Genomic DNA, 54,528 nt, shown 5'->3' on the forward strand with positions numbered 1-54,528 from the left:
ACTCCTGGGCCAGCTTTTTTATTCATTAATGATAAAGAGTCTGTACTAATTTTATTGAGCACTATTTTATTTGGTAAAAAAAAAACAGAACTCACAATATAAGAAGAGTTCATACTGAAACAATAAAAGCATGAAGAATAAATTTAAACTCTGAGCCCTTCTGCAAAATGGAGCCTCAACATTAGGTAATAATACAGGTGTTACTTTAGGGTCCCGTTTCAGTGTACATTATGATTCACTGGCACGTATATAATAAACAAAGTTGAATTCAATTAAATGACAAAAATGGTAAATCTCTGAGCATAGCTGTGCACAAGAAGTGTATATCTTAGATGAATATCGGACTTTTGCTGAATGACAGATGGATCATGAGATTATAATTCTGGTAGTTTCATTTTGAAGAATATAACCCTAACCCTATATAATGTATCGTGTGGACCTGCCACGCAGACGCCGATCTGTTAACATACAAACACTCTTCTTAGCTGGAGCAGTTTAAACATTTCTTTACTGGAGATGATACAATTTGAGGCTGGAATAAGCTAAATCAATGAGGGCACGCGTAAAATTGTTTCGCGTACGTGCCCTGTTCTTATGTATGTTTTTCAAGTATTTTACAACTGTTTTGCTGCAGAGAGTTAGCGCTAGCTTGCTAATATTACCAGGTTATCGTTACGGGACAACACCGGAAATGAGCAACTATTAGCAATCATGAAAAGCGACAAGTAGGATTCGGTATCTTAAGTTGGAGTACTATTTAACCTTTGTTTTACTCCATCTTAATCCAAGTGTTTGCACTTCACGCCCATTTGACACTTAAAACTTTCAAGAAGTGTCCGTAATTATTATTATTATTAAATTACTTTGAAAGTTAGACCGGAAATGTTGCTATTCTTCTTCCTGGACGTTCTGGCGTTCTCTACGTTTTTACGTCAACTCTATGACAAACCGGAGCCGTGAGGTACAGTGGTCCTCGAAACATGTCTGTTATCCCCTGGGTTGACCTGCTGAATATGACCAGGGATGGGAATCTCCCTGCAGCCTAATTCAGAAATTTACGTTATTGCAGCTAGTCGACTGCAGCGTTAAAACAAACAGAGGCAATCAGGCTCTTTATTTATTCAAGAGAAGATGGCGGAGTTTTCGCCCGTCCTGCCGATGCGGGATGGAGGAGGAAGATTTGGCCAGCCGATCTTCCCACGGTCCAGGTCCGGTTCCGAGTCGGAGAGCGAACTGTCCCAGAGCCTTGCCCGAACCAAGATTCGCTCGTACGGAAGCACAGCTAGCGTCACGGCCTCCCTGGGGGAGAAATACATAGAGCATCGGGTTACGGATAGCGATACCCTACAAGGGATAGCTCTCAAATACGGTGTAACGGTAAGGTTGCCACACAACCACCACAAGATTAGTTTGTACGTTGATGTTGACCTTGACAAGAAGATATGCTGGAATATTAGATCAGCGTTTATTCACTTAATCACGGTCTCTGACAGATAAGAAGAGCCAGCCACAACAACGCCTTTTCTGTCTGTCATGGAAGGCATCATGTTCTGCTTTCATTCATCTTTCAGGGTTCATCTGTCTTCCATTTATGGAGCAAAATAAACTTGTGTATTGGCAATGCAACTGCCAGAGCTCTTTAGAACTGTTGTTGCAGCATCTTATAAGCCTAATGAGGGGGGTTTGTCTTACACATGAGAACTGCCACGTGTGCCAGTGCAAGAAAGCTGAAAAGTGGCAACAACTCTAAGAGCTGACAATACTTTCATTTGGATTTTTATATTTTTGAAAATAAGGAGGTGGAGAGTAGAGGCAGATAGTATTTGGGGGGTCTTGAATTCCAGGTCATTCTCCTGCAGACAACATTCAAAGCAGTCCAGACGGCTGTTTGAAAGGTTTGTCATGTTTGCATGGATAATTCTCCAGCCAAGGTTGGATTACAAACCTGGAAAAGTCCAAGGGCCGAAGTTCCCAAGACCCCCAAATCCCCCAGAATCCCACTGTTCACAGTGTTTTAATTAGTTGTCCAAAAACTTGATTAAATGCACATTCATTTGAAGCAGTATTTACCAAAACATGTCTGGATTTTTACCTAACCAATAGATGTCCAGTAACAAAAAAATTCTTTGGAGACCCCTAAAAGGTTAATCTGGACAATCCTCCAAGACAGTGAGACGTTTTGTGGGGTTTCTACAGAACAAACGTGTTTTCTTGCATCAGGAGAACAAGATTTGTGGGCCAGGGTGTGTCTGCAGCACTTATGTGAAGTTCACGATTAATTTAATTTTCATCATGCAACAGAAGATTGTAAAACAAAACCCCAGTTATAGTTCCCTGTACAGCACACGGATAAACAATATAATCACAAACCAAATAAGCAAGTCATAAAACTAAGCATTTTAATGATGTTTGTTTTACCTTTATTTGCAACTTTAATTGCACTTGGTCACATTACAGTTTTGACATAATTTTGATTAACTGTTAAGCACTAAGAGCTTGGTTTTATTTTAGAAAATTCTACATTCTACTTTATTCTGCTTTTTAATTGAAATATTGCATACTGGCCTGCAATCAGTCATCAGTCAGTCTTTATATATTTTTAAAATGATAAACATAAGTTTAATTGTTGAAGCTAAATCTATATTTAAACACAGACTTGCAATTTCTCTATTTACTGAATTTAACCTCATCATAACCCCAATCTCACAGCACAGATTCTATGAACTTCAATGGAGATTTTGTATCCAAAGATAGTTTAAAAGCTGTTAAGATCATTTCTCTCCAGTTGGTTCACTTGCAAGGAGTGAAAAAAAAAATTAAGATTGACTGTTATGGATAAAATAAAAGCAACTTATGTGAAGTGTTCTTAGATGACCTCAGGTCAAAGAATGGAAGCAAGGAAGGTAGTGGGTTAGAAATGGTACTATGCTAACACTGTCATGTTCTCTGTCACCCTGGTATGCCAGATGGAGCAAATCAAGCGAGCCAATAAGCTGTTCAGCAATGACTGCATTTTTCTGAGGAACAGCCTCAACATCCCCGTGGTGTCGGAGAAGCGCTCAATATTTAATGGACTGTCTCTGGAGTCTCCCGATGGGGACGCTGAAGCAGCATGCCAGGAGGCAGATACACCCTGTGTTGTGATGCAGGATATTGAGGGACCCTCGCCTCCCCCTTCCTCACCCCCTGTGGACTCCAAACCCCACCAGCCAGAGGAGCTGTCAGCCAAAGACTTCTTACACAGACTGGACTTGCAAATTAAACGGTCAAAGCAGGCAGCGCGTAGGCTGAAAGAAGAGGAAGTAAGGTGAGGTGCTGATCCACCCCCAGCCAAACGGCTGCTTCAGTTCTGTGTGTGCAGGTGTTTGATTTACTCTCTGTCAGAGCAGGCTGTGAATGGGTATTTCCCGTAATTATCTTTTGGCTTCTAATCAAATGGTGACTATTCTGGGACTGACTGGTACCTCATTAAAGTGATGGTTACCTGTCAGCAGAAAATGGTCTTACTGTTTCTGGGTTTGGTATTGGCCCCAGAGGGATAAATGCATTTTTTTCTTCCCACCAAACTGTGGGATACACACTGTTGGTAGCACGTTTATAGGGTTTAGTGAACAGGATACACTTAAGTAAGTTTGCTTTGACAAAGCCTGTAGGCGTGTGTTCTGAGAACATCTTTTGTGTTTTTGTTACTGCTCACAGCCCTATTTTTCATCTCAGCGTTGACATGCCAGCAGAAAATGTGATCCATGAGCTCAGTGGGTTATTTTCAGAAGTGACCAGTGGGGAACAGGGACTGAATGAGGGAGAATTTCAAGTGTTCTCAAAGAAGTTAGATCGAAGTTGGGAATCAGGGGTTTGGCAATCTGCTGTACTAGTCAACAGTCAGGTATTTAGGAGATTTGTCTTGCTGGATCAGGAATGAGCATGTTCTCCTGACACTGCATGTTGGAGCAGCCTCAACATTCAGTCTTCTCAGTAGTGATGTAGTAATGGATGCCTGGCATACATCCATTCACAGAGAAACAGACTTTGTTGGTACTATCAGTTTAGTCAGGACTGAGTCATACTGCAGCAGTTTCTTTTACAGACCTAGACTGTAAGCTGTGTCTCCACTTCAGCCTCTTGAAAAGTGTTTTGCTCTTACTAGAGTGTTTTCTGAATGGCTACAGACCCTCTTGTAGCTGCTGTTATGCTAATTTCCTCCCCATGGGGTTCAGGATAACATAACCTAACAGGTTTGGCAGCTGCACTGGCACGAACTGATATGATTTCTGTTATTGCTGGTGGTCTGAAGCCATGTTACAGACTCTTAAGATCTCCAATTCCCCCTGGAAGGATAAGAAGGGTCTTACATGCAGGAAGAGTGTTAAATTTCTCTTTAAATCAAGGCTGAAGGGAATTTATTTGTCCTTGTGCAACACTGGGTTGTACAATGAAATGAAAGTTTGCGGTCTCCTTCAAACTGCATACGTAGAACATAAATACAGGGAATTAAATTTAGAATGGGCTAAAAATGAATAAAGTACTATAGGCAAGTATTTCTATACATATACAGCCAGGAAATAATTATGTGCATTCTTTAAAACTGGAGTTCAGGATAGCTCGGATGTTGCGGTGGAGACAGCTCTCTCTCTAAAGCTCTCTAAACAGTCTGTGATTTTCCGTTACTTGGCTAGCCTGAGTCCCATTTTGTCTATTTCATTTTCCTTTGATCAGACATTAGCCAGGAGCAACTGGGCTGGCATGGCTACTGTTCTGGATCTCTGTCCTCTCCTCCCCGGGGCGGTCCGGCTGATCTATTTAAATACCTGCTGAGACGAAGCTTCGTGTAAAAGCCCTGTCTCTGACAGCAGGCACATCAGATGCTGGCCTGTGGAGATGTAGTGTGTTTAGACAAACAGAGGCTCACGGTGTTGTTTCCACAAGGTCCCAGAGCAAACATGGACTGCATGCCTGTTTGAGAAGAAAGAAACCACAATCCATTTAAGCAAAACTGCAGGGAATAGTTGACTGACAGATATGTTTTCTGTTAAAGACCCCTCATTTCTCATTGTTTGATATCATTTACTACAATATCCCCATATTAATTTACATTATTTTACATTATGAACAATTTTTTTAGCTTGAAAATGCGGCCCCACCATTCCACAAATTCAGTGCCGTGCAATCCTGCAAATTGATTTTAAGTCCATAGACAGCCTGTTGTTATTGGTCAATAACTTTATTTGTATAGTACATTAAAATACAGCAGTTACAAAATGAGTTGCATGAGTTTGCAACTTCGTTTCATCAAAATCTGTGCTCTTCAAAGTAACACCTGGTTGCTGCCTAACGCACCTCAGCATCTCAGTTTCAATCAAAGCCAGATTTTCAAAGTTCAGCTGGACTGAAAAGAACAGGAAAACGCATCATTTGCTTAAAGGAGGGCTGTAAATAGAACAAAGTGGGAGTCTATCAAAACAATTTCCTGGTTTTGTGAATGGCTTCTTCAAGACCAGCGCTCAGTCAGCACTTGTGAGGGGGTTCTTCTTAGTCTTAAAGATTGAACCTGTCATGCCTCAGGATGTTTATTAGCCAAAAAATAGATGAAAGAAAATCAATAGCTGCCGAGCAACATTTATTTAGACTCTTACCTTTAATGTTCTCTCTCTCCTCTTCAGTTTCTCCTGCCAAGTGATGATGTAAAACCCTACTTTCCACCCTCTATTGGTTTTGATCCTAATTAATTATAATCCTTGGCGGATGGACTGTTTGCTCAACCCTTTGAAGAGCTTGAACATGTACAGCAGCTCTAAAGAAAAAAAAAGTTTTTTTGAAATAAAGGAATTGGTGATGGCTGACACTTGAAGTGAAGTAGCTTTTCCTAAACTTCTGGTTTAAACTCAAGACGGCAGTTGAGTTTTGTGCTGAGAGGCTTTTCTCTGGCCACATGAGCTATCAGCTGTGAAGGAGAACAATATGGCTGTTAGCTGCATCCATTATTCACACACCTAGACACTGGTGGCCAGTAAGGCACAGGGAGAAAGAGAGGAGAGGAATTACAGAAAGTGTGTGTGTGTGTGTTTGCACGCACGCACAGTCTATTAAAATGTATCTCCTCTGTGGACGATTTCCAAAAAATTAAAATGTTCTTATCTTTTTCTTATTTGCAGGAGCAATGAGGAGGACTACACGGCTCCCACAACGTCATATCAGGAGATATAAAGGATTACGCTGTCTACCTGCAGGCCTGTCTAAGATGCACATACACGCACACATGCTCACACACATACACACACACACACACACACAAAACCTCAGTGTTTTTTTCCCTCCTTTGCTTTTACCAAACCATGTTGAACAAAAGTGTCATGTTTGCCTTTTATTTATTGATGTGCAGTTATGGTGATGTATACAGCTGGTTTTGTTTTGTATAGTTTAACTGGGAGACTTAAACAATGCAGGGGACCGTTTGATTTGAATAGCATCTGAGCACATGTGCCCATCACTCATTTGCTTCTGAAGCTGCTGTACAGAAGCCACCTGCTGCACATGTCCACACACACACACACACACATATACAGCGCTAAGCAATTCCAGAAGGATTAGCTTGTTCGACTTGCTAACCGCTTCTGATGTGCTAAATCCCCTCCTAGAATAGTATCATTGGAAAGTATATTCAGGCCTTCCTTGTCAGTGTTTACCTTGTACGAGCACTCCACAGACAGAAGCAGTGGATGGACTCAAGCCTTTGAACATGTTCCATTTGCCTCATAGAAGCTTTTGTTTGTCTTTGGGAACAGAAGGGACTGCTCTATTTTTGAGGTGTGAATGTATTATTTATGTGTGTGGAGAACTTATCTATTACAGCTGTTTTATTGTGCTTTAAAATTCTGTTGGTTTTATTTGGAAATATGAGAATAAATATGTATTTAAACCAGACACGATCTCAAAGTGCTTTCATGACATTGCATGTTATTCTGAGTATGTGCATGTCTGGTACTGACTGTTTTTTTTTCTTTCAGTGTTGCTAAATTATCACATTTAAGTACACAGACAAAGAAAAGGCAATGTTTTAATTGCTCTTAAACTTTAGGAAAAAAATCACAAATATTTACATTTAAAAATACTTATCTTCTGTCTCTACAGAGATGGAAATTTGAACTTAGAGACATGCAGAGAGAACTGATGATACAGACACCGCCCCCTAGTGTGCGCCAGAAGAATTACAGCAGAACGGAACAAGAGTACGTAGGGCACAGACATGATACACGACAAATATATTTTTGGTAGAATAAAAAGCAAAAGAAAATATATAAGATTTTACATATACACTGAGAACAAAAGAAATATAATGGGCTAAGACAGGATTACACAGAATGAGTACAATTTATATATCTGTATGTTTCCAAAAGAAAATGTACTGGAAAGAATAAATGATGACAAAACTACAGCATCGTACTGTCATAACATTCATTTCCCACAGGAGTCAGGTTGTAGTAAATCCTACCATTTAGTTGGACATGTGATATTGTTACATAAAATACTTTGATTTCCCTCTCAATAATATTCTAGCAGTTACTAACTTAGTGACTTTGGCGTGCAAATATAATCGGTTAGGTAGCCGTAAGGAGTAATTGCAGATTGTTGACAGATTGTTGATGATAGTATTACTAAATCTGTCTGGGAGGGTGATCAAATTCCCCTAAGCAGGTAATTTTTAATACACAGTATATATTTTACCATGCCATGGACAATGACTGTAACTAGTCAGTGTTTTGTCGGTGATCATAGCGTCGGAGTCAGTCATGTGTTTTCGGCCAGGGCTTGGTCGGGGGATGGGTGATGGCATTACAGGCTGCTGTAGATCCTCTTGATGGTGTCACCTTCGTCCTTGGCGATGATGCCCTTCTCAATGTAGGAGTCCACCTGTTGGTCCATGAAGTCCTTCAGCTTGGACAGGTCATAATCTGGAAACACAGATGAAGAAGACGGGTTCGTGGATCTGAGATTCAAAGAGGAACATCGTGAGGCTGTGGTGGCTGGCAGAGTAGATCAGACACTGAAGCGCTGCCTTCTTAAGACGGCACACCCAAACAAGCCATAATCTGGCATGGTAGTTGATAATCAAGGAGGATTAAGGTCAGAGTTAGTATCTCTGAGGTTAAGAAGATGCCTCATGCAAGCATGAAATAAGAAGGCCAAAAGATCAAGAGGTGAAACATAATTTACAAGTTCTACGTCTTACAATCAGCTTCAGCAACAAACCAGCTTCCCTCAAATACATTCACATTTCATTTGAAGCACCGTACGTGTTCACCTTGTCATCATTTAATGCAGCACCATAAGGCCGCAGCAGGACGTGGCTAAATTTAGAGACGAACACATCCTAACTGTGTATTATCTATCATGGTAAGTTTTAGACAGAAAGCAAACAGCTGCTGCACCACGTCTGCCTGCTCCAACTGAGTCAGAACAAAAGGGGAGAAACAGAAGGACAGAGGACAGCCAAGGACTCACAACAACTTCTGCGCCCTCCCAATGACATTTCATAGCATGAGCAGTTTGATGCGTGGCTCTGAGGTACAGTTGCTTTGCCGATGACAAACATGACAAACATGACGCATGTGTGAGGGATTAACAGAGTGCGATTAGAGACGGCACCGTTTCTCTCAATCTTGGCAGTGAGGAGCCAAGAGCCAAAATCAGGATGTTGCCTCTACGTCCATCTGCTCTTCTGGCTAATCTGTGCAGTGTGGGGGTGTGTACACACACACACACACACACACACACACACAAATGAATGCATTCATTTACAAGCACACACAGAGTCTGCTGAGACTGTGCTAATGGGTGCTTCTGGTAGAGTAAACACAATAAATGGCCTGTCGCCCACACTGTTTCTATGACACTGCTTTTGTTCTCCTCCAGCTGTACTTTCTCCGGACAGAGAGGGAAAATATAGTGAGAATTAAGGATGATTGGAAGGATGAAATTTAGAAAGCAGTTTCATGTAGTACAAGATGTGCTCGAAAAGCAGAACGTGATGGTACATCATTTTAGCTACCGAGAGTTGCATTATGGGAAAATTGGCTGATTTTGGGAGCACATTTTGACTCTCTGTGTGTGTTCAGTCTGAGCTCGTCTCTTCTGACACCATTATCTGTCTGTCTCTTCTGCCCAGATCGCTGACAAGCAGGCAGGGAGGCCCCTGTTGTCCCAGACAACCACTCCACACACTAGAATGCTAATGAAGTGTCCTATATAGAGCCAGGTTTGAGATGAGCTCTGAACAAAACTTCCCTGCTGCTTTGGTCCTTCTGCTCCGGACTCTGCAGCGTTATGAGCTCAGATTTTTCTTTTCTTCTTTACTTTCTTTCTCCTGTGTTTAAGATGCACTCAAGAATCTAGGTCAAACTGTCTTTGAGTTGTTGTTCTGTTTTTTGTTTTTTGACTCACCATTTTGTGAATCACCCATTGATTGCCTCAGATTAGATCAGGCCACTGAACATCACTGAATATAAATCTCACTGAGCTTGAACTTTTTTTTTTATGTCTGAGACGTCCCACTGAGATGATCACCAGTGGACGGACAGCCTGAATAGTGAGAACTCATTAACATTTCATCCACCGCCGCTTAATTAAGCACCACTGGGCATTGATTTTGCACTGTGGAGAGTCCAACAGCGGCAGCACTTGTGTGTGAGGCTACAACAGTTTTCACAGCTCTGCAGACTGGTGCAGTTTCTGGGTCACACGCTGCTTCTTTATGAATGCTGACAGTTACAGTGTGGGCTAGCGTTAGCGAATACAACTACACACTCGCAAATGTTATAAATCTCAGAGACACGAGCAGACATTGATCACAAAGATGGTCTTTTCATGGCTTTTTTGTGCCGCTGTGATAGAAGTGCTAATTATACGCCGGGACACACACACATACATATACACACACACACCGAGTCTGTTGAGGAACAGGTAGGAGAGAATGAATGAATGGATCTTTGTCACTGAACAAGGAAGCTGTATCAAGAATAATTAGGACAGACTCATCAAGAATTATCCATATTCATGAGATCTGGAGTGGAGCATCCATCCCGTGGATCCCACACTCATTTTAATTGCAAATCAGGGCTAACAAGAGAGGATTCAAATTTTTCGCTCTTCAGTTTTGTTCTTGAGCTCGTCTTTTTAAATAAAACTCAGCAAAGTTCAGGGACAGAATGGCATTTTAGACCAATTGGCTGAAATAGAAACGATATTCACAGACACAGTCAGATGAGATTTAGCTCTGTAGCTGGTTTCTCAGTGAAGTGAGGTGCTTTGTCTCACCGTCTTTGCCTTCTTCTTTGCTGTGTTTCTTTAGCCACTCAATGTTCTTCCTGATGGCCTCCAGATAGGTCTCTGACTTTCCAGGCTGACCTGGTGAGAGAAAGAGACAAATATTTTTGTCTTACGCAGTAGAAAATAACTGAACTTCCTTTTCTTTCTTCTGTAGCACATTATCACCCCTAGGAATCTGGTTTCCTCCGAAGAGTAAGACTGTGTTATCATAGATTTATCAATTATTTATACCACTTAATTTTTTTCTAAAGCAAGACTTCTGCTTTGTGTTTGAAACTTCAGTAGCCAGGGGAAGACGCTGGCAGCCAGTGTTGTACTTTCATATTAACATTAGCAGCACAGTAAGTCACGCTTGCTGGTCCAGAAAAGACAGAGGCAGTGTGGAGAAACGGAGATATGAACCACTAAATCAAGATCAGACTATTGCTTAAAAACATTACATTTAGATTGTAACACATGCCTCTAATTCTTCCATGAATATTATGTCATACAGCCTGTTAACATGCAGATTAAACAGTGTTCACTTGACATCATTCACGATTTACTTCATTTCCTGCTGAATCGAATGTCCTGGTTGTAATCCTGCTATGTTTTTCATTTTGTTTTTCCTTTTCATGCGTGTCTGTGTTTGTGTGGATTAGACTGATGCAGTGCAGCGCACAGGGACAGAGAAGTACGGCAGCTGTGACAGGCTCTCCTGTGAGTGTTATTGGACTGGCCTAGTTCAGGGACAAGCAGGGACTTAACCGTGATCGGCCTGGACTACAGGGTGTTGTTTTATTTCCTGTCAGCCCTGCTGATTGAAAACAAAAGGTCTGAAAAGGTTGCAGCCACTACACTCAAACTAATTCTGAAGACCTTTCACTGAAGTGGAGTGAATGATTCAACTGATATGGTTGGAATTTACTATATTTGAGATTTCTGTATTTATTTGAGATTCGACACAAAACAATAAAATCATATCGGAATAAAACTAAACAAAACAAACAAAAACAAAACTGAGTCATGCAACAGCTAGCTGATTATTTTTGAGGTGCAAAATGAATGAAATGAAAATGAAACTGTATCAAATTATTTTACAAAATTATCTCTAGCACTAAATGAAAAGCTATTCGTGTTTCCTCTGGTCATCAGGATTGCGTAGTGGACTGACTGGTCTCGGTTGACGGCTGCTCCTCCTTGGTGGAGTCTTTCAGGTTCTCATACTCCTTCTGCATCTTGGCGGCCTCAGCCTTCGTGTTGTCATCCTCATCCAGGTTTTTTCCTACGGCAAATGAACACCACACAGAGAATTAAAATTGTTGCTTGGGTACTGATTGAGATATTTAAAACAGAAGTTCAACAGTTTGGGAAATGATCATTTTCTGGTGGAGGCTAATTAATTAATTATATATTTTTGTTTAAATTGTACAAAGACTGAATTATAAAAAATGTCTGACAATTGTTGCTAAGAAATAGTTCAGCACATGACACCCATATAAAACATCACATTCACATTTTTGTATGGATTTAACAAAAGTGATATTACGTATTTATCGGTGAGCTGTAGAGGTGCTGGTTGCTTGATCTTCTGTTTGCTGTAGCCTTATATTTAATTGCTCATTTAACATTCAGAAAAAGACAGAAAGAAAATAAGCATATTTCCCAAAATGTCAAACTGTCCCTTTATAGTTTGATATAGTTTGTTTATAGTTGTGCGTGAGGCTGTTTACCGTTGGGTCCCGTGAAGTCAGGAGGCCCGAGAGACTTGCCCAGCTTGTTCTTGGTCTGCATGGCTATCATAGCATCCAGATTTTCTGCAGATTGATGAAACAGGCCAAATATTTACTTTAGATTTGATCAGCACTGTGTCAAAAGTTCCCTCAGCAGACGATGAACCAAACCGTCTTAACCTTTTGAAAGTGCCACACCGTTCCTGCGGGTGATTAGCATTAGAAGGAAAGGGCTTCATCTAATTAAAGCGATAAACAAAAATTTGTTTTTTTTTGTTTTTTTTTTGCCCATGATCATTTTCAATAAGTTATTTTCGCTATAGATATGTTCAGACATGTAATCCTCCATTCTGAAAGTAAGGCCTGACGAGAGGAAAAAATAAACGCATGGCTGCACTTGACTAGCTAACTCGAGATTGTAGCTTGTTGTCACTTATTCTGCAGTCGAGGAGTCGCAAGAAGAATCGCTGGGATCACGAGTGCCCCCTACCGCGAGGCAGGAGAACTGCGTGCCTCACGCAGTGCCTTTTCACGGCCGTTTAATGATTGCTCAGTGCAAGAAACACGTTACACACATAAGGTTGTTGACAAAAAACACTGTACATTATATACATCAACTAAACTCTGGAAATTTAGTTCATATAGCAAATGTGTTTGAACATTTTAATAGCGACATAGAGAGAGACAGCAATACGGTCTCACTGCCTAGCAAGTCAACACAGTTAGCCGAGTCATTGCGCAATCCATGGTGAGGCTGCCTCACCGCACGTCTCTTCTCAATGTTTGAACGGCAAATGACGGCAAAAGAATTAAAAGTGGTGAAGTTAAATGGAAAATAATTTTATAGTACAAATCACTGGATAAATATAACCATTTAATTAATTTTTTCATTTTACATTTTTTTCTTTCCGTGATGACAGGTGAGGCACGGCCTCTCCTGCCTCACCTGACTGCACGTCACTGGATGAATAGTGGGAAAGTTGATATAGTATATGAGCAGCCATTATAGGGAAACTTTCAACAATTTAAAACAAACAAACAAACAAAAAATAAATAAATAAAATGGGGTGCTAAATGTTTAAAAAAAACAACCACGTTTTTTCTGGGTGTTCATTAATGTGCCTTCAGTGTGTGTTATTAAATATTACAGTGGGTTATACTTTAATAACAAGATTAGAGACTATAGACCCCAAATCAAATGGATCATAAGGTTCAAAGAGGCTGAAGTTAAGTGACAATTGATCCTCTCCGGATTACCGAAAGGATAAACATTATGTTAAAACCAACAGATGAAGCAGATGTTGTGGAGAGTCTCAGTATCTGAAATTTCATCCAGCAACACTTTTCTTCTCTCCATTTAGCATTTAGAAGTACTATTAAAAAAATGTCATACTTGGCTTGTAACACACTGTAATGTAGCTGTGCGAGGCTATAAGTACAGTATTTGTGCAGTATTATTTCTGAGATGATGACATATTTGTGTTAATGTGCTATAATTCATTATCTGTTACCGGCATCCATTTATGGGTGCTGGTAACAGATAATGAGTGAAGGGTGGGTGAATGGGTGAATGGGTCAAGTTTTGCATGGAGAAGGACAGGAAGGTCTGAACGCTGCATCAAAGACGCTGTCTTACAATTTCCTCTCTCAGCTACCATCACTCACGCTTAAGAAGGAGAGTGTAGGCCCATTATTTCATCATCTGCCTACAAGTGCACACACACACACACACACACCCACACACACCACCTTCCTTGCCTCTCCAGCTCTCTCTTTCTTTATCCATCTATCCATCTTGGAGATGTATCACCCTCAGGCAGATCAGCATTGACTGACAGCTGTGTGTATTCAGTAGTGTACCTGGATGACTCATCCAGAGCATCACAACCAGTTGGGGGTGGGATTGTGTCTAAGTGTGTGTGTGTGTGTGTGTGTGGGGGGGGGGGGGGGGGGCATTAACATGTTGCTAGGTGATGGAGGAGTACTGTCCTCTTATCACCTAACAACCGGTTTTACATAAAGCCAGAGTTCTTGTCTGGGAAACTCACATCAGTATTTGCCTGTTTTGTTCTCGTCTGTAATGTCAGCAGCAGTAAATTGGTCCTGTGCAAATGACAACAATGGCCAGCTGCTCCGTGGGGTCATTTGAAGGAGTATTGATTAATCCTTCTACAGCCGACGTAGGTCAGTATTACTTGTACTTGTAGTGGGACATGCACATTGTAAACCTATTCTGATTAGCTACAAATTCTATTTATCTGTGTTAAGACTGACAGTTAGGTAATAAACTGACTGGTAAATAGACAACAACAGATGTGATGTTTTATATCACAGTAAACTGAATAATCAATTTCTGTTTTGCACCTTTCAGCTAACCTTGGACTCTGCAAAACTCCCAATGTTAAACAACTGGAAATTTAATGAAAACATCGATTAACTGACACATCAGTAGATGCAGACATTAATCTCGTGGACTGATTTTAAAGCTAAATGTATGAAATATGATATCCCTTCTATTGTTTGTGCGGGGGACTAAAGGTCATCTGAGTAGAGGGAGAGAGATGTTGGGTCTGAGGTTTCCTGAGGCTCACACAGAGAGATGACAGCTGTCCCTTACAATGGCTGACCTTTCCACTGGCTACTGATGTGATCACCAGCCTTAACTGGGCTGGTTATATAGGATGGCCCTGACACTAATCTGTCTGTACAGGATTCACACTCCACTGCATCCGCTGATTGGGAACGTTAGCTCGGCTGAATCCGCGTTCAACACACAAAGGCACACATAACACACAGAGACCGAGGAATGTATGTACAATAGTCAGCAAAGGCAACTCAAACTTTACATCTTTCATCCTGTTGTTGCTGCTCAACATGGATGAAATTAATATTGTATTATTATTGATATATAGCATTAGTATAAAGGTAGAAACTGGTCTTCAGAGCAGTCATCTCTATGTGCAAAATATCAGAGAAAGTCTTTACAATTGTGAAATAAAAACCACAGTGGCCTTTTTTTTAGAAGTTTAGTCATAATTTGGTTTAGACAACATGCTTTTCTAAAACAATATAATAGTATGATCAAATAATTAAGACGTAATTCCACAGAAAAAGGGAATATATATAATTTGATTAAAATAATCTTAAATACTAGCCAAACAGTATTAGCTTTTATGGGACTTTCCATTACACTTTTTCGTGGATCGTTCACACATTTCAAGACTGTAAAGAACAACACAACTGCCCTGCTGTACATGAAGCAGGAGTGTACCGGACTACAGCTAAACAGAGCTGGTATTGTGTCATGTCTTACCCAGATACGATACTCCCTCCTCCGGCGTAATGGTGCCGTACTTCACCATCATCTTTACAAAGTCAATCAGCGTCTTCATGATGGTGATCAATGTCTCTCTCTCCTGAGTGTCCTGATCTGCAACAGCAAACCACGAGGATACATTCAAAAGCAGCATCAGACATCAGTGTTTTGTTAACGGTGAATGGTTACCATGGTGCTGAAGTCACCACATGGTGTTTGACTGGCAGGGTCATGATGGTGGGATTATAAATAAATAATTAGTGTGTGTGTGAGATTTGTCCTCACTTCCTGGAAAGATGTGTAGCTGAAACAAAGGCAAACGAAATAACCGTGGACAGCAACAGCTCTCTAGTCCTGTTCACGATCTGATCAACTTCTAACATTGAATGAAAGCTGCTGTGAAGCAAAGATCTAAAACGTCACAACTTTCCGAGTTTGTACCTGAGTCAAGGCTCCTGAGCAGACGGTAGAAGTTGGGGAAGTACTGCAGGTCTTGGAGTCCGTCTTCAGGGCTCACCTCATTGCCCTCCTCAGTATCTCTGTCCCAGGTGTTGTCAGCTGTGTCGCCGCCGTCTTCTTCTGCATCCCTGTCCACCTCATCCTCAATCTCATCGTCATCGTCTTCCTCTTCGTCCTCCTCGTCTTCATTGTAGCGGCGTCTGAGTGGCTCCCATGTGTCCTGGAAATGCCAGAGTTTTTGTTATCATTGTTGTCATCCTCATTCTCACTCATACCTCAATGCCTCATCTTTCATTGCTATATCTTCAGTGCATGCATTACCCTGTTGGCGTCCGAACCCTGGTCGTCCTGCTCTCTCCTGACTTCTTGCTCATTGCTTTCAATGTCCTCAATCTCGTTGTTCTTGGCGTTTTTGGTGATGAGGTCCTGGAGAGCCTCAGCCACCTGGTACTCCAGAGTGTCTGCCTGACTATCTGTGATCTATAGAGAGACGAAGACAAGGACACAGACTGAGAACAATTGTGTGTAATGACAAACATGCTGTGAGATGTGGAAGAACAGACCAACACGTACTGACTATAAACCTCCATGTATCACACATTGATCACGAGCACTGAGAGATACATCTCCGGGAGCAATTTTGGGCAACGCCAAACTACTTATTGAGTGTCAAAAAAAGTAATTCACAGCCCAAATCATTGGACAAAACACAATTCACACGTCTCTGCCTCTCCTGGTGAGGAAGCAGGGGGTGCAAAGAGGAAGAGATCCTGTTGAGAAAATGTCACGCCACAGCATACGAGAGCTCGAGCTCACAACCCACCAGCCCCAGTTTGAGCAGTTTGGAGACGATCCTGTCAAACACTCCTCTGTCGTCCTCCTCGTAGATCTTGTTTGCGATCTTCTGGACGATGTCTTCTGCTGTCAGAGGAGTGCCATCGACCTGGCGGAAACTCTCTGGGTCGTCTGAGGGGAGACGACACACACATTGTCATTCATTTAAGCCTTCCAAACAGGCTTATGCAAGTGTAAAATTGGTGTTTCTGCTTCACGTTTGACTATTTTTTCAACTCGTCTTCGTTTCTTACAATCAAACCAGACAAAATCGAGTGAAAATTTGTGGAAGATTTCAAGTTTGTTTTCTCTCCTCTATGCTTTAGTTTTCTTCTTCTTCTTCTTCTCTGTCTCTCTGTTAAACGTTAAACATAAACCTTGAAATAAAGTCTCTCACTTGACAAAAAGAAGATCCATGAGTGTTAAATCCTCTTCTCATATTCAGCATATCTGTATCTGAGAAAGTAATGTGCAACTGTTACAGCTTGACTCTTACATAACGATGCTGGCTGCTTCCTGAGCTCCACACAATAAAAATAAGCAAAGCCACAACACTTTTGCCTGTATCGGTGGGTTGAGTCATCAGTGGTGTGCTTCACCTTCAAACACCAGACTTATTTATGGTTCTCTCTGTGAAATTAAAAATGAAATCCAGAGTGCGATTGCCAAATTTAGACAAAGTGTAACCTGACAAGCTGCTTGTCATTGCCAGGCCGACCTCAAAGGGTGATGAAACGGCGCACTCGGTGTTTTGTGTCTGAGTCACCTCATCTCAAGAGTCTCTGCTTTATGCTGATGATCAGATATCAGATTACATGCATATTCAGTGAAATGTACGCTGATCTGATGAAATCTACTTAGACTATAAATCTATGCAGATATCAGCAAATGGTTGGATTTTGTGTGAACTTACTTACATGAATTTCAGATTAACTGAAGGGCTGTACCTGAACCAGGTAGAGTAATGACAGGAAATGAGGACAATTTTTTTTTTCAATGTGATTTCTTAAGCTAGTAAAGTAGATCAGTAAATGTTTGATATTTCCATTTGTTCATTATTACACGAGATGGAGATGAGATCTTGATGGAGCATTTATGAGAAAAAACGCACTCTCCTGTGACGAGATAAAAGAAGGAACCATTAGCTTTCACGACTGCAAGTGCCTGAGACGGAGAGGATAATCTTTCCCTCTTGCAAACACGTGTTCAGTCTTTGACTGTTGCTATCTGTCTCTGCTTATCCCCATCACATGCACGTGTGGCCTCTGCCTACTCTTTCTTAAAATGTCTGCCCGGTGGCCTGCCGGGGACAGACAGAAGCACACAGCATCACGTCTGCCCTTGGCGATGGGGGGCAATGGTCACCCGAGCCAAAAGGGCTCAGGCCCAACATGGTGGCGAGCAGCGACCTCACTGTGCCTGTACAAATCACGGTGCACTGTGACAGATGTGCGTACCCTGGTACTTGCCATAGTCCATCCCATTCTTGGTGGAGTCGTAGTCTTCAGCCAAACGCCGGCTCTTGGTCGAGTCTGATTCGTCTGGAACGTATTGGTTGTCCTTCTTAAGTGGCACCTCAGTGGCCTCTGATTTCTGGCCATCAGCCAGTGACTTCAGCACAGTTAAGTCATCAAGGTCCTGCTGTGACTCTGTCTCCTTGGAGGCAGTGGGACGTTTGCTCTCTGAACGGCAGAAGACACAAAACAATCAGACTGGAGAAATAAATGCGCTGAAGATGAACTTGGCTCACATTATTGAGGTTCTCGGGGCAGATGAGGCCTCTTTTACTGGAAGTGCTGCAACATGAACCCACTCAGCACACGGAAACAAAGTCGTTATTTGACTGGCGGTCAGGTTTCCTCTTACCAGCTAACTGTACCGCAGCCTTCACGCTGTCCGCCTCGGCAATCTGAGGAAATGAGAAACAATGAACAAATTATTTCCATCCAGGATATAAGCTCTGACTAATACCTGGGTTGTTTGACAAGTGACCATAAAGTCCATTTGGTCGGATATTGGGTGATAAAATTAACTATGGCACATGGACGTACCTGCTCTTGTAGGGGTCTTTCTTCTGTCAACTGTCTGTTGTACACAGTTTTATCTGCAGCAGAGAAAAACAAACAAACATTTAATTACTAAACTCCTGGCTCAAAGCAGACTTTATTATTTTTTTAAAAAAAACAGACCCACATTTTGCAGTTTACTATTGCAAAGTGCACATAAACAAGCCCCAGATAATATAAGGCTATTAAAAGGGTCATCAGTTTTAAATTTTGATTTATTGAAGTATTTGTATTTTTTTTTTCCTGCTTTGTTTTGATTTATTTCATCTTTCAGAATTGTGTGATCCTTTCTGCTCTTCCAACTCACCACCGCTGAGGCAGAGCTTAACCGGATTATCAAACAAAAGATTAAACTGCGGCGAAAATAGACCGCAAGCGGCCATAAGAGGCGAGCAGGCGCCGTTACAAACCGTGGAGCTGCAGCTGAAATTTAAAAACTCTCTTCGTCTTTTCTGTTCACTTCTGTCTGCCACGTTTGTCGCTCGACAACATTTTTAGCTCACAGAATTGAAACTGGAGCGCCTGGTACAGTTTAAAAACAACAACAACAACAAGAAGAAAACACTATAAGGGTAGGCTTATGCAAAGATGAAGAAATAAATTCCAATAATATTCCTTCAACTGCCCATAAATGGACTGTAAAAGGTGTAACAACTAATAGTCAATAATTAGTGTCTGTAGATGCTAGGGCCATATATCTATATATATATATCTATATATATATAGATATATATATATAGATATATATATATATATTAATATTTTAAGAATGATCGATGATAGTTCATCGTAACCGTATAGCATTTTTATTTTTCAATTTCAGTTTCCAAGTGTGTTGAGTTTTATGATCCCACTTCACTTATTTTTTAGAGAAAAAGAAATCTTTGCACTCACAGAGACAGTTTTCTCTGACATTTCGACGTCTTTCTCGGAGAAATGTTTTAGGCTACTGACTATTTACAGTAAATCTTTATCGCACGGTTACAGGGGCGACGGCCAACTCACCATCCGCCGAGGCTGTAGGCGTGGGGAAGGCGGATATCTGGCTCAGAACAGTCAGGACCAGAAGCTGGAAAAGGACGAAAAGGCCAACGGATTTTGACGCCATCCTGAAATATACGCTGTCTCAGATTGTCCAGAGGCAAGATAAATATCCTGGCTAGCTTGCTGTCTATGATCTGGCTCAGTTCCCCCCCCAGAAGACAAGTGCTGAATGTGTGGACAGCTCCGCTCCGCTGCGCTCCGGCCGCCCGCTGGTGCTGAAACCGCCGCGGAGGCTGCGCCCCGGTACCCGCTCTGTCAGACGCACCACCAGGCGTGGAGGGGCTCGCCAAATGTGCGCTGTGCGCTGGAGCTGTTGACGGGCCTGGGTGCTGAAACCAGGTCACCTCTCTATAATTACAACCGGATAAGCAGGGAGGCTCTGCAAGCCCCGTGTGAGCTACAGCATCACCTGCCAAGGAAGTAATGGAGCCCACTACAACATGACCTGCCCCCTCATGTCTTTACAGAAGAGGAGGGGGAGGAGGAAGAGGAGGAGAACACTGCAAAAGGTGTCCATCTGAACAAGAGTTTTCCAGCCGGTGCATGCTCCAGCGCCAATAAAATATAATTTTCGTATTAGTGAAACAATGTACGGATGTAATGATAACATTTCACACACTTCTAAAGATTCAAAAAATTTAAAATTAATCTTTTCTGGGAATAATTTGAATTCGTCATGACATCGCCAGCGAACATTTTCAACCATCATTCCAAAATCTGTTTTTCCCGAGAAACAAGAGAGCCTGCACTGGACGTGAGGCACATTTAAAGACTTTTAGAGGACATTTAATTCTTAGCCCACAGATGAAGTTCTATACTTTTCGCAGCGTTTGAGAAGGAAATCCGCCCATTTCGTGCGTCACCCACAACCTGCGTCATGGTTGTAGATCTTCCACCGCCCGGTCAATAGCAACCTTTATTAAAACGGTAAGCAATTAGACACATAAACAAAGAAGGGAGATAAATCAGACCAGCTTTATGACCGCTCTGCCTTCATAAGCTCGACGTATTGTTAATTAGATGTAGGCTGACGTCTCTTACGGATGATTCGGCTGTTATTGGGTTCAGCTTCCAGTTACCTACTCAGTTCGCACGGTGAGATTCTTCACAAAACGAGGTGGTTTGATTTCCCAGTTCTTTTATTAGACTTGGGCAAAAGGAGAAGAGTCAAGAAGAATAACTTGTTTGATGAAAGGTCTTCTCCTAATTGTGGGTTTCCCTTATGATGTTTCAAAAAAGCAGCATTACAAGACACTTCATGTCCTTCCACAGCAAGCTGTCTGGATTCAGCAAGCAAATCATTTCTAGCAGTAGGCCGTATGATTTGGATGGTGTGACATGTTGCTGTTAATCCTTTGGTTTATGAAAGACTTATGTCTGAGATTAAAATCCACTCTGGTCAGTGATTTGACAATTTCACTTCACACCACACATCTATTTGTCATTTCGACACTTCTTCCTTTTGGTGGCAGGAAAAGCACAGGTGTTACTAACCTTAACCACTTTACCAGGACCCTGAAATCAAAGCAGCTAAATGGAGTTCAGAAATCAATAATCCTATTATTTTGGCATGGAGCTTTTCCTGCCATGATGCTCGTCACACCCACACTGGCTTCAATTACGCTGATGATTACAGAGTCGGGTCGAAGCTCTGCAAGGTGGAACAAAACTAACAGCAAATTGAGGAACAAATCAATTGCTCAGTTTGCAGATGTCCACACAGTGCTGAGAAGGGGTCACATGAAGCAACATGAAGGAAAACGCCTGCATGGCTGAGATATGGCTGGGTTTGTACTGGGATAATCAGTGCAGGCCAGCTGATTAACTTTGTCACCATAGTAACACACTACAAAACACACTACAAAATGCCCCAAATAGTTCTCAACGGCAAACTTAAGTAACAGTACAGGAGTAATTATTCACAGTATAAACATATATTTTTCTGCTTTTAATGTACACCATCTCAGCTCCAGCTTTTCTCTTTTCTCTCGTTCCCTGTCATAAGGAAGGTTTCAGTGAGTGAAGGTGAGGAAACGTGGCTCACGTATTCATGTGGACGAAGTGCAGGTAGCTGGACAACTTTGACAGAATTGCATTTGCAGCAGTGAACAGCATACACCAATCAGCCATTAAAATCACTGACAGATGAAGTGAACAACGTTCATCATCGATGTATAATGCAGTGTTCTGAGGGGAAACCATCATAAAGATAATCCGACACCTCTTGCTCGATCCCAGCACCACAAGGCTAAAACTGTATTATTATCTTGCACAGTTGTTGTGTGTTGTGTGGCAGTATGAATATAAGGTGCTCCTGGTGTTTTATCCTCCCTCTGAAAGCATCGATGCAGTTATGCTCAGGATATTGACTACACTTGTTTTCATGAAGCCATTTGTTTCACACACAGAGCCGAGAAAACTCCCACTATGACTCTTTACAATATGTAAAGGCTCACTACGTCATCATCATCGTCGTCATATTGAAATATTATCCAGAATTTTGCCGTTTTGCCAAGAGAATGAATGTGCTTTATGGTTGATTTAATTCAGCCCAGTCACAGTTCCCTGTGCAGTGCAGGATGGGATGTTTGCCACCTACTTAGGGATGACTGTACTTCCTGTCCTCTGCCTGCCTCAGCAGTCAGAACAGGAGCACTGCCAACAGCAAGCCTATCAGATACTCAGTCACACTACCATGCAGTCACCCAAAGCAGCAGCCCTCACCAAATGCACCAGCAGAGGGGCAGCGGTGTCCATTTTCCCCTGCTTTACGTACATTTATTCAGCTATATTTACTACCAATTTGATGTTTCTTGCTGATCTTTCCTGTGTCTGCCGCCAGGTGCAAAACATACTACACTACTGACATCTTGTGCGTAGTAGCAGTAATTACTAGTCTTCTGTTAGTTGGTCCCTTGACAAAGTGCCAGCATATAAACAAAAATCTTAAAAACAAAACAAAAATCTCAAAAACAAAAATTTATCTGTCAGCTCCCACCCTTCAGAGAAATTACATTAACAAGGACTTTGTGACCCATGATATGAAAAGAAAAAAAAAGTCTCTAATAAACAACTGGTTTGTCTCTACTTGTGCACTTGACTTATTCACATACTTTCCCTCCCCTGCAAAACGCTGCACCGGTTTAATCTTCTGTTGTCCCAAGTTGTTCTAAATCTAAACAGTAAGATAACATCAGTCCCTGTGCACTTGTCCATAATGTATTCTCTCATAGATGGTATTTTTCAAAGGCTCTTCTTAACAGAAGTTGAAACATGACTCAGAGGTTTTCTGTTTGAATGCCGAGATAAACAAATGAAGGTTCACCACTGCATTAACCGTCTCATAAATAATACATTACTTGTTCTATGTTGACGTTGTCAGCATTAACCGATAACTGCCAGAGCCTCATGCGGGAAACGTGCTGTTGAATTCTGACAAATAATTGGCCTTTTATCTTGTTGAAAATAAAGAGTTTGCAAAATTTTCCTTCACAGCAGAATATACAGATTGTTCATATTTCTTCAGAGCTGATTATTTCCACATCAAGTATGTGTTATACTGCCATCATGTGTTTACTGAATGTACCACAGTTTGTGCTGAAATGAGGCTTTTTGCTTTGAATCTTCTAATAAAACAATACATTTCATATAGATGCACATAATTGGTGCAGTGGTGATTACACTGGATCATAACGGTATAATCAGGTGGATATCAGTCAGCGATTAATCAGTGAAAAAATTAAAAATGGAACAGCAGATAACAAACTTATTGACAAGCAATCAATGATAAAAACTGATGACGAGATAAGTGAAAAATTAAATAATAAATCTAAATATAATGCTGAGTATGGGAATGAAAGAAATGGTTTTCCCAGGGTGGTGTGGAAGATAACAGCGTCTTCTTCCATGTCAAAACTTGGTGCCCTCATTGCTCACAATGCAACTAGCCCCAAGCCTTACGCAGGGATGAGGAGCAGGGCTGGACTGGGACAGAAAACTGGTCCCCCTCAACTGGTCGAACGCCACCCATCAGTGATAATATCCTCGTGACCAGAGAAGCTCAGGAAACGTGGAGAAATAGCTTACTGTACTAGTATGTTATTAGTATGCACTGAATAGTAACTTCCTGTTACATACATAAAGTGTCTACACAATTCATAGACCACCTTATTGTCTGATATTAATATTCATTGAAGGGCCTGTGTATGTAGTAGGGTAATTAAATCAAAGGTGTGCTTGTTTGTTTGTTTGTTTGTCTGGGGGAGATTAAACTGCAGTTGAAGTCTCTGCCATGTGGACATGCATGCTTACAGGACAGCGGCACCAAACAGCTTGATCATATTGCAGGTGGAGGAAGGTCTGGAGTCGGCTACAAGTGGGCCTGCGTTGCTCCTGTGACCACATAAATGATATTGGTTACCACATATCTGAGAATGAGCATAGCATAACAAAATTTGTTGCCTGTTGTTAGAAATGAAAAGTATTTCCTCCCTGCACGAGGCTAATGTATAAACAGCTATCCACTTTAGCACAGAAGAGTTACAGGTGTAACACATTATACAGCCTGTTCGTGCATTTTTGTCAAGGGGACCCTTAGCCTCATAATTAATTAATTGATATTATGAGAACCTAGGTCACTAATAAAAACTTAGAAATCTAGGTCACTCACTCCTTAGTCAATGCTAACGTTAGCTAGTTACCGTGAGAATAGTTAGCTGAAGATGAACAGCATTAGGGCAGAACGCTAGGCTACAAAAACAGCACCAAACGCTACTTAGCACTAACTGAGTGAGTGAGCACCAGCAGTAACTGACAGTCTTACTTTATGATAGCATTATGATTATTTTAGCGTATAATCACTGACATGAACTGTATTAATAATCATTCATCACCATCATTGTCATCATGGCACGGCACACACACACACACACTATTTCTCTGAGAGTCCCTGAGCGAGGTTTGGCCTACAGAGGTCTGGTAAGCAGAGATTTTTATTTTTATTATTATTTATTATTATTTTTATACTTGTAGTCTTCAGCCTGACGGTGACTCCAGTGACTTCACTCGAGGCCTCAAGGGCTTTACAACTTTTTTCACATACACAAATGTATTCCCCTTTGATCTGTAAACCAGCTTTGATGCGTCAAATCAGTAGAGTTTCCCTTCCAGTAGTTTCAACGTTCACCATTGACTTCTGTGACATTTGTGGAAGGTTGACGGCTGAAGTTTCACAGTGTCTGTGACATAAAGCCGTAGTAGTTTGAAAATGAGAAAAAAAACAAACAAAAATCTGAGAATCACCGTCACTGGTCGTGTGAGTTTGGAGAGAAAGGTGGTGGGTTGCACTGTTGATGTGGTATTTATTTGTCTTTCTTTTTTTGTGTTTGTAAATGCCTCTGACTCCCTTTGGGGAAGATCCAAACAGAGGTTGTCTCCAGAGATCAAGGCAGAGATGGAAGGACAAGAATTTTCTCTTAACATCAGATCGAAGGGCAAACTGTTTGTTGGACTTCAAAGAATGGAGTGCTGACTTCAGGATTCAATCTAGAGGAAATGGAAAGAGGGAGAGGAGATTTGAATTTTTCGTCTATTTACAGCCTTCTCAAACACTATGCAGAGGTCACTATATTTGTTCGGTGTTTTCCTTGAAACCCTGTGGTTATATGGAACAAATAACACTTTGTGCGGACACATTGATCCTTTCTTTTGTTCAGATTCCTATCTGTGCTCACCAGGCCCATGCAAACATGTCTCATTTGAAGTGGTTTCTTTGTTCCATTTGAGCAGCTCTTTTTACTGAAACAAACAAACAAACAAACAAAAAACTAAGCAAGATATAAACTTGAAGAGATCCCTTCCATAAACTGTGACAAGAGCCAACTATTTTTAATTAGTTGCACGTTTTTTTGTTTTGTTTTTTTTGCTGTAATCTATCGTCTTGAGAACATCAGCTTCAGTGAGGTATTCATATGGCTGAGGAGTCTCTCACCACTAGAGGTCTGTGTTTTCCTTTTAAACAACAGTAGATTGAGGAGTTACAAGGAATCAGAACGAATCATCCATCCATCCATTTTCTATACCGCTTATCCGTCAGGGTTAGAACGAATCATGAGTCGAGGAAATGTACGAAACAAACAATAAAAAAAAAAAATCTTGAATATCCTCTTATTTGTCATGCAAGTTGGTTTAAGGAAGCTTAATTGTTGGTAAAATACCACTACACATCTGTCCCACTTCCAAACCGGGTTTATAATTTCTTATTTTCTTCTCTTTTTTACAGTTTGACAAGCTGTACTATATTCAAATTTAACCTCCTTTGGGCAGTGGCACCTAATGAGCCAGTAATTCTCTGCGATCCTCAAGGAGATTTTTTAAAGGTCAAATGTCCTGCAATAGGGAGCAAACATGCGACGTCCCAGCAGTGCTGTCAACAGTTGGGCTAATCTTTCACCAGCTGGTTTTAAGTGATGCTGCTGCTGAATCCTTTCTCATTCTCTGATCCTTTGGGTGGAAGCTTTGGGAGTTCAGTCGTTAATCACAGACTGTTTTCTTCTGCCGGCCCTCTTCAGCGTAGGGAGGTATGTGTATTTTTTATTTTGTTTGTGTGTTGTGTGTGGTCTTGTTTAACTGCACTTCTGAAAACACTTGTCATCTATAACTCTGGAAGATCTTTGTCGAGTCTGAGAAAATGACCCCTAATGATATCTCAAGGGCTATTTTAGCTCAGTCTTGGAAACTCTTTTAGAAACTCTACACAGGAGTATGAAAGATGTGTGTTCACACCAACGGATTTAAAGAAAAGATGACATTGTGTGCATTATGGGACATGTAGTATCCAAAGTTTTTAGACTGTGACTATCACTCTGGAGTAAAATTTAACTTTAATTGTGGTCATTATTTTTAAATGTACCTCTTGTGAGTCCCTTACCTTAATGCAGCACTAATGTGCTGAACTGCCCCTTTCAGTTTAAGATTAGGTTTTAGGGTGTGAGGAGGCCACAACAATCATGTGAAGCTAAGCCTGCTGGCTGGCTTTATATTAACCAACACTGCATACTGTATGTGAGTGACTGATTACCACTAGTTAATTCACTTGTGTTTATCAATTTGTATCTGCTGGACCAGACTACTGTGAGTGTTGACTTTTCCTGCAGTCTTCTGAAAGATTAAAAAAAAGAAATGGAGGATCTGTCAGATGGGTGGTCTGTCTGTTTTGTGTTCCTATAAGAATTCATAGGCATAAAACTGGTCTTCTTCTCTGCTGGCTGCCAAAATAATTCAGTTGGAGTCACATCAAGCCACCAGTAATGTGTTTTTCTGGACTGGAGAGCAGGATAGACCAGAGGGCATCTAATGAACCACAGATGATAAATCACTGATTTTTCAGCTCATTTCAAAATGAGTGTTGGCGAATTTATCCCTGGAGCGGATGTGGATCAAATGGACAAAAACGTAACAGCTTAATGCACCATTTGTGGCTTATTTTCCAGATCTGATCAATCTGTGCATTTTCTATCACGGTGGCTCTGTCCCTTTGAAAAGTAAGCAGCAAAATCTTTAGTAAGTTTAATTTTAGGCATTACTGTGAAAGCAACTGGTTAGCTGGCATGCAAATCACTGTTTTTCTTCAAATGCTGTCTAAGAAATGTGTCATGGAAGAAAATTATCCTTATGAATGCCAACAAGATGGAATAAACACCTCCTTCCTAAAAGTTTTCCGGGTTCACAAGGCGGTCACGCTGTCAGAAGAAGTGCAAAATAATGTTTACGAGAAATCTTTAATAAAATACAAGTGTTACACCTTTGTAGAGAAGATTGACAAAGATACATAACACACACACCATGTCATAGTTGGTCTTATATACAAACACATTACTCAAGTGAATCCCATACAAACACAAGTGCACACACACATACACACACACACGCACGCACACAATGAGAAAGGAGACACTCTGTTAACTACCACTGATTATCTTCTATATCCAAATATACCTAATGTATGTTTTTGGCCATTGGTACAGTACAGGTTTTGCACACAAAGGGGATAACTTGAAATGCTATAATGCATACAACATGACACAGGCTGTCCCAGTGTGCAGCGATGATCCATTGAGTGGAAAGAAGTCTAGAAAATCCCTCATCGAACCACAGCAACAATTGTTACAACTAGCTTCATGTAAATGGACAGAGAAGAAACAGGAAGACAAGAGCGAGAAGAAAGTAGAGCATATGAGCAGTCAGGAGGGGTGACCGAGTGAAGGAGATCGAAGGAGGCAGGAGCGACCATCAAGTGAAAGAGCAAGAGGAGAAAAAGCTGGAGGGGAAAGAGGTCAGATGTGAGAGGTTAAAGCGTTCCCTCGTCCAGCAGTTTGTTGATGCCATTGCAGATCTTCCTCAGAGAGAGTCTGTACTCCTCTCCGTCCCCGTACAACTCCGCCAAGAAATCGCAGTGGGCAAAATGGTTGAAAACGTGATCGATGCGCGCATGTGAGCGAGCGGTCAGGTGCTGCTCGACCAGGGTGTGAAGCAGGTCCCTGCACTCCAGCAGGAGCTCTGACAGAATATTCCTGTCAAAGGTGTACTCCACCTCATAGAACGAAACTGCCGTCATGGCCGCCTGGTTCATCTTCTTCTTGAAGCGCTCCACAGTGTCCAGCTCGTCAGGGCTGAACTGGTGGTTGCGGTACAAGATGCCTATCTTCAGGGCGATCTTGATGACATCCTTGATGATCTTGTGGGCCTCCTTCTTGCTCTTGGTGAACTCCCGGCTCGTCTTGTAGAGTTCATCCAAGATCTCACTGCTGGTATCGTCTGTGAGCATGTTGGCCACCACCATGGTCGCCATCTTACTCAGGATCTTCTTCTGGGCCTGCAGGGCCAGGGAGCGAGAGTTAAAGCTCTCCTGCCCTGAGGAGAGAGAAACGAGAGACACAGAGAAAGACAAGTGGTTTGGGGTTAGTCCAACAGGCTGGAAATCTTCACTCTAAGACTACATTTTTTTTTTTAAAGAAACAGGGGAAGGAAATAGCATCTTCACAAATGTGTTAGCAGACATTTGCCTTTTCACGCATCCTTGCAAACATGGAACAACATTAGTAACCATGTTCATGTCCATCTGATGAATGTAAGTTCAATTATTCATTTTCCTCTTAGCTCTCTTTTGGGTTCCACTGCCTCCAGAGGGAAACACTTGATGTCCCAGTATGCTCACCAGCTAACTTTGTCATTTGGTGCTGGGTGGGTAGTGCATAGTGGTTTTTCTTTTTGTCAAACAGCTGCCTCCTCTGATTCTGTCGCACTGACTGGGAAAACCAACCAAAAATAAAAAGTAAATCCTGTTTTTACAAACTTGACTGAAAGCAAATTCTAGGTAGATGTAAATTAGGCAAATAGAAACAGATTAATAAACACTGTGCTGTGCCTTTAAGAGATATCAGATGGATAAACTAGACTAAATACAGAAGAATGTTGGAAAAAGAAAGAAAGTTATTATGACGGTCTTTAAGCATCACCCTTAAATTTCAGATCGGCGTGTTTACACATAACAGCTGACTTCCATCTGGACAAACAGGCTTTTTCAACTCTGCTGACCCACTGTAGGGGAAATATGGGTCCTTCCTCTTTCCACTTTTCACTGACACTACTTTGTCCTTGCATGACTGTGTGCTTAAGAAAAGTTTGATCTTAACTAGTTTTCTTAGCTGCTCAGAGGAAAACAACTTTCTTGTTACACAACTTGCAGTTTATGTAAAAAGAATATTGTGTTTCGGGGGGATGATTATAGATTTTTCAAAAGTTACAAAAGTAGCTCAAGGCAGAGCAAAGTCTGAATAAGTGAAAGCTGAGGAGGACGTGAAAAGCGGTGGAGCCACATTCAAAGCAGGGCGGCGTCCTTCCTGTAGCTGCCAGTTGTGTGGTTGGCTGACTATGGGAGGAAAGACTATCTGCCCTGGATAACATCAAACAGCTGTGCACCGATAAGAACCTCTTCACACACTTTCTAGACTGATCACAGTCTTATGTTGTGTCATCCAGCAGTCGCAGTTTATCCTAGAGGAGAACATCAAAAGGTTGCCTGTGTCCTCATACAGCAGAGCCTGCAGCTTAACATGCGTCTGTGTGAATGTGAGGAGTGGGAGGACGAAAGGGGGTTTTATTTAGGTGCCACCCAGCTACAAATTACACACCATATAACTTCAATTATGAATAAAGCTCAGGAAAGACGCCTCACTTTGTCCCTCCTGGAGCCCGGGCACATTGTCAGCCTCTTCCTCCTACACATGTATGCAGAAAGTGACAGAGAGACAGAGACGGGGGTGTCGATGCCCAGTGAGCTCAACACCGAACAGCAGATAACAACAGAGCCAGATTTCAAAGAGGAACACCTGCTTTGTTGTCATTATAATTTTATTAAAACAGACAATATGACCATGCAGAATTCCCACTGTCGTCACATCGCCTCTGCGTATGCGCCCGTGTTATATGAACACACACGCACGCGCGCACAAAAGACGCTGAATGCCGCACAACAATTGGGAGAAATCCTATCTGTGACATTTCAAGTGAATGTGCAGAAGTGACATTTCATGTGTTGGTCTGAAGCTAAATGACATTTCGTGTTCATATAATTAGCCCACTTTGACATTTACAACTAATAAGGCAAATGTCTGTCTGCAGTCCTTTCTCAATACATCTGATAGCAGTGCTTCTTTGTTCAGCCTCATGATAGTGGTCTGTATGTTAGACAAAAGCAGAACGGGTGTGTATGAAGATGTCCAACCGGCATAAAATATATGTGAGCCATATAAATACACTGTTTCATCAAAGCCTTTGCCGCGAAGAGGATTTCATTTGAAGTTGAAATGCAAAAGTTAAGTGAACAAACTTCTGCTTGTGCTGTAATTTTTGTTTCCAGATTGTATTTGAGCTCTTGAATCCACTTAAAGTGTCAAGAGTTGAATTTGAAGGGAGCAGAACAAACTTGAAACAAGTTGTTATGGCCAACATATCAACACAGAGCAAGATTGCCATGAGTTTGGCGTTTTTATAGCCACCTAGTGAAAATGGAAATCTAATATTCACTCTTTCTTTCAGCTCTGTTTTGGTCTCTACCAACCCCTGACAGAAATACCTGACTCTTTGACTTCCTGAAGTTTTACTTTTTCACCAGTTATTTGCCAAGTTTGTCTGTCTGCCTCGTTGGTGCTGGATATGCAGTGACAACAACTGTAGAAAACAACTGCCCATAGCAGATGGAAATCTATAATACACTGTGACCACGAGCGACATACAATATTAAGAGCAGACACCAGTGACTTTATACAAATCCTGGGCCAACTATATTTAACATCAGATAGTGTTTTATCTCTGCAGTCTGCAATTAAGAGACTGCCCTCAAAGAAATGTAAATATGTTGTCCGAGGTGATGAATAGATTACATGCAATATGGTAGTTTCCATGATATTTGAATAGCAACACCGGGACATATAACTGTGGTTTTCATTAGGCAGATCTGTGCCTCTCATCAACAGGCTCTCTTTGTCACTGTTATTTCCTGTTTCTCTGAAGCAGCTCTTTGTTCCAGTGAGTCTCTGATATTCAGAAACCCAACTGGATAGATTTCTGAAACCCTGGCACACTGATAAAGGTGACAGCTTGCTTCATAAAGCCAGCCTTGTCAGACCTGGCTGTGCAGTCTATCTAGAACCTACCAGTTATGTGTGACTGGTCACTTTATAAATGAATTTCTATTCTTTGTAATTAAATAATCGACGTCTGCAGCAACCACTGCAAGGATCATTCTAATACATAACCGACAGGAGCACCGCATGGAAGCAACTGATTTGAGCTTTTCTGTTTCAGTGCAGAGCTAAAAGCAGACTAATTATGCTTCTGCCACCCCTGAACACACAGCCTGGAGCCTGTTTCTGAGGACCAGCAGGTGGCTATCGACTCACTTGGTTTGACCCCTGTCTCAAGTCTGTTTGCTCATCTCAGAGTGGCAAGGAATGTAAGCAAACTGAAGGAGTGTGAGGGGGGGGAAAATATACAGTGAAGAAAGGACATGAGGCTGCTTAAGGTGTGAGTCAGAGTGCTGGGGAAGGAGGTGGGTGATTCAGAGTCTGGCTGGAGATTTTAGCACATACAGTAAGTGAGGATAGATGATTATAAGAGTGCACACGGAGGACTCTGAGAAGACCGAGCTCTCTCAGACACTCGCATACAGCCTGTCACCCAGAGGCTGAGATGAGTGACATGCATGAGCCACAGTGTCAGAGTGAGTTAGAGCAGAGTACAAGCTGTCAGGGGAGAGAGATGGCCAGAAAGCTGCCTGTCCTCTTACTTATCTCTCTCCTGCTTTCACACTTTTCTCTGCATCACTTGTCTTTTCGCAAAATAAAGTGGGTATTCTGTACATCACATGGGAATAGGTTACTGAAAACAAGCCAGGGATAGAGTTCTCCACCAGTCATAGGACCCACTGGCCCACCACTGGTTACATAAGAGTGTTTTGGGAGTTGGTAAAGTTTGCTTTGAATGTCAGGATTAGTAAGGTGCTTGCTGCTCTCTGGCCGTGGTTGTTGACTAGACAGTCTCTCTTTGTTCCGCCTGATGTTTTTAGAGCGCTGAGTCAACAGTTTCTGCTGGGCTGCAGCAGAACATACATCCAGTGTGGAACATGGAGACCAGCCAGACCAGCCAGACCGGCCAGACCGGCCCTGCTAAAGGTTTTGGAAAATTATTCGCTTTATAACTTATTAATTTTCTAGTGGCTAGTTATTGCATATTAAAATTATGGTCGATGCAACTCTGTATTATTGGGTATATTGTGCGTGTAGATGGCTGTGGAGTGCTGAGCAAAGCCATGGTACACCAAGATTTTGACTTTGACCTGACCTGCACTGACCTTTGTTTCATGTTTTAATGTAATTGTAACTTGTGAATACACAGACAGACACAAGTGCGGTAACATGGCTGTTTAGCTCAGCATAGCATAAAGACTAGAAACTGGAGGAAGCAGCTCAGCAAGCTCTGCCCAAAGGTGATAAAATCCACCGACCGGTACGCCTAAGCTCTCTAATTAACACATCGTTGTGACAGCTGCCTCAGTTGTTTTTATTTTTGCTCAGTCTGACCCTCTGTCCCCGCCTCCGGACACCTCTCACGTCCCCTGGGCCCGTACATTTCTGAGAAGGAACTTTCCAGATCTGCCATTCTCCATCTGTACACCAGATATCCTCAGATGTTCCCACCAATCTTGGCCTCCAGACTCTTACATGCATCTGCTCACCTGTTCACCTTCCCAGATCACTACTTTGACAGTGACAAGCAGATCACTCTTGCAAAATTAATTCAACAATATACTTAAGAAGGTAGGCTTTCTTTGGAAGGCAAATGAGCCGACCTTGGCACCTTCGCAGATTTGTTATTTGTGTAACGTGATAAAACTCAACCATAGATGACTTAATAATCTGGGCACTTTTTGCAGCGTGCTGGGCAGCTGGACTGTGAGGCTGTGGTCCTGAGGCTTGTGTTGGTCTCATTCCAGAATAACCAGAGAAACGAGCCATTAGCGGGACCATCGACTAACGCCAATGAGGACGAGGGCCGACTGGCCTTCAGTGAGCCAACGCTGGAGGCACTTGAGGGCTTATCAGCCGGAACGCCGCAGAACACACACGCCTGACTGAGGCAACTATGTGTGTGTGTACATGAGTCTTTCAGTAGCTATTGGGCTCCATTTCTGAACAGCATTAAAAATACATTATAATTAATTTTTATTTAACCATTTTGAGAAGTGGTGGTGACGGTGGTTGGATGTAATATGGAACCCTTCTTCCATTAACTATTGCTGCTTATCGCTTGCAGGGCTGTGTGGGGCTGGAGCCTCTTCCCGACACTCGACCAGAGGCATAGTACAGCCTGGATAGGTTGTAACATAAAAATTAAACAGTATACTTTGTTCTTTTCAGTTTCACTTTATAACCGAAACTGAAAATTAATTAGACTCCCACAAACACAATAAGGTCCAATTAAAACAATCATACAAATGGGAAAGAAAATGGGGAACCAAGACACTTATAAATAAAAAGTGTAAAAGTATGAAAATGCAAAACTACAATAATCCAGTGATAATAATAATAAAAAGCCAACCTCAGGGTAATTGTTTTCAGTTGCAGTTTTTCAAAGCATTTTCCTTTTGCTCGGAGAGCTGTGAGTCATTTACTTCTGCTGCTACTAATTATGTGATGTTTTTTGGTCTGAATCATTCAGTGCTCCTGCAATGCTAAAGATCTTGACTGTATCAGGTATCCGAAACTCTCTCAGTGTCTCTCACTCACACAGACACACACACACATACACACAGAAAGCAAAACACAGTGCTTGCCAGTACTTCCCTGTTTAGGGTTGCTAATGACAACATGTTCAGGTTAAGTATTGAACAAAAGCAGGTCACAGTTTTTGCACAGGTGCATGGGATGTTTTTCAGATAGACATGTGAACAGGTGTTCGCCACACATGTTCACATGTGCTAGCACAACATGTGAGGGAGTCCACGCACATTACACATACACGTCATTGTACTGTACGGTGGTGCAGTGGTTAGCACTGTCGCCTCATAGCAAGAGGGTTCCATGTTCGAATCCCGGTCTGGGCCCTTCTATGTGGAGTTTGCATGTTCTCCCTGTGTCCTCCTGTGCCTGCGTGGGTTTTCTCCGGGTCCTCCCACAATACCAAAAACATGCACATTAATTGGTTACTCTAAATTGCCCCTAGGTGTGAGTGTGAGAGTGTGTGGTTGTTTGTCTTTGTGTGTTGGCCCTGCGATTGACTGGCGACCAGTCCAGGGTGTACCCCGCCTCTCGCCCGTAGTCAGCTGGGATAGGCTCCAGCTCCCCCGCGACCCTGACGGATAAGCGGTATAGAAAATGGATGGATGGATGGATGTACCGAGGATGGATAGGACGAAAAGTGTGACAGCCAGACACAGTCAAAAAGAAGAAATAAAAGCAAAAAAACAGCAACATATATTTACCATATTCACCACTGATAAAGCACCTGTCCTCCTTTTAAACAGCAAATTTTGCTGACAGACAGCATAACTCAGGGATGTAGAAAAACAGGAGAGCTCTGCAAAGCTGCCTTGTGCCCTACTTGTAGAAATCACCAAATTTCCTTGCTGTACATTTGTTTTCCACGTGCAACCCATTTTCCATTCATAGTAATGGCCATAATGTATTTTAGAAATAAATAGCCAATACATGCCTCTCTGAAACGAGTGGTTGCCAGGCCGTTCTTTGCGCCCTGTAAATGCTAAACTGCAATAATTTTCCAGACATTTTCCATTTCAGATATTTTCTTTTATAAGGGCAGCAGTACAGCACTAATCGCCCTTCAGCCTCGTGCGTGCTGTAAAGTTGAACGTCTGCAGTAGTTGCAAACATTTATATTTCACATACAAGAGATGGCTTTTAAGGTCCAGGAAAAGCCACCATTAATAAAGTCTGTCATCCCTCAGCATTGCCACTTCACACAGAACAAAAACACAATGATAACAATGTATCAATACTATGAAAATGCCAGGGGAAAATGCTCTTTGTGCAGGAGAAGTAAACATGGTTGACAGCTCGACTTCCACTTCTTTTGCCTTGGCCTTTTCATCTGCTTTTGGTTTCCAATAAGGAGTTGCTGCAGACTCTCTCCGGCCGCTTTTACAAGGCTTGAGGAAAACAATGGAGTGGGTCATTCCGCAACAGTAAAGGGGTTTTTAATAGCCTGCAGGGTTAGAGTTAAGCAAGCTTGAGAGGCCAGCGGACTGGAGTGGGGGGGGCAGAGGATGGTGTGTTGTGCCAGCTGGTACCAGAGCTCGAGTAGTGGAGCCATAGGAGAGACGTATTTACCTTCCTGTCTCATTCTCTGGGCAAGGCTTTGTTTGCTTCTGTGATTTCATTTCTTCACACATGCACACAGACGTACAGCCAGGAGTGTGTTAAGATGCATCGCGATGAGGGCCTTCATACACAAGCAAAAAGCTGCTGAAGAATCTAAGCGTTGGAATAAATGGAGGCTTGTTTTGTCTTTTTATGTCTTTGCTGTTCTTAGTGTGGACCTGCAAAGGCTCCTTACTGGTGTATTTTTGACTCCCACCGCTCTAATCAGAGGATGACTCAAACATACCACCCCTACTCACTGTGTCTGTTTTAACGTGTGTGTGTGTGTGTGTGTGTTTTCATCTATTGTAGATGAAAGTAACTGGGAATGATAATGATTTGGACAGAAATGTTATCTACTGAGAGAGGGACACAGTAGTTTACATTATTCATGAGCTGTAGAATCTGTCTCTGAGCCAGTTTCCAAAGGGCACTCAGGTCATTGGCTGTGCAATTAACAGCTGCTCAGGACGTGAAGGGGTATTCAGACCTTTAGGGTTAATAAATAACTTCCTTTTAATACTTTAATGAGTCTCATTTGAGTGAAGTGAGGTCAGAGAGTTTAAAGTTCATTGCCTTTTCTACATGTGGATTATTAAGTCTCTAGCTGAAACTGGAATGTGCAGGTTACAGCTAACTTACTGGAAGAAAGTCAAATGGCAGGAAATACAATCTTATCCTGCTCACAGATAACTGAAGTTTATAAAAGGGACATTGCTGTGTGAAGACAAATGGATGTTATGTTTTTTTTTGTTGTTCTGTTGTTCTGGTAATGGTTTGTCCAGGTGTAACCTGTCTCTGTTTTGACCTAGTTTTTATTTGTCCCAATTGAGGAACATGGAGGCGGTGAGGCACTAATGAAACTGTATCCTCACACAAATAAATTAGGAGATAACAATAAAGACCTCTGCAGTGAGTCACTTTTTTATGATCAGTTTGCCTGGAGGTTTGTGTACATTTTATCTCGACGGCAAACAGTGCAGAGCTGTAATTCAACTGATTTATACTTGACTTGATAAGTGCATTGGACTGATACATCAGCCAGTGTTAATTCACTGCAGGGATATTGGATATCAACATATATTTGATAAGTAAAGTGTGATACAAAAATGCCAAAGATACAGTATGTTAGAGGAAGCAGTGCTTTTACTTAGTTTGTCCGCCACTCTGTACACAAATTGGTGGCAATTGTTTCTTATTTACCTTTCCAATCCTGTGTCCAATTATTGCCAAAAACATAATCTGACATTCTTGCATTGATTGGCCAGGTGTGAGCTTCGTATATGAGGTTCTCTCTTGCACAATCACACAACTACTTGTGTCAAATCCGTGTTAACGACGGAGAGCAACACCAGGAATGCCTTCAAGAAAAGATTGTCCAAAAATGTGCACTGTTATCCCCACATTTAGGAGACTATAAACACACTTCTCACACTTCTCTATTACAGCAGGTTTCTCACCTTACCTTTGAATGTGACTGTTGGGAACAGCTATAAACTCGTATCTTCTGGCAAGATAGGATGCCAGAACATATCCATCAAATACTGGATGTTAAAAGTATTTGAAGAAGTAACTGAAAAAAGTATTTGAAGAAGTAATAAGAACTACAAAATCAAATGTGTAACTGGTCGACTGGGATAAATTTGTTCCAGATAAAAAGGTAACCATTCTGATTTTGTGACCTCAAATAAACCCACAACATTGTCCTGCCTGGTGGACTTGTGACTATACTGGTTTAAGTGAAAAGAAAGATGGATTAAATTGAATGGAACAGTCCAAACAAGCCATAGCAAGCAGTCTAAATGAAGATGGCCGCTACAAAACAAGGTTTGACTCAGCATTACTGGCAAATGCATAATTGGATGGAACTCAAACAAACAAACAAACAAACAAACCTGTTAGAAGTGTTTCCCAATAACAGCCAGCTGATGTATGTCCATGTCACAACCATGAAGGAGTTTGAAATACAGTACCACACAGTGTTTGGAACTACAAATGTGTTTATCCTGGGACCAGTCTAAGTGTCTCTTCTGTGACTAACAGACCAGGGAAAAGCACTTAGGAGCCTTTCTGAATCAGGAGGGACACAAAGACAGATTGCTTTTGGCTGCCACACAGCTTTATTTAATACTCCGTCCCTCATCTCCCTCTTTGTCTCTCTCTGTCTCTTAGTTTTAATGGCCCTGTCCCTACAGAGCTGAAGCAGAGAGATGAGGCCAATTGAAGCCGTGGCAGGAGATGTCTGATTTATTAATGTGCCGCTGGCTTGATCGCCTGTCACAAGAAGTGGGAGAGGGCGAGAAAGCGAGAGAGAGAGAGAGAGAGAGAGAGAGAGAGAGAGAGAGAGAGACGGCAGCGATTTGACCTCCACCTGTAGCTCTGCCTTTGCCTTTCATTTTGCAGTCACTCCTCTTACATGAAGACCAGAGACGCGGCTGGTTCGCAGATGATGAGAAGTGGTATCCAGGACATCCTGTTAGGACACAGCGTGGACTGCGGGGTCCTGTGAGATCCCTGCCCTTCGACCTCTGCTTTGCTGTAAAGCTAATGTCTTTGCCAGCTGTGGTTCGCTGATGTCTGCCATTGTTTAGCTAGTAAAAAAAGCCAGGCCACAGTTAGCTGGTTAAGCGGGCATGGGAACTGGCTGGAGGCTGTCTCCCCTCTCTGTTTCGCTCCTCTGGGAGCTTCTCTGGAAAACTACTCTGCCATGATCATTCACTGACAAATCCTGTCAGGTGGGCGTTGGTGGTGGGAAAAGCTGCTGAGCTCTATATGAAAAAATGGCAGATTCATCACCATCCACCGATCATTCCTGCAACCGAACATCCAATGTCAAAGTCTTTTAACCTGTCTCAGCTCACAGGAAGTGATGCTTTTCGTATTTTTTTCAGCAAAACTACTCAAAAAGAAACTGGGCCGATATCCACTGTGACTGGATAAACAAAGACAAGAGCGATAGCTACAGCCAACCTTTACTGACAAAAAAAAAAAAAAAGCAAGCGAATATGAAACAGCACAAGAAATACCATACAGTTCATATGATTAGAAGGAAATGCAGCTGAAAAAAAAGATCCTACAGATAACCAAGCCCAAATATTATTTGACTCGCAAAACAGTCACACTCTATTTATAGAAATCAGGGTACAATTGTGCGGGTGGCGTGGACTATAATGACAGACTGTGAGACTGAAGCCTAATAACAAACAGAAGAGTATAAAATATTGGGGTTTTCCTTACTTTATCTGGCAGGCAGAAGTTCCCTTTCACTTTTTCCATCTGAAATGAAGAAACTAAGCTATTTACACAGAGAGAAATTGGGCATGAGAAAGAGGGATGGGGTGGGCAGAGCTGGCAATATGTACATTTTCATTTCACACCATTCACTCAAGATTAGAACAGAAGTGAGCAGAAGAAAGTAGAAAAAAATGAGAAGAATGCATTTGCTTGAAAAATTTTCTGAATCTGCAAGTTAAAAAAAAAAAAAATTCAATCACAGCCATTTTGAATGTCTGCAGATGCGTCACTTCGTTTAAAGGGACTGTGGAGGAGTAATGGAAAGAAGGATGGAGGAGGTGGTGGTGTTGTTAAAGAAAGAGAGGTGAAATCAAATATCCATGTTTTGATTGGCTAGCTGTCGTCAATGTCTGTTTATGTCCGATACAGAGCCACACAAAAACATCTTCTCACCCTCATTCCCTTTAACATCATCCGCAGCTGTGTTAAGAACTGGCTGCAGCGCGTGTCTTTGTCGTGTATTCATGAAGCTCTCCTCGTCTCTTTTTGTCTCTCTCTTCCTCTCTGTCCATTTCTCAACACATCTACAACGCCGAGCTGAGCGTGAGTGGCAAGGAAGTAAGTGTTTTCCGGCCCTGGGTGAGTCGCTTCTCTCATAGACCTCAGCCAAGTCTCAGCATGCTGCGGCATCATTTACAAAGAGACACGCACGTGCACGCACGCACGCACGCACGCACACACACACACACACACACACACACACACCACACACACACACACACACACTCTAACACTTGCATGCACGATCATCCAGGCCTTGCCAGCTTTCCCCGTAACTTTGGCCTCCTGGTTTGTTTACTAGTTCACCCGCTCTAACCGAGTTTATGTAAAAATGAGGCACTGGGAAGCACTGAATCACATGAGGCCTTGTGTGTCATTGCCCTTATACTAATGCTGGAGCCCTCATATCCCATACCACTAGCATCCATAACTCAGTGGGTTTTCTCCTGGAGGTTTGGGGTCATGAAAAGCTTAGAAATGTTCCAGATTCACCGTCTATAACTATAACGTTGCATGGCTATTTAGTGTACTGGACGGTAAAATCTCTCTGCCATTTAACATAGACAATAATCTTGTTAGCAGTTAACAGCTACGGTTCCCACGAGGCAGGAAAATGGCTGATGAGATACTAAAGCACCATGTTTGTCGGAAAAAGTATTTAGGCCGTAAAATATTTAGGGAAAATCCAGTGCTTAAAATTTTTAATAAGAAAAATATAAAATTAGCAAGAAAAAGTCTTTGAAATATAAAAATCTGTAGGTTTTCAGTTGCATTTGTTTTTTCTGTAAAACAACTAAGGCCCTCTCATAAATGCAGTAAAAAGTATGACATTTCGATGTGAAATGTTGTGAATTATACAGTAGCTTAAAATGGAAATACTTGATTAAAATACATCAGAATTATACTTAAAGACTGCACTTAGGTAAATGCATTGTACTCTCTGCCATTGGTAATGACACAAATTACAAAGAACATCCAGCCAACATAACTTCATTAGTATTTCATGCAGTTTGGTGTATGGAGCGAATAGGACTATGGCAGAGTCTACTGCCCCATGAGCACGTCCACAGCCTGTGTAATTACTCTCACTTAAAACTCGAATTCAGAGGGTGTATTTTTCTGTATAGTCATTTACCTTCTTGACCTTTTGTGAGTTTGTTTTGTTTACTTATGAGATAAATGCTAAGAGAGCTTGTGAAACTTTGCCCACTCACCACTTGTATACATTGGTCAGTTATGGGGGTGGATCTATCGAATTATAACCTCTAGAGGTACAAAGTGGTATTACAAGTCAGGACAGACTGCTGTTAGCTGGTTAGCACGCTAACTTCAGTAGATATCTCTATAATACAGTGCATAGACATCATAATGTCAACACTGTTGTGTTATCTCAAAGACATCTATGCCACAGTGTCCCTGTGGCAGTCATCCTATGTTGTTTTATTGTCGAATGAAGAAGTGTTCAAATTCTGACAGCCCGTAAACTAATACAGATATAACAGCTTTCAACATGCAGCTATAAATGATGCCGGCGCAAAGGTTAGATAGGACAGGGGGCGGGGCTTCAGCTGGATATGCTGCCTCAATTCAAAGTTGCTCTTGCTGTGACTTGAGTGATAAAACTGGATAGACTTTGAGCTTTGGCCTTGAAGGCCCTCACTATGCATGACATGCTTTAGTGCAGTGCTGCTGCTCTCTTGGCTGCCAACCCACCACTAACTAATGACCAGGAAATAACTGTGGTTCGCTCTCTCTCTCTCTCTCTCTCTCACACACACACACACACACTCTTAGATTTGTTTCTAACTTTTCATGATTACAATCCTTCTTTCAACTTAACTCTCTCCACTACCAGCACAAACCTAAGCCTTCTGTGACTTATGTCAAATCCTGGGATAAGAGAGTGTGTATAAGTCTGTTTTTTCCCCATGAAATGTCTAATCACAAAATTTAATTGCACCATTTGGTACTTCTGGCTGTTCTTCTGCTTTCTACCTCCCAGATGCAAACACTTTTAAAACAGCTGAATGTGACATACTGCTACACTAGCCGTTGTGATATATTATGCTTAACATATTCTGCTTTTTCTGCTATAACATCCTGACAATCTTATAATCAGTACAGTTAGTTCAGTTGTCCCAGAGTTAAGTGTGAAAAGCTTTGTGTGCAATTGCCTCCCACTCAGCCTCATTTTCTATTGCCTTTTTTCCTGCCATAATAATAGGCAAGTGGGAGAGGAAAACTCTTCACTTAACTTTAGATAATCTGCATGGTAATGTTATAGTAGAAGGTTGACAAAGCCTGACTGCAGTGGCTTCCATAAGCACATCACACTTTTCTTTGGCAATGATGGTGAAAGCCCTTGTGAACTGTTGAAGTCTAAGTTGAAACTGGAAACCGGACCTAAAGTTAAACATAATAATTTGCTACAAATTATTATGAATTTAAATGAAAACAGATGAACAAGCACTTGGATTGTGGCAGATGTACGAGATTCACAGATCCAGATACCTGCACAGGCTCAAGGCACCACTGACGTCAGTCCAGCCTTCCCTTCATCCACACGAACAGCTCGCCTCTCACACCAGGCGCCACTAGTGACTGTTTGCTTTGCTACGACTGGCCCTCTGGCGAAACCACAACCTTCTCCTCCTCCTCCTCCTCCTCAGTGTGAGTGTATATGAGACCTTGTCAAAATGCCTCTGTGGTCTGATTCCATGTTTCAGTAACGGCTCAGACGTGGGGAAACAATTCTCTCTCCAAAAGTCCCACAAACACCATGAAATGCCACATTATTATTGTGTCAGGGCATGCATGAGCCTACAAAGGAAAACGCATTCACACACACACACACACACACACACACAGGTCAGGGACCTGGGAGTTTTAGGATTTGCCTTTCGATGCAGCTAGAGGAAAAACCACTCTTTCCTGAGTCGTCTTTTCCACTTACAGCTTCACTCATGTTTTCTTTTTTTTTTCCTTCTTTTTCTCAGTTCATGTTTCAATTTTCCAGAACCAGCTCCTGGTGTCTCAGACATGTGTGTGTGCGCGTGTGTGTGTGTGTGTATAAAGGGCTGGGGTGCAGTGTGCGCTCTCCATCTGTGGGCCAGATTAAAGGAAGGAGGGGGGGAAAAAAAGTCAGAGATGCATGTGTTGGGAGCGTCAGTGGATGGGAGTGTTACAGCATATGTAGGGTTGGCCCTCTCTGCCCGTCTCTCATGTGTAAAGCATGTGGCCAGTCTGCCAACATGGCAGTCATGAGGCAGAAGCTCTCCTCTGATTACTGGGTGCTTCTTGGCTCGCTCTAATGCAGCAGTGATTATTTTTTTTCTTTTGAGAGTTTGTGGCAGTGAGGATTAGTGGATATTAGCTGGGGCAATAGAGTTGAAGAGCTTATGAGTACATGGATGTGTGAAGACTGAAGATCACCTGGCTAAAGATTAGATCTCTATTTGTGTCATCAAACAACATCTGCAGTTTTTTTTGTTTGCAGTAGAACCACAGCAACACCCCTCATGCCCTTATGAATCTCACAGCTGTTATCACAACAGCCGCTTCTCTTTCAAACAAGATCACTTTCCATAGATGGTTTGAAGTAAACAAACGGCTGGAAATGTCTCTGCAGTTGCCAGATTGGGTGATGCGTTACCACGATAAATCTGCCAAAAGTAGACCATGGGCTGATTATTCTCCAACACAATATCAGACTGACATAACAACTGAAAATTCAAACCAAAAACACAAGAGTATCTGGAAAACAAACATCCTCAGATATCATTGCTCTGTGATTGTGCGATGTGGGCTCCAGTGGCCCTCCAACAGAACAGGTGTGCTACCAGTCAGCTTTGACTCATAATTAGGTGTGGTCATCTCCACTCCACCACAGGAAGGAAGGACGAGACTGCTGGATGAATCAGCGTGCGGGTATCGGTATGGTCAGTGACGTGCTCATTGCATGACTGGGTGATTATGGGAAATGCGAGTGTGTGTGTGTGTAAGGTCTGAATGATATTTCTCTCAGAGTAGTTACAGCTGTGTACTGCTAGTCTTCAACACAACAAAAAGGTACAGCAAACAGAGGAGCAAAGACTGAAAAGCACTACTGCTCTCTCTAGTGATTCTCTGTTCAACTCCACAGTCAGATTCCCGACCCTCACGTGATAACCCATCATAAAAAAAAGTTGTTTATAATTCTCACATCTTCTCGGAAATATAAATATATATATTTTAAAAATTTCCTCATTTCATTCAACGGGTTATGTCCAGGGTGTTAAAACATCTCTCGCCTCCCAGTGTCAGCTGGCATAGGCTCCAGCTCCTTGTGTCCCTGACCAAGATAAGCAGTGATAGATAATAGATGGATGGATGGATGAAATTTCTGTACAATAATCTACATTCACTTCTAACTCTCCCTCCAAGGTTGATGTTGTACATGACTCTTTAAGTGTAAGTTTCTGATAAGAGTTTTGATGCACGCTGAGTCCACAGCGATGACTTAAATAATACATATCACCTTTGATGCCTAGCCTTCTCTTGTTCCGAGCATGACGGTCAAATGGAAAACACACAACATCGCTCAACCAGAGCCGTTTGCCCCGAGGGACTTTAAAGTTATCCATCTACTGTCAGTCACCTGACAACAATGACTTAAACCACTCGAACAATGTGTTGAAAACACAACCTCACAGGTATTGCTTGACGGAAGCCTAACCTGCGGCTGAACGGACCCAAGGTCAGGTATGTCCCTGAATTTTGTCAGAATTCAGTGAGGATGTAGAACTGAACAAAAGATATGTTGAAGGGAGGCTTGTGCAACTGTGATACCCACAAATGCACCAAACATCACTAATTGCTAATAAAAACAATTTCTGAGGATGAATTTACGGGAACATGGAACTCTGACATGTCAGTCTCACTCTCTATTAACAATTACTAACAGCTCAAGGGCAAAGCCTCCTGAAACAAAATACCTCAATGTTTACACTGCTTAGGTTTTGAGCCATGAGTGCATATTGAAAGCACAGATCAATCACACATCCCTCATCCACATATCCACTAATAAGGGTCAGGTTTGTGTTCAACAACACTTTCAAAATACACCTGTTTTCAAAATACTTTGACTCAGGTTCCATCGTGACAGTTGACCTTACAAAGTCAGCCATATGAGGTTTTTTTTCCGCTGACAGTAGACTGCAGAATAGACAACGCATGATGCATTTTGAGTACTCAGACTCAGGCTCTTGGTTTCTCTTGACTGGGAAAAACATCACTCTGTTCTCGGGTTCACTTTAAACATATGTCACATTAATTTTAGGCCCAAATTGTGACTCAGTCTCTGAAAAACAGTGTATATCACCTCACATGAAAGTGAAAGGGAAAAGTCTGAGAGTCTCAGCTGGTGTTTTTACCTTGAAACGCCATCTTGAAATCAGCAGATGACACAGACATGTCATCATCTACTACTGATGTCTGTAAAACATATCCTATTTCTCATAGGAAGGGTTTGTCTGCCTTTGCAAATGGACTGAAAAGACAGACAGACAACGGGCCAGATGGACGGACAGATGGTTAGGGTTCATCACAGCATTTTTAAACATATAAAGCTCTATGACGTCAAATAAACAGTCAAAACAACACACCATCATCCACATCACTCACTGGGACAACAACATGCTGATAAATGATATGCGAGTCATTTGACACCTGCAGCAGGTCTGCCGATAGCATCCACAGACAGTCCACAAATGAGCCTAACGGAAACTAATTTTAGAATTTTTAGTTCTGCAAAAAGTTTACAAAAGCCCAAACATGATAAATACTAGGTGTTGGACAGGAGTGCGTGTGACAAAGGGGAAAATAATAGATAAGTGAGCCTCCATATGGAGATAATAAATGGACAGTGATTTTCCAGTATTTCCGTTCTGTAACAGAGAAATGAAGCATCAATCTGAATCCCAGCATAAAAAAAGTTAAAAGTCAACAATATTTTGAAAAACTTCAGTTCTAGGTGACATGCAGTGCAGGTACTTGATGATACATTTGATTCGCGATCTTTGAACTCAAACTTATCTCCAGAATGCTGTCTTATCTCCTGGCTTAAATTCTCCACAGGATTGCAGTCCAGTAAATCGCCCACACGCGAGGAATGCTGGAATACGACCAATAACAGACACTGAACTTCGAGGAGTGTTTGTGTGTCTGCATGTCAGTCCAACTGTTAACTCCGCAATCCTCTACTCCGACACCATAAAACGTCTTCAACAGAACTTATTGACGAAACAACCACACACACACACACAACTTCCGGGAAACTGCGAACGTGAACATTTCCACGTTCCCCGAGTGTGATATGCAACACAGAGAAGAAAAAGACTTGAGCGTTCGGGGAGGCTGTGCTTTCTCTCTAGCTGAATGTGTTGATGAACAAATTGGCAGCACGTGTCGGAGCTTGCCTGTTCCTGGTGGTGACTGAGCCGGCTTTCATCCGCACACTCAGCGAGGCTCTGCCAGTCACCAGTGCACATGCATCAGGGCTCACAGCAGCTTGCCTTTAACACATGTCAGGAATGAGCTACAGATATGAAGCGACTCTTTAAGTTGACAAAGTGTGATTCTTGATGTTGGTGGGCATTAAAGAGGTATTCACATGTGTGGGTGAACTGCTGATCAATGCCAGAAGTCGGCATTTTGAGAGAATGGTGCAAAGTTGTTGAGGGTACGGCCCTGGTGACAAAATGCATTTAGGTCCCAGAACCTGATAAAATGCAGGAGAGTGTGAAAGTTTGCTGGAAAACAGGCAGCAAAAACACACTGACCCTGAGGATAAACTCATATTCTGTAAGGTAGAATGCATGTGTTTAAAGTCTAGCTACCAGAACATGTGAGAAGCTGATGTATTTGCGATAGAGGTGTTGAGGTTTACCTGGAGAGAGGTCTCCGTCACTCTGCTCTCCGGAGTCTGAATCCATCTTCTCCTGCAGGACACACGGAGGCTGCAGAAGCTCTCTGATTCCCCTTTCTTCTTGTTCCCTTTCCTCTCCAGGAAGTCTTGTGAGTTCTTCACCAGGACAAAATAAAATAAAATGAAACAAAAAAAATAAAACAAAAAATTTGTTCTGTTCTGTTTTGTTTTGTTTATTTTCCTCCTGGTGGGCTAAACTTGCCCTTCCTGTCTGGATCGTTGCAGCTGTGAGAGGAATGCGACTGGGCTGATTTGCTGAGCTGTCCTCCTTTTTTGCTCTTTTCTGTTCTCCTGACTCCCTCAGTTTTCCTCTCTCCTTCTCCCTCTCATCTACTTTCCCCGTTTCCGATGCTCCCTCCCCTCACTCGCCCTCGGCCCGTCCCCCTCTCGGTTTCTTCCCTCCCTTGTCCCTGCCGCTCGGTACCTCCTCCTCCTCTCATTCGGTGCTGTCACACTCAGCCTCTTCACGCTCTCTCTTCTCAAACTGTTTCTCTCCCTCTTTCTGTATGCTGTAAGTGCTGTCTCTCCCTCTCTCTCTCTCTCTCTCCCTCCCTCTCTCTGTCTCTGGGTAAGAGTGCTGCCTGTGTTTTAGCAGAGCAATGGGAGACACTCATTCATGGCAACTTGAAATTCATCTCCAGCAGTAAAAATCCCATGACCCCTTGTTAATGGCTGTTATAAAATCAGTCACACACTATCTATGGCGGTCACATGAAGTCAGGCCAGGTTAATGTTTTGCAATCTACAATAATCACTGAAAACATGTTGTTTAAATAATTTTCAGGTTATTTTTTTTTTAATTGCTGCTATAAATCCACACAGTTTCCCCTCACACCTTCCACAGCGCGTTTTAGTACCTTCCAGCTTTTAAAGCTTTTTACAGCCCCCAACTTTCCTGCTATGGTTCACTCTCACTTCACTTTCCAGCAGCAGGCTGCCGTTTTAAAAGAGAAAGTCCAAATAAACCCAGTGTGTACTACCTGCATGTATCAGATCACAGACAAAGCTAAGGGCTTGCTGGTGAACATACATTTAGCAGCTTAACTGGCAGATATTTACATTAGGTGTTGCAGACCAAGGCAGCGATACATTGAGAGTGAACATTGGAGCTGCATTCATCAAGCAGTCAGAAAAACAACTCATAAAAGGAAAACCCAAAACATCAACTCTTAAAGATAATATGTCAGCGTTGTATTTACATCTCTTCTCGCTGCCCCAGGCAGCCAAATATCTGCTTTAAATGTGGTTTAAAAAACAGCTATCAGTAATTTTTTTTAACCACATTGGTTTAAATCGCTCCCATGGGCAACAAGAAAAACCACAGGTGATATCTCTAGATCTTTCCAGCATAGCCACATTACATTTTTAGCAATCACTGCCAGGTTTTGGCTTCAGAATCAAATGACAACAGTCTTTGTCGACTCACCAATTTACACAACCAACAACCGTGCAGAGAGAAGTTTATTGTAGAAGATATAACAGTTTCTCCACCCACGTAAAGCAACAAGACGCTGTGTTATGAGTAAAGTTGTCACTTTCGGGATCTGGAGATCTCACAACATAAACATCTTACTCCATTTCCCTCAAATGGAAATTAAGAAACAAACAGAGGCAAAGTGCGGGATGAAGGCAGACATTAAATGAATAAGACATCATCACAAAAGAGCTCCAAGACATCAAACATGACAAACTGTATAAGATGTGTGAAACATCTTAGGGCTTGGTTTTGTTTTTAATCCCCCCCCGATTTACTTTTTGTGTGCAGTCTGGGAGACAACAGAAAACTCGGGGGGCAGGTGGGCGTGCAGTTGGTGGTCCAACAACGGTTGCAGGCGATACCATCTCCCAGGTGTGGAGCTGACTGTTGCTCAGCATGAGCACTGGGCACCAGATGGCATTAGCCTGCCCACTGCCCAAGGCTGACTTATCTTCAACACTGCGTGTGTGTATGCGTGTGTGCATGTGCCATCTTATGCAATACTGTAGCGACAAAATAAATAAATAAATAAAAAATAATAATAATATATGCCAGTAATCACAACACGCTGAGCTACATTGATCCAAGCTATAAAGCTGTTTATGTCTTTAACCTGATGTGGAGTGTGTGTGTGTGTGTGTGTGTGTGTGTGTACAGGCTTTATGAGTATGAATAGAAACAGTGCTATAGCCTTGAGACAGAGAAGCATAAAAACATGAGTCTACAATAACTTGGTTTCTTATGAGAACATAAATATGAAACTGAAAGAGAATATTATTCTTGAACACACTTCAGTCCCTCCGGCCTTTGCGTAAGAGCTCTTGAGTTTTTGGCTAAGCCTCAGTAATTCAAATTCTGACATAATCACGACCATCAGCATCTACATAAATGTGCCCTCGATATTGTGGGGCCATTTAGTTTGTGAGTTTTTGCTTGTATAACTACAAGCTACTGTCAAATCTAGTGCATCTCTGTGTGATAGGACAAACCAACCAGACTTCACCACACTAACAGGAGATAATGACCACTGGTGAACGAAATGTTCATATCCAGTACCACAATGTAAAAATGACTCCAAGTGCTGCATTCAAGAAAGATTAAATATGTCTATAAATAACATTTGTAACTTTATTCAAGGTAACTGTATTTTTGTATCAATTAATAGCAACTAAAGCAACTAATTATTTACTCCAGTACTTATGTAAAACTTTGAGATACTTTTTTAGTATCTCCAAAGACACAAAAGCATCAATATGGGGATTGGCTGCTGTGACAAACTTTGCAGTCTCAAAATAAAACCTGCAGGCTGTTTTTTTTGTTTTGTTTTTTTTTTTTTTGGAAAGTGGGCAGAAAAGGGGGACTAAAGAAGAAGAAGGAGAAGAAGAAGAACTTCATGTAATGATGAGCACCACCACCCTCCTCTGATGTTCAATGAGAAACAAATGAGCTGACTTAGCAAAACGGACCACATGAAAAGGCCATGAAGTGAGAGTTTCCTTGTGATCCGGTGCCTTTACTGGCTGAGAGCCTTCCAGTCTGGACCTCTTCAGACAGACTGGAAAGATGAAAGAGATTCGCTCCGTTTCAAAGGGAGTTGGAGCTACTTTTTTTTTCTTCTTTTTTATTTCCACCATTTTCTTGTGATTATCATAAGCAGTGAAAATATGCAATTCATATGAGCGCGCGCGCACACACACACACACACACACACACACACACCAGTGAGGCTGAGAAACATTCAAACAAGCAAATGTGTCACAGCGTCATGGAAAACAGCGTTCTTGCCAACTGTAGGAGGTACAATTCACATTGATGATGTACCGACAGTGTAGAGAGATGAGTACTGCCAGTTGACCCTATCTGGTAGATGTTTCCATAGCAACCAAGGCTCTCCTTTAATGAAGCACTAATCCAGCAGGGGACTGAAACAGAGAGACAATATGGCCACTTGCATCTGAGAAATTTAGCACAACATGGTCTGTGTACGTGTGTGTGTGAGAGAGAGAGTATTTGTAAGCAGTAAACAGCATGTAATCGATCAGATTGTCAATCAAGGAACAAGGCAGGACAGTCCCAACTTTATGCTGCGAGGCTCTTACGTCTGAGTTATTTTAAAAGCTGTCTGGCATCCTGCCCCGACAAATCTGTCATGCCGCAATAGAAATAAATGGATTGAGACGGAAAACGCACATCATGTGACTAACAGAAACCACAAACGAAGAACCATGGAGTTCCTTAAGAGAAAGAACAGACTGAATATTTCAAGAAGTGCATCAGTTTCTTCAAGGGAAGCTGTTATAATGCCTTTCTGCAAAGCCCCGTTCTGTACAAGTACAATCCAGTTCTGTTATAGACATATATATTCATATTTTTAATAAAAAGTGTTTTGAAACTGTCAAAAACTTTCACTTTAGAAAGTACTGGGTCTGGCATGTTAAAATTGCAATCGCTGTGACAGACACACAGGCGACATTTCTGTCAAAAGCAGACAAGGCTGACACAGTTTGAAACCACAGGTATTATTCAATTCCCCTTTAAAAATATTTCCTAAACTAACTCACACACACACACACACACACACACACACGTCCCCAGTAGTAGACTTGCAGTGACGGTTACCACAGATCTATTTAGCAGATGTCTGATATCCCACATTTTGGAGCCAGAGGAAGCACATCAGCTCACTGTATTTTCTCTGTACTGAAGTTTTGGCACTACTCTTAGGACACTACCTGAATTTTTTTTTTTTTTTTTTTTACACAGGCAAAAAATGTATACACACAGGACAATACTCAGAAAAACATATTTTGTACAGCCATGGATGAAAAGTAATGATAATCTGAAAGAGAGCAGGAGGGGGTATCAGCAGCTGAAGTTGAGAAGACTGGGCTTGGCCTAGCATTTTGTTAACAGTAGGAAACGTGCACAGCAATCCAATGAAATTAAGGATGAAGTCATGTGTTATGGTAGCGTAAAGACTAGTATTAACTTCACATAGACAAAAATACAATCAAGCAATAGTGACATCTGACTTTTACCTTCAGTGAGGTGTGCACAACCTGAGCACAGAAGATGAACCTACAGCAGTCTCTCTCAAAACGACACTCAGACAGTTAAACCCAGTGAAAGGTTTGTCTGCATATGAAAACTCAACATCCACTACGTTGCCTAGCAATGTACGTAGTTGCGTGTGTTTGTGTGTGGGCACATTACATGGTGTAAAAAAAACAAAACAAAACAGTAGGTTTTGTTTTTGCTTTAAAGTGTGCAACTGTAGCTGCTTTGAGTTCATATTGTCTGTACATCTCTGTGCTGTCTGCTTTCATGATATAAAGATGCTGCATTTTTTTAAATTTAGTACTATTCACATTTAGGCTGGATATCTTAGTACTTTCTCTGTACCATGTGTTCATTTGGCTGGTTACACCAACTATCATAAACTGCCAAAAACTGACTTTGAATGTCTAATAAGATTCACCATTTCGGATATTGTAAAAGTGCTCACGTATTAACAACAACTTCCTCGTGTTTGAGAAGCTGGAGGCAATAATGAATTACCAAAATATGTTTTGTCACTTGACTGCTTGATTAATCGTGGAATTGTCTACATCTATTGTACATGCAGATTCAAAGTATTTATAGTGACATGCGCAGTAAAGAAACAAGTTCTCTGTACAATGAAATTCTACCTTTGCTTTCCACTATGAATGAAATTAGAGGTTGAAATTAAAGTAAGAGAATTTTGCAACAGCAATAAGAGAAAATGGGCAAAACACTAACAATTTCAGTTTTGAAATTTGATGGCAACGAGCAGACTCATTAGTGATAAGACGGAAAGATGTTTTCACAATACAACAAATGTTTTATTGAAATAATCAGACCGACTGAAGCTGCTGGAGAGTAAATGATTAATATTTCAGTAAATAATATTTACTAAAACCAATAGAGTTAAAATGGTCAGTGTAATTTTAAAAAAGTCTTAATACAGAATCTAAAACCTTATGCATCATAACCTCATCATGACTAAAAAGTCCAAGAGTTAGTCATCCCACAAAACCACGAGATTGCCATCATCTACTGATGCTGTCCATCAGCCTCGACTTTGGCAGAAGTGGCTGAAAATAGCTGGTTGATAATGGTGCATTTGACTGAGCAGCCTATTCTGCTTAAGATGCTGAGCATGAAAACAAACGAATATGGATTCCCTCTTCCCACAGTGTCAGCCTTGTACCATGTCATTCCCCATACAAAGGGTAGCCTTTGTCACTATCTGATATTATCACTGCAAGAAATCCACATGACCAGAAAGCACTGTAAAACTTACAAAGTCTGACCTCTGAAAGCCAAATATATATAAAGAGTTTGAGCCAATGGGCTATTCAAATGCCTTTAAAGGGTTTATTCATCATTTCTGTCTCTTGTAACATTGTGTTCAAGAAAGTAATTGCTGACATCTGAAGGTGCAGAGGAACTGAGAGTGAAATGAGGGTTGCTAACCTGCAGGAACTGAGCCCAGCTCAGGCCACATGCAAACCAGGCAGGTAAAGGTATCATGATCTCAACAAAACAATCCACCTGATAAGCAGTAGCAAGTTACAGCACATCGCAACCTCACAGGAGCAGGCAACTGGGTACTCTGATTAAATTCACAAGAATCCATAGCTTGAATGTAGTGTTGAGCAGCATGTGATTGTCGTGTACAAGACATTTGGCATGAAGCTGGTATGAGTGTGAACTATAGAAAAGAGGCTCAGCTTACTGCAAATGTGATCACTAATTTGAATTTTAAAAAAGCAAGTTCACTCAAAAGCGCAACAAAACAGCAAACATTTCCAGTTCAATGAATCAATGGCAACAAATGAGCCAACAACACAGACTGAACATAGACATCAACACAGGACAAGCAGATTAATAAAAGCAAAAAGCAAGTACTTAGCTTGTCCAAGTGAAGCAGGGACTTCCGGCCTCTCGGTGAAACTTTTTTGAAGAGTCTCTGCAGTCTCACATGCTGGAAACTGTTGAACCTTCAGGCTTGGAGTGTTTGTTTGTGGCCTATACTGAATATGACCAGCAGTTAACCTACAAGGACGCTAAATCAAACTGGCCCAAACATCTGCCTCCCCAAAGCTACCCTTAAGTAACAGTATTGGCCTAGTGTGTACTATTTCTCAAAACTACAGGCAAGTAGCAGCAGAGTTAAAACACAGACACCAGCTAGTAAAGGAACCATGTCCAATACCAGCACAACATACCTACAACAGGCAAGGCCTCAGTTTAAATAGCCCGCCTCGAAACAAAGGGTGCGTTTGATATAAGCACCAGCCAGTGGAGTATGTCATCATTAGCTGTGGCTAACAGTTGTCTGCCTGAATTAGCTTGCATGTTGATCTAGCTTGCAGGTTTTACCCCATTTGTGTTTAGCCTTGTTATGCTTTTGTAAGCCCTGCTATGCTTTCAGTTTCTGACTAAATACCTGTGACACTAAGGACAGCTTGTGACTCAGGTGTGAGTTGTGTTTTGTGCTAATTAGCAAATGTTAGCACGGAGGTGAGAGAGGTGAACAAGGTAAACATTTTACTTAACAGCTTAACAAGTATGCTAGCAGTGTGCATGTTAGCAAGTCAGTGTGCTGATGTTAATGTTTAGCTCAAAGGAAACCTACACATTTTTGGGCATTTATAACTTTATTAGGTGAAGATAAAGTGGGTGTGGTGTGGGTTGGATGGTTGGAAGGCTGTCCTGGTTACATGAAACAAACATCCCTGCCCAGGAACCAGGAACTTTTCAATCACACAGTCAGTATCCCAAACCATTAGGCTGTAAGGGCATCCCACACAAATATCAGGATTGGCAGTGGAGTGTGAGGAAGAAAAGCAGAAAAACACTGCAAGTCATATCTATATGATTGATATCAAATGATTATCATCTGTCAATAGCCTCTCTCATCACCCTACTGAAAGCCTGCAGTCATTAAACATTTCCCTGAAAAAGCAGTGGTCAGCTGAGTCATGATATCAACTCCAGCTCTAAGCCATTGGTAGAAAAAGGAATATAATATTTATGTTTTTCATGGTGAGATAAACCAGAGAGGAATATGTTGGCTTGACAAGTGTGCCTGCATGCTGCCAAATCTAATACCAGACGTGGGGTTTGAAGCCATATGAAGGCATATGTCTGTTGGCTCTTAAATCTAACACCTTAACCACTCGGCCATTGTGCATACCTTTCTAACATAAAGATACTTGTTTGTCCAATCACTTTAATTTTAAAAGCCTTTGCAAATCCTACAGGGTTCTGACATGCTCATTCACAGGAAGCAAATACTTTTTTTGTTTTAATTAGTGAAACCTGACAATTTGAGCAGGAAGAAATATTCTCATGTTGCAAATTTAATGAAACTGGCCCCAGTTTCACTAATGGATCAATGTGTTTGAGGTTTTATCAGACACTGAAACACTGCACAGAGGTTTATAGCATTCACTGTTTTATTTTATCTTTCATCTTGACCATCATGTGATAAAACTGTACAATCCTTGAGGCTTTCCTTTCCTTTTTTTTCCGCAAATCACCACGAACATTTAGAGAGGAAAACAGGTATAACCA

The 54,528-nt window shown here is 41.7% G+C and overlaps 3 protein-coding genes across 6 annotated transcripts; 1 reads left to right on the forward strand and 2 right to left on the reverse strand.

The window, feature by feature from the left end:
* Positions 1–915: 915 nt before the first annotated feature.
* Positions 916–6,921, forward strand: lysmd2 (LysM, putative peptidoglycan-binding, domain containing 2). The gene is made up of 3 exons (XM_046392385.1): positions 916–1,377; positions 2,967–3,307; positions 6,153–6,921. Exons 1-3 carry the CDS (start codon positions 1,132–1,134, stop codon positions 6,202–6,204), a joined length of 639 nt encoding a protein of 212 aa, XP_046248341.1. The 5' UTR covers positions 916–1,131; the 3' UTR covers positions 6,205–6,921.
* A 107-nt stretch (positions 6,922–7,028) lies between these two features.
* On the reverse strand, positions 7,029–20,194 carry scg3 (secretogranin III). Of its 2 annotated transcripts, none has more exons than XM_046392372.1 (12): positions 19,716–20,194; positions 18,696–18,748; positions 18,511–18,553; positions 18,114–18,326; positions 16,634–16,776; positions 16,132–16,290; positions 15,793–16,030; positions 15,349–15,465; positions 12,036–12,119; positions 11,477–11,587; positions 10,312–10,401; positions 7,029–7,949 (listed from the first exon to the last, which is right to left on the reverse strand). In XM_046392372.1, exons 1-12 carry the CDS (start codon positions 19,816–19,818, stop codon positions 7,831–7,833), a joined length of 1,473 nt encoding a protein of 490 aa, XP_046248328.1. In that variant the 5' UTR covers positions 19,819–20,194; the 3' UTR covers positions 7,029–7,830. The 2 variants fall into 2 exon arrangements, with proteins under 2 accessions (XP_046248328.1, XP_046248319.1); XM_046392363.1 differs by having other exon boundaries at positions 18,102–18,326.
* Positions 20,195–27,513: 7,319 nt separating this feature from the next.
* tnfaip8l3 (tumor necrosis factor, alpha-induced protein 8-like 3) lies at positions 27,514–53,191 on the reverse strand. 3 transcript variants are annotated; one of them, XM_046392501.1, is made up of 3 exons: positions 52,858–53,191; positions 46,410–46,544; positions 27,514–28,664 (listed from the first exon to the last, which is right to left on the reverse strand). In XM_046392501.1, the coding sequence occupies exons 2-3, from the start codon at positions 46,453–46,455 to the stop codon at positions 28,102–28,104; spliced, it is 609 nt and encodes a 202-aa protein (XP_046248457.1). In that variant the 5' UTR covers positions 46,456–46,544; positions 52,858–53,191; the 3' UTR covers positions 27,514–28,101. The 3 variants fall into 3 exon arrangements, with proteins under 3 accessions (XP_046248457.1, XP_046248465.1, XP_046248472.1); XM_046392509.1 differs by lacking the exon at positions 46,410–46,544; XM_046392516.1 differs by lacking the exons at positions 46,410–46,544; positions 52,858–53,191 and adding an exon at positions 50,964–50,985.
* Between the last annotated feature and the right edge of the window lie 1,337 nt (positions 53,192–54,528).

The sequence above is a fragment of the Scatophagus argus genome, chromosome 1 (assembly GCF_020382885.2).
Source record: "Scatophagus argus isolate fScaArg1 chromosome 1, fScaArg1.pri, whole genome shotgun sequence".
Lineage (NCBI taxonomy): Eukaryota > Metazoa > Chordata > Actinopteri > Scatophagidae > Scatophagus > Scatophagus argus.

Coding starts and splice junctions, on each gene's coding strand:
- lysmd2 (XM_046392385.1), top strand. CDS start 1,132: ATGGCGGAGTTTTCGCCCGTCCTGCCGATGCGGGATGGAGGAGGAAGA. Junction 1,378..2,966: donor CTCTCAAATACGGTGTAACG/GTAAGGTTGCCA, acceptor CTGGTATGCCAG/ATGGAGCAAATCAAGCGAGC. Junction 3,308..6,152: donor CTGAAAGAAGAGGAAGTAAG/GTGAGGTGCTGA, acceptor TCTTATTTGCAG/GAGCAATGAGGAGGACTACA.
- scg3 (XM_046392363.1), bottom strand. CDS start 19,818: ATGGCGTCAAAATCCGTTGGCCTTTTCGTCCTTTTCCAGCTTCTGGTC. Junction 16,777..18,101: donor GGACTATGGCAAGTACCAGG/GTACGCACATCT, acceptor GTCTCCCCTCAG/ACGACCCAGAGAGTTTCCGC. Junction 10,402..11,476: donor GCAGCCGTCAACCGAGACCA/GTCAGTCCACTA, acceptor TTCTCTCACCAG/GTCAGCCTGGAAAGTCAGAG.
- tnfaip8l3 (XM_046392501.1), bottom strand. CDS start 46,455: ATGGATTCAGACTCCGGAGAGCAGAGTGACGGAGACCTCTCTCCAG. Junction 28,665..46,409: donor TGACGGAGACCTCTCTCCAG/GTAAACCTCAAC, acceptor CTCTCTCCTCAG/GGCAGGAGAGCTTTAACTCT.